Source organism: Saccostrea cucullata, unplaced genomic scaffold (genome assembly GCF_032062105.1).
Source record: "Saccostrea cucullata isolate Sc308-1 unplaced genomic scaffold, CSIRO_AGI_Scuc_v1 ctg3207, whole genome shotgun sequence".
NCBI classification, from domain to species: Eukaryota; Metazoa; Mollusca; class Bivalvia; order Ostreida; family Ostreidae; genus Saccostrea; species Saccostrea cuccullata.
The window spans coordinates 1-56992 of record NW_026933236.1 but is presented as its reverse complement, the minus strand read 5'-3'; the positions used below and the strand labels follow the sequence as shown (position 1 = coordinate 56992).

General features: G+C 33.8%; 3 protein-coding genes and 2 long non-coding RNA genes across 5 annotated transcripts; 4 read left to right on the top strand and 1 right to left on the bottom strand.

The window, feature by feature from the left end:
- Nucleotides 1-13445: 13445 nt before the first annotated feature.
- Nucleotides 13446-27716, top strand: LOC134237757 (multiple epidermal growth factor-like domains protein 10). The gene is made up of 5 exons (XM_062719904.1): nucleotides 13446-13464; nucleotides 14087-14338; nucleotides 14687-14767; nucleotides 17419-18000; nucleotides 27562-27716. The coding sequence occupies exons 1-5, from the start codon at nucleotides 13446-13448 to the stop codon at nucleotides 27702-27704; spliced, it is 1077 nt and encodes a 358-aa protein (XP_062575888.1). The 3' UTR covers nucleotides 27705-27716.
- LOC134237754 (uncharacterized) lies at nucleotides 20591-23937 on the top strand. Its single transcript, XR_009985871.1, has 3 exons — nucleotides 20591-20724; nucleotides 20903-21009; nucleotides 23858-23937. It is a non-coding gene; the product is annotated as an uncharacterized LOC134237754 (long non-coding RNA).
- A 2092-nt stretch (nucleotides 27717-29808) lies between the features above and the next one.
- LOC134237753 (uncharacterized) lies at nucleotides 29809-34214 on the top strand. The gene is made up of 3 exons (XR_009985870.1): nucleotides 29809-29922; nucleotides 31573-31701; nucleotides 32553-34214. It is a non-coding gene; the product is annotated as an uncharacterized LOC134237753 (long non-coding RNA).
- Nucleotides 34215-39530: 5316 nt separating this feature from the next.
- LOC134237756 (uncharacterized) lies at nucleotides 39531-40064 on the bottom strand. The gene has a single exon (XM_062719903.1). The coding sequence runs from the start codon at nucleotides 40062-40064 to the stop codon at nucleotides 39531-39533; it is 534 nt and encodes a 177-aa protein (XP_062575887.1).
- Nucleotides 40065-48457: 8393 nt separating this feature from the next.
- LOC134237755 (putative nuclease HARBI1) lies at nucleotides 48458-49189 on the top strand. Its single transcript, XM_062719902.1, has one exon. It carries the CDS (start codon nucleotides 48458-48460, stop codon nucleotides 49187-49189), a length of 732 nt encoding a protein of 243 aa, XP_062575886.1.
- The last annotated feature ends 7803 nt before the right edge of the window (nucleotides 49190-56992 follow it).

Below are 56992 nucleotides of genomic sequence, written 5' to 3'. Positions count from 1 at the left end.
GTTTAAAATTCTCTGAGTAATAGACTTGTTTTAGAAATTATATTATATTCTTTGAATTCATCCCGTTTCTTTAAATTGCCCAAAGGAGGATAGGTCAAAAGGAGAGAAAACAAAACGAGTGCATAAAATTTCCCTGTATACAGTAAATGGGCTGTTCATAAAGGACTCCTGTGTCGAGGTAGTAGTAAAAGAAAAAAAAATATCTTTCCCTGCTCAATGGCCCTGAGTGTAGGACAAAAATTTGCAGCTCTCCATCGGCAAGTGGTGGCTTCACAATTTAAGTGAAAAATTCTCATCAGATATTTGAACAATATGGATAAAATTGAAAAATAAATAAAGGAAACTTTTTTTCAGAAATCAGCAAGTTTTCTCATTATGTTCCCCAAACGAAGTTTGGGAACATATTGTTTTTACTCGGTTTCTTATTATTATTATTATTATTATTCTTTTTTTTCTTATTTGTTCTCCGGTACTTTTTTGTCCGCGAGTGTTCTCAGAAACTGTTCACCCAACTAAGCTAAAACCTTTTTAGGGTTAATAGGTGTGTAGTGTAGATGTGCGGAACGAAGGTCATTTTGCGCGCATACGCATGCACGTGCGTGCGCGTGATATGAGTGTAATGACTGATATACTTAATATAGCTATAACTTTTACATTTTTGAATGAAATGATTTAAAACTCATTATATAAGGATATATTAATAGTGTAGATAATCTGACACTGTCAGATTAGCACGATCTCACGCGCATGCACGTGCGCTTCGCTCTGATTGGCTGAAACAAAAATCTCAATATCTTTTCTGTTTTTTGACGAAATGCTATGAAACTTGAAACATAGGCGTACTTTAGGATGTCCTACAATATGATACATAACAATTGTCATGAAAACACGCGCATGCACATGTGCTGCGATCTGATTGGCTTAAACTTTAAATGCTTATAACTTTTTTGATTCTCAACAAAACAGAATGAAATCTAGAATATGAATAGATATGAGGGATTCCTACATCATACTGTTATCAAACTTGAATGCAAGGACATGCATGCACGTGTGCGCGCGCAATGCGTTAAATGACCGATTTACTTGATATAGTCGTAAATTTTTGATGAAACGTTTTGAAACTCAAAGAACAGAAACATATTAAAAGTGTAGTCAAGATGATATGGCTTTCATGCATTGCACCTGCGCGCGCGTGCAATGCTCAAATGACTTGTATACTTGATATGGCCGTTAGTTTTATATTTCTTTATGAAATGCTTTGATGACCTTGACCGTGACCTTTGACCTTGACCTTTGACCCCTTGACCCAAAGATCACAATCCAGCCCAAGTTCGTAGGTGTATTTACAAATCTCACTTTAACAAATGCTTGGAATAAATAAGTCACCCCCCCCCCCTTTCTCCTTAAAAAAAAAATCGATATCAACGTAGAAAATTTCTCTGAAACTCAATGGACACCTTGGATCGACATAAGATTTTTCTTAAGGTGCAGAAAAGACTTCATAGAAAGTTTCCTGAAAGTTTTACGGTAAGTCTCTAAAGTATATAGAAATTATGAATTTTTACGGCAAAAATTACAAATTCTGTCATTTTTGAAATTTAAGTGCAGACGAACAAAGATATGATATAAACCTTTTAAAGCCTATTTCTCCAGATGTCGTTAATAGCATTCAATTCTACTGATATGAATTAATATTTTAATACCAAGCATTCTTCTTTTATTTTACCTTTGAAATTTATCTGAATTTTTGTTAGAATTACACAATCCCCAGAAACAGCGAGTTTCGGTATATTAAAACGCAATGCACGTTTCTTCCCCGTAAAACATCAGGTATTTGAATTCATGAAAAAATATTTATGAGGGGGTGTTAAACAATATCTGTCACATTAGCTGACACCAAAAAACCAGGGTACGTACACGACATTTTCTGATTTTTTTGCATCTTCAAACAGGGCTACCCTTAAATCCACGTGTTTTCAATGTCTTTATAAACATCTCAAAAGCACCCCAGGAAGTAGCCTCCTATGCCCTGGAAAAATAGTTCCTGTCAAAAAACTATTTATTTACAGAGTAGATAAAATTTCCTAGGCACAGGTACCAGAGTTGTCAAAATGGCCTGGAAGGAAATAAAAAAAAACTCTCAAAAGAAAGGAAAATCGGCTTTATATGTATGGATCTACAATTGACTAAGTTCATTTTAATTGGTCAATTACCGGTGTGGTACCCCTAGTCGCCTTGAACCCAGTCCTATCTTTCTGAATAAAACCAACTCCGAACCCGATGTAAAAATCCTAGTAGAGAAATGAGAATTTGAATTTTGCTGTCTTATTATGTTCCCCAAACGAAGTTTGGGAACATATTGTTTTTACTCTGTTTCTTATTATTATGTTCCCCAAACGAAGTTGGGGAACATATTGTTTTTACTCTGTTTCTTATTATTATTATTATTATTATGTTCCCCAAACGAAGTTGGGGAACATATTGTTTTTACTCTGTTTCTTATTATTATTATGTTCCCCAAACGAAGTTGGGGAACATATTGTTTTTACTCTGTTTCTTATTATTATTATTTTTCTTCTTCTTCTTCTTCTTCCTGGGTACTTTTTTGTCCGGGAGTGATCTTGTAAACTGTTCGTCCGATGTAGGTAAAACCTTTTTAGGGTCAGTAGACATGTTATGTAGATTTGCGGAATCAAGGTCATTTTGCGCGCACGTGCTTGGAAGAGCGTGCACGTGCAACACGTGAAATGACCAATATAATGGATATTGCCGTAACTTTTCTATTTTTTGATGAAATTTTTTGAAACTCATAATGTAAGGATACATTAGAAGTATAGACAAGATAGCATGGTCAAAATAGCAAGATCTCACGCGCATGCACGTGCGCTTCGCTCTGATTGGCTGAAACTAAAGTCTCAATATCTTTCTTGTTTCTTGTCATAATCCTTTGAAATTTTGAACATAGTCCTACATTATGAAGATCTACAGCATGATATAAAAGAATTTTCATGAAAGCATGCGCATGTGCGCGTGCTGCAATCTGATTGGCTGAAACTTTAAATGGCTATATATCCTTTGTTTTTTGACGAAATTCTTTGAAATTTAAAATATAGTCATGCATTAGGATACCCTACAATATGGTATAGAAAAAAAATCATGAAATCACGCACATGCACGTGTGCTGCAATCTGATTGGCTGAAACTTGAAATGGCTATAATTCCCTTGTTTTTCAACCAAACCAGATGGGATTTAGAACATAGATCGATGTTAGAGACTCCTACAAGAAGGTATGGTCATCATGCACGTGCACGCACGTGCGTGCATTTAGAACGAGTATAATTAAAAATACACTTGAATGAGTGATTTTTATTACTTTTGGACGGAATGCTTTAATATATAGTATATTAAAATATATAGATAGTGTAGACAAGATGATATGGTCATAACTCACATGCATTCACATGCGCTGGGGTGCAATGCAAAAATTTGAATATAATTGGTATCCTTTTGGGAAAACGTTGTTAAAGTCAAAAATGCACCGAGTTTGTCTTATTTAATGAAGCTTACAGGGAATATGGCACGAAAAGGGAGTTGGGGAGCGTTTGGGGAACATCTGTAACGGTTCCCGTTACAATTAGCACTAGTTATTATTATTTTTCTTCTCGGGAAAATTTTGTCCGCGAATGATCTTGTAAAGTATACATCCGATTAAGGGGAAACCTTTTTAGGATAAGTAGGCATGTTATGTAGATTTGCGGAACGAAGGTCATTTTGCGCGCACGTGCTTGCAAGAGCGCGCACGTGCAACACGTGAAATGACCAATATACTTGAAATTGTCGTAACTTTAATATTTTTTAATGTAATGCTTTGATATTTAGAATATATAGACATATTATAAATGTAGATAAAATGACATTGTCAACATGCCATTTTGCGTGCACGTGCTTGCAAGAGCGGGCACGTGCAACACGTGAAATGACCAATATAATGAATAGAGCCGTAACTTTTCTATTTATTGATGAAATCTTTTGAAATTTATAATGTAAGGATATATTAGTAGCGTAAACAAAATGACATGATCAAAAAAGCAAGATCTCACGCGCATGCACGTGCGCTTCGCTCTGATTGGCTGAAAGTAAAGTCTCAATATCTTTCTGGTTTTCTGACCAAATCCTTTGAAATTTTAAACATAGGCATGTATTAGGAAATCCTACAATAAGATTTATAGCAATTTTCATGAAAACACGTGCATGCACGTGCGCTGCAATCTGATTGGCTATTGCTTTAAATAGCTATAACTCCCTTGGTTTTCAACCAAACAGGATGGGATTTGGAACATGGATAGATATAATGGACTTCTACAAGAAGATACGGTCAACATGCATATGCATACACGTGCATGTACGTGCGCTGCAATCTGATTGGCTAAAACTTTGAACAGCTATAACTCCCTTGGTTTTCAACCAAATGGGGTGGGATTTAGAACATAGATAGGTGTAATGGACTTCTACAAGAAAGTATGGTCGCCATGCTCATGTGAGCACGTGCATGCACGTAAAATGAGTAAAATCAAAATTACACTTAAATCAGCGTATTTTTTAATACTTTTGGATTAAATACTTTGATATTTAGTATATTAAAATCTATAGATTGTGAAGACAAGATTATATGGTCATTACGCACGTGCATTCACATGCGCACGCGTGCAATGCTAAAATTTGAATGAAATTGGTATACTTCTGGGTAAACGATGTTAAAATCTCAAATGCATAGAGTTTGTCTTATTTAATGAAGCTTTTAGGGAATATGGCACCAAAAGCAAGTTGGGGAGCGTTTGGGGAACATCTGTAACGGTCCCCGTTACAATTAGCACTAGTTATTATTATTTTTCTTCTTCTTCTTCTTCCTGGGTACTTTTTTGTCCGGGAATGATCTTGTAAACTGTTCGTCCGAGGTAGGTAAAACCTTTTTAGGGTAAGTAGACATGTTATGCAGATTTGCGGAATCAAGGTCATTTTGCGCGCACGTGCTTGCAAGAGCGCGCACGTGCAACACTTGAAATAACCAATATAATAGATATAGTCGTAACTTTTCTATTTTTTGATAAAATGCTTTGAAACTCATAATGTAAGGATACATTAGTAGTATAGACAAGATGGCATGGTCAAAATAGCAAGATCTCATGCGCATGCACGTGCGCTTTGCTCTGATTGGCTGAAACTAAAGTCTCAATATCTTCCTTGTTTCTTGTCATAATCGTTTGAAATTTTGAACATGGTCCTACATTATGAAGATCTACAGCATGATATATTAAAATTTTAATAAAAGCATGCGCATGCGCGCGTGCTGTAATCTGATTGGCTAAAACTTTAAATGGCTATATCTCCTTTGTTTTTTGACGAAATGCTTTGAAATTTAAAACATAGTCATGCATTACGATATCCTAAAATATGATGTAGAAAATATTCATGAAATCACGCGCATGCACGTGTGCTGCAATCTGATTGGCTGAAACTTCAAATGGCTATAACTCTCTTGTTTTTCAACCAAACAGGATGGAATTTAGAACTTGGATAAATATAAGGGACTCCTACAAGAAGGTGTAGTCATTATGCACGTGCTTGCACGTGCGTGCACCTGAAATGAGTAAAATAAAAAATACACTCGAATGAGTGCATTTTTTAATACTTTTGGATTAAATGCTTTGATATTATTAAAATTTTAGATAGTGTAGACAAGATAATATGGTCGTTACGCACATGAACACGCGTGCAATGCCTATTTTTCAAAACTATATTTTGTATATTTCTTGGAAGACCTTGATTAAGTCTAAATTCCATAAAGTATTTCTTATTTAATAGAGATAACAGGGAATATGGCACCAAAAGGGAGTTGGGGAGCGTTTGGGGAACATCTGTAACGGTCCCCGTTACAATTAGCACTAGTTATTCTTCTTTTTTCTTCTTATTTCTTCTCCGGTACTTTTTTGTCCGGAAGTGTTCTCAGAAACTGTTCACCAAACTAAGTTAAAACCTTTTTAGGGTTAGTAGGCATGTTGTGTAGATGTGCCGAACGAAGGTCATTTTGCGCGCATACGCCTGCACGTGCGGGCGCGTGCAATGAGTAAAATGACTGATATATTTAATATGGTTGTAACTTTTATATTTTTTGATAAAATGTTTTGAAACTCAGTATATAAAGATATATAAGTTGTGTAGATAAGATGACATGGTCAAATTTGCATGAAATCACGCGCATGCACGTGCGCTTTGCTCTGATTGGCTGAAACAGAAATCTCAATATCTTTTTTGTTTTATGATGAAATGCTTTGAAATTTATAACATAGACATGCAGTAGGATGTACTACAATATGATATATAAAATTTTTCATGAAATCACGCGCATGCGCGTGCGTTGCAATCTGATTGGCTGAAACTTTAAATGAGTATAACTCCCTTGGTTTTCAACCAAACAGCATGGGATTTACAACATAGATAGACATAAAGGACTCCTACAGGATGGTATGGTCACCATTCACATGCATGCACGTGTGTGCACGTGCGCTTTGCTCTGATTGGCTGAAACAAAAATCTCAATATCTTTTCTGTTTTTTTACAAAATGCTTTGAAATTTAAAACATCGGCATACTTTAAGATGTCCTACAATATGATTTATAATAATTGTCATGAAAATACGCGCATGCACGTGCGCTGCAATCTGATTGGCTTAAACTTTAAATGGCTATAACTCCCTTGTTTTTAACCAAACAGGATGGGATTAAGAACATAGACAGACATAATGGACTCCTACAAGAAGGTATGGTCATCATGCACGTGCGTGCACGTGCAAATGAGTAAAATAGTGTAGACAAGATGATATCGTCATTACGCTCATGCAATCACATGCGCACGCCTGCATTGCTTAAATTTGAAATACTTGGTATACTTTTGGGAAAACGTTGTTTACGTCTTAAATGCATAGATTTTGCCTTCTTTAATGAAACTTACAGGGAATATGGCAAGGGAAGGGAGTTGGGGAGCGTTTGGGGAACATCTGTAACGGTTCCCGTTACAATTAGCACTAGTTAATTTATATTTCAATGGTGACCCGTATAATGTGTACCAAGTATATATAGTTGGAGAATTGCATATTGAGATAAATATTTGTGCAAAAATTTGTATGGAATTATATAATCGAAAGCAAAAGCAAGTTTCATATATAAGCATCAAGGAAAGCCTACGATTTTTTTTTATTATTCAGGGGTTTATTATTGATGTCATTTCAAATCAAAATTACGATAAGCTATATACTGGAGAGCTTGAGATTAAAGATACCACAGAGTCTGACACATCTTTTTCATACTTGAATATTTTACTTAACTTTTCTATCGTCAACCTGCCTTACTTATCCAGCAATATACATTCATCACCTGCATACAGAGTGTATACATCTCAGTTGATTCGATACGCCAGAGCATGGTCTACGTACGAACAATTTCTAAAACGAGATAATTTACAAAAAATGATGAAACAAAAATATCAGCAATCTTGTTTAAAGTCATCATTTCGTAATTTCTTTGGTCGATACAATGATCTTGTCAGCAAATACAATAAACCACTAAGTCAAATGCTGGCTGATTTTTCATACTTATTGTTGTCTATTATTTATACATGTACATTGTATTGACGACGAATTTTTCCGTTATTTCCCGATCATGACAAGGCGCACACGGGATGTGTGACCGGTCAGCAGGTGATACTCACTCCTCCATGGCACCTGATCCAACCTATAATGTTTTGGAGGTCGGTGTTTGCTCTGCTCCTATTTTTATTGTTTTATGGACTTTGAAATTGAATTATGTTCCTAATCTCCACATCCTTCTTTCATCACACCGTTCACGATAGCCTAGTGGTAGCGCGTTGGCTTCGTGATGGGGAAGCCCGGATTCGATTCTCGTTCCCGGCGCCGCGTCAAACCTAAGACATAAAAATAGGTAGTGACTGTTCCTTCGCCAAGCGCTCGGCACCAGAATTGAAGGTCACGGGTCTTTTGGATATGACCTTAATAACGTCGGTCCCGTGCCACAGTAGGCGCTGGCACGATAAAGAACCCTCACTGCTTAATGGCCCCGAGTGCCGAGTATAGGTCTAAATTTGAAGCCCTTCACCGGCATACGGTGACGTCTCCATATGAGTGAAAAATTCTCAAAAGGGACATTTAACAATATACAATCAATCAATCACAACAAAAGTCCTGCTATTTACATGAACATGTGATAATAATAAATAGAGATTTCTCCTTTTCTTTTGGAAAGAAAATTACTAGAAGTACCACATACATATCTATTACATCACTCAAGTTACCAATTGATTTGTTTATTTATTCATTAATTCTTCTGGCACCTAAATAGAAATACAAAAGAAAAGTTTCGATGCAAGGAAAAGATCAATAAGATAAGAAAAGATCAACTTTAATAGATTGTGTGATTTTATAACATGAGATAGTCTGGATTTGTTCATGCATGTTCAAAATCTAGTAAATTAAAGGTTTGTTTTCTTGAATGTTTAACAAATTACACTGTTGAATTTAAATATATTATAAAATGCAAAATGTCGTCCACATTTATCTTGTTTCCCCCCAAATCAGGTGAGGTATTTCAGCATTTGCCATAAAGCATTTGTTCAGATGGAAAGGATTTACGTACATTATGGACGTACATGCACCATCAGGTATATAAAGTATAGATAAATGTAAGCTTAAAATATCTCTTATATCTGGGGTTGGGACAGGATCAAATTTTTTGCTATCAAACTTCTTTTAATACTATTTTTAAACAAATCTCCATAATCCCTATTTGGTCCATACTTCAACATAAAAGGAGGGGTTGGGAAAAAAATGACTTTCAATGAACATTTTCATTTAAAAGCTTAAGGTTATGTCTTAAGAAGCTTCCCCAACCCCATCCCTGATATTATGTGCCTGTGAAAAACTACATTATTGTATATGAATAGGAAAACTTTCTCCCAGAACAGTATTTCCTTTATATATAAAAGCAACCCATAGTATGGAGCCATGCACTTCTTTAAATTCATTTCCATTTATCTGACCTTTCTATCCTTTTTTTGGATTAGGAAAAAAATAACAGTGACATACATTCGGGTTGCATTGTTGGTTTAGAAGAAACTGAAAAAAGAGGTGAACCGTTCGAATTTTCTTTTTGAATAGTCTTTGTCGTTAGAGCTCGAACAGCGACCCTTACATTTTAATTTTTAACGTAGTCTTGTGCAAAACAACATCAAAATGTGTAAATAAGGATCATTTGTGGATATATATGTAAATGAACAAGGACATTGTCAGATTACGGGTCACTGAGGAATTATTGATGATAAAAGCTGAACAGCTTTTTAAATATTAGACGTTTACATTGAGTTTTTCACTCTGAAAAATTACTTCCTTGTTTTCAAAATGTCTACCTACACAGCACTTTGTGTGTCTTTTTTTTCGCTATTCAGTGTCGGATATTGTTACGGTATGTTCAAATTATTTACTCAATAATTACACGATGAATATGCTATAGATTCAGGTTTAATTTAACCAATAAGGCTTTTCTGATTAAGGTCGAGTCACAATAGGAGGTCGAAGTATTTTTGGAAATTGATAAAATTCCTTTAAAAAAAAATGGATCGCATTTACCCCAAATATGAAATGATAACAGGCAATTACAAATAAAGACATAGAAGATCTATAAAGTCGTACCATATTACAGTATATATAGGATCAATTGAAGTGAATACGAATTTATTGAAATTATGCACTTGAATATAAGGTGAACAACTTTAGTCATAAACGATTGACTCAGTTTGAAATTAATATAAAATTCCATTTAAAAAAAAAACAGTTGCAAAAAAAAAAAAAAAAAAAATCACATTATTTTACGAGCGTCCAGAAAGTGTATGTAGATTCAGTACTGGTCCCTGCCGAGAAAGCAGGAAACAACATTGTCTTCGTTTGTAAGGCCCATTTTATAAATTGTATTTTAGAAGAAGTGGTAATCCTACTTATACTCATACTTCCCTTTCTAAGGAAGAAATTCTTCAAAATCCTTTGTCAGTTTTAAATATTTTAATATACCACAGAGCCAAAATGAATTTGTACTACCCTATATACATTATATTCCGAAACTTCATAAAAATCCTTACAAACAAAGATACATTGCGGGTTCCAGTAAATGTTTAACCAAGCCTCTTTCGTTACTACTCACTAAAATATTGACAGTAGTGAAGAAAAAACTTCAAGAGAACTGTGCAACATAATATTCAAGAAGTGGTGTGAATCATATGTGGATTCTCAAAAATTCCAAAGAACTTTTGGACAATTTGAAATCACAAGATTTTACCTACATCAGCAGCTTAAAAATTATAACTTTTCAACTTTATACACAACCATTCCCCGCGATAAATTAAAGTCCAGGCTTTTTGCTATCATGGACATCTGCTTTTTTAATAAAAAATGGAACTCGTTAATTTACTTATCTGGTCATTGGTCATTTGCAAAATTATTTTGTTTAAACACATTCTGATTGCAAACACAAGCACTCTGAAGTTGATATCAAAGAGATGCTTGAGTTTCTGATTTACAATATCCATGTGGCTTTTAGAGACCAGGTATTCCAACAATCTTTTTGAATTTTCATGGGTACCATTTACGCACCGTTATTTGCAGACCTATTTTTATATTCATATGAAGCAGAATTCGAGCTTCATCTTATGCGTGAAAAGGAGAAAACACTTGCTGTGGCCTTCAATTTGACTTTTAGATATATCGACGACGTATTGTCAATTAGCAATAGTAATTTCCATTCCTACATCGATACGATATATCCTGATGAGCTTCAGATAAAAGATACCACAGAGTCTGACAGATCAGTGTTATACTTGGATATTTTACTCGAAAAAGACATCAATGGTACTCTAAAAACCAAGCTATATGATAAACGTGATGACTTTAACTTTTCTATCGGCAACTTCCCTTACTTATGCAGGAATATACCTTCATCACCTGCATACGGAGTATATATATCTCATTTGATTCTATACTCCAGAACAGGGCCTACGTATGAACAATTTATAGAACGAGGTTAATTATTGAAAAGCAAGTTGATGAAATAAGAATATCTGCAGACTCGTCATCATTTCGTAAGTTCTGTGGTCGATACAATGACCTCGTCAGAAAAATACAATTTAACATTGAGTCAAATACTGACTGACGTTTTTCATACTAATTGTTAATCCATTATTTAAACATGGAATTGACAAGGATTTTTCCGTTTTTACCCGATCATCACAAGGAGCACACGGCAGGTGTGACCGGTAGGCAATGGATGCTTACTCCTCCATGGCACCTGATCCTACTTTTAATGTTTCGGAGATCTGTGTTTGCTCTGCTCCTATTTTGTATTGTTTTATGGACTTTGAGATTGAATACTGTTCATTATATCCTTCATTCTGAACTTTGTATAGTCACCTGCATGGGCGCAGTGTATGGTTAGAGCGTTTGCTCTATAGTCCAGGTATAAGGAGTTCATCTTTACTTCTCAGATTCGTATTTCACTGCAAAACGTGGTGACATGTCCTTTGGATGAGACTGAATAAACTGAGGTTCCATGTCGCTATAGATGTTGGCACGAAAAACATTCATTAGTGTCCATTGATCCTGTATGCATTTGCAGCCCTCTAACGACAACTGTTGGTTCTCAATAAGAGTAAAAAAAATCTCGAAAGAAACGTTAAACACAGAGAACGAGCAAATACATGTATCAATCAAAAAGTGTGAATCCTATGGTACATAACTGAAGTTTAATAAAATTCAAAGCTTAAGTTATTCTTATATTATTATATTATATATATACATGTAAATAATATTATATCATATTATTTTTTATATTACTGCTAGAGGGAAGGATGTTAAATTTTGAATCAAAACTATAAAGGCACCTTTTCTTCTTGATCAAACTTATGATTTGACTAGAATTAAACTATGAAAGTTCGTGTAAAATAGATAAATGTAAAACAAATCCAATAAATTTCGTATTCTCCTTTAGCAAACTTGAGCAGAGTGTCTGGGGCTTCCGCCTCCCAAAGTTCAACATTTAAGAATGCATCACTTGCTGTTGATGGCAATTACGCTCAGAGTTTTCCAGAGTGTGCACATACCGGTAAACATCAAACATTAGCGTGGATTCAGGTGGATCTCGGAACAGCTTATAGTTTAAAATCTGTTAGAATATACTCTAGAAATGAAGGTAAATTAAACCACTCTTTCCGTTCTTTTTAAAAAAAAAATCATTATTCAATGATTTTTTTAAATAAAATGTTAATGTATTTCATTCAACCCATAATAATGACAGAAATTAAAAGTAAGATGTTTTTTTCTCCACATTTAATAGACTAAAATGGATTTGGTTTATTCCAAATTGATACAAATGCAATGTATACATAACTTTTGAACAACACTATTCCCTTCACACCAAACTCCCTATCATATGAAATAGGAATGAGGCATATAAATTCTTAGGTGAAGATAGGGGTAAGGGTTAATGGAGGCCTGCCGCTCTCCCTAACGTTTTTGAAAATGTAAAGTTTTAAGGTAAATTTTAAGGATAACATTTAAAAAAAAACACTCTCATAGTTTTTTGACCTTAACATCCAACCAAAAAAAATGAGTTGGACGAATGCTTCTCCTTCTATTAGGAAGGGAGTGGTACTCAAAATTTTGTTTCTAGGTAAAAATGAAATGAGGTTTTGAAGCAGCAAGCGGAAAAAAAAAACTTTCCGAAAGTATTTTTGATTGTATTAAATATATTTTATTGATGATATGTCAACGAGATTGACACCCCCCCCCCCTTCATAAATTTCCCAAATTAATATTACTTGTCAAAGCTTTTGCCAAAATTCAGTAATTTACCACTCTATTCTCAGACAAATGTAAAGAAAAAATCTTCTCAATGCCGTGGAAGGACATGTGCAGGTGAATATAACGTAGCATATAATCAATATTATTTGATCTCTCCCAATCAGAGAAGTAGGAAATATTTAATTCATGCTTTATTTCCTTGTGTTTAGTTTGCAATTCAGTAAATGTCAAGAAGGAAGAGTTTTATTTAAACATTGATTCATACGATGATTAATTATTCCTGTTAACTGGTCAATACGATGATTTCGTCACCTTCTAAGAATAATATTAACATCACCCTTTTGCTTCGGATAATATTGTAGACCTTATTATTTTAATCAACGTGTTGACTTTAAAAAATCATCAATACTTGTAAAGTATTTCAAATAAAAAATCGCATATTTTTGCTGATAAATTTTCCAAGGTTTGAGGGAGAATTATCGCCTCATTTACGAATAAATTTGATTGTTTTTTTTTCATTATTTAACGACCATGACAGGAAACACAGGATGTAACCGGTCGTTAGGGGATGCTCACTCCTCCATAGCACCTGAACTCATTTTTGATGTTTTTGAGGTCCGTGCTTGGTCTGTACCTGTTTTTGTGCTGTTTAATTGACTTGAATACTGTTTGTTATCTCCATATGTTTTATTAAAGTCTGATGACACAAACACATTTTTTCTTTGTAATAGATTTAATATCATATCACAAGTTTAGAAAGGAGGATAACATAGAATTTTTTCTCCTAAGAACTGGATAATGAAATATATTTGGTAAATATTACAAATATTTCAATATAAATACAAATATTAATGGAACTCGTAAAATTACTTACCTAGTTATTGGTCATTTGCAAAATTATTTTGCTAGAACACATTCTGATTGCACACACAAGTACTGTGAAGTTGACATCAAAAAGATGCTTTAGTTTTGGATTTAAAATATCTATGTCGTTTTTTGTCGTCAATCTGATTCGAATCAAATCTTTTTTGCCCTCCGAAATTATGACACAGTGACCATCAGAATTTCAGATCGTGGCTTTTTTAATGAATTCTTCCCACCTATATAACTTCTGCATTCTACATTGATATGTTTATTAAGGAAGTAAATTGAAGAAGTATTTCTTATTTCAGATAGTTGGCCTCCATACCGACTTCGCCAGTTTTACTTGGATGTATCAAATTCATCGGTAGATACCTCAATAAAGAGATCTAGAGTACGATGTTACACAGACAACAATACATCCCCAGCCACGCCCCCACCTGTGATTGACATCCCTTGTAAACAGACGGCGAGATACGTCATTGTAGAGACAACATACCACGCTCCAGAAGACAAAGATTCCATAGGACCTGTCTTAGAGATCTGTGAAATTGAAGTGATTGGTAATGCATTACAATGTCCCTGTTTATATCAATTTTAGTTCAATGAGTGCCTTTTCAACTTATGCCAATCATTTCTTTCTCTTTTACTCCACAATATTGTAATTTCTTAAGACATGAAAATTGGTTAATGTCTTATCAAAAACTGTACAGAAAACATTTGAAAACAAGAACAATTGTGAAGAATTCAATCATAGTTATGAAAGTGAATTCTTATTTACTAAAAATATATATACAATGTACGCATTTATTCAAGGATTATTGTAAGTAAAAAACTTTGACAATAAAGGGTTGCATCATTCCGAAAGAATATCAATAAAAATATTTAATCAGTCTTTTAATTTGTTGAAGGTTGCAATATTCGTCATTTTGGAGAAAACTGTGCACTGTGTAATGCTTGTTCAGTTTGTGATGTAATAAATGGCAATTGTAGTGAGTATAATTTATTGGTATACTTATGTCTAAATTGAAAAAGACAAATTATTTGAAAAACGTGAACCGCAACTTAAGACCATCTTAATGTTTACATTGTAGTTGCTCCCCTCCCTCCTGACGGAGAAAATATGATATATCTAATGTTTTTTTACATTCCAGTGCACAATTTTTCTTTGACTCATTCCTAAATAAATGTTTAAATTTCTTGGAAAATTAAATTCCAACCTACATACAGGTCCAATAATTTTGCCTTGAGTCGGGAGAGGGCAAGCAAACAAATATGATATGGCCTAAGAAAATATTTTGAATTTAGCACAAAGTTTCAGCACAGCCAAAACATAAACAAACAATCTCCAATCGTTCTGAGTTCAGACAAACACAGTTACATTGTACATGAACATGTAATACTCTAAACCAACTATTATTTGCGACAACTTTTTTGCCATTTACAGGGAGTAAACTAGATCGCGACAATTAATTAAAATAATCCTGTTTGATATGTTGTTAATAGACACAGAGAATGTAAGGAACATTTCGCGGCAGGAAATATTCGAAATGAGGAGGCTTTCGCTTAGCTCGCGAAAACTCTCACAAATAAAAGTTAATTTACAGTGTCCAGTTATGTAACTTCTTTACTGCAAAACAAGTACCAGTCATATTAATTAATACATGTTACATGTACCTTACACATGTATATTCACTGTTCACCACCATTTTTTGTCTGTTAGAGTTCTGGCAATTGACTTGGACTATTTCGCAAAATTCACAAATATGTTGTAACACAACAAATAACATTTTCGATATGGTAACCGTAGCTATAGAAAAAACGATATTATAAAGTTACACACAGTAACAGCAACAATTAAAACCAATTCTGTTGCAACATTAAAATATAATTCAATTCATCACGCCAAACTTAAATTACGCGGTAAAATGCAGAGTTACATAAGATTAACACATTTTTCGAGGAGATTTCGATATTTCATATATCGGGGTACGTCATCTGAAATACCATTGTTCATAAATTATGAGTCAAAATGAAATTAGACATTTTTTACATGTTGACTAAAGAGGTGTATGAATATTCTATTACAATGAATGAAAATACGTTCAAAGAATATTTTTTTAAAAGTGCATTTCATTTCCTTTCTGAAATTCCTAAACCGTATCCCACTACAAGATATACAAACGGACCTTCGAATGAGACCTATAAATCGAGGTTCCAGTAGAAAATGGCACAAAAAATCCTGAGTTGATAATGACCCATAGATCTTATTTAAATTTCCAGCTCTCTATCACCATTTGGTGTGGGTGAGAGGATGTATGTTTGAGAGAGAATCTTAACCACGAAACAAATTCAAATTATTTTTTTTCTAACGAGCTATTACGGAAAATACGATGGTTGATTCAAATGTAATATGTCACTGTGCCCATATCTTTAATATTTGGCGTTATATTATCAAATTAAATATAATGCACCAAAAGATATCTATAAATAAATCTATTCAAAGTTGAAAATTTCATTAAATTATGTTTAGTTCAATTCATTTTGTAGACGTTTATAACATCAAGCATAGGGGGTGTCGACGCGTCACAACAAAACGTCGCTTTTTTAAAGTGTATATTGTTAGAATGAAAAAAAGACAACACATTTGAAAAAGCATCTAAAAAAAGCGTCCAATCGTCTAATATCTTAAAAGACAAGATTTACATTTTCTAGTCCTAAGTCAAAAATTAAATGACGTCATTGTTTTTTAATCATAATATTGTTGTTTATATCGGATGTTTTGCACGAAAGGAATGTAGAAATGGAAAGAAAAAACGCCCAAACGAGTTGTAACGCTTTCTTCCCTTCAAAATCTGGAAATCTCCAGTAGAGACACTTATGATGTAAATCAGAGGAAAGAATGTAAACAAGAGGCACGTTCAAAGATGATTTCGGTAATTTGGGGCAAATCATGCGTAATTTAAGTTGAGGACAGAAAGACCGAAAGATAGGTGGTCGGGTGAAAACGTTCAATGGCGTCGACGTTGTCGAAAAAGAGGTTCGTGTCAAGCTGGTACAGTTTGAACAATGTGAGATAAGTTTGATGATAATGTTCAAAGATTTTTGATAAAGGGCTGAATTATGGATAGAGTGCACAACTGATGCCAATAATTCTTAAAGAAAGTAAAATATGTGAATGCATTGAATATCAATGTGTTAAATTAAAAGAAGGAGAATCGTTTTTAAAGGTGTATGACAGCGCATATTCGTCATATGACGTTATTTACGTGCCGGGACTATCATAAGCACAATTTATATATAATTCGATATTTTGAAAAGTATGAATCATTTTTATTTGAATTTTTTCAGGACTGATTCGAAATCAATATAGCTTCCATCATCTGTAATTTTGTCAATTTACGTCGACCAGGAGCAATTTTATCGAAGTTGTGACATTACTTTTGGATCAACCCTCGCAACTATTCCTTGCAGTTGCTCTGACATAAATTAAAATTAGTCATATGGTTTTTTTTTCTTTGTTTTTGTTTTTGTTTTTTTTTTTTTAATAAGAAAATTAATTCATAGTTACATTTATGATATGTCAGTCTTATGATAAAACGGAATGATGCATACTTTTAATCTCGATGTTTTCTTTCTCTAGCTGCCTTATGCAGTCCTTATTGCGTAGCAAAGCAATGTGATACGCATGGATACTGCACTCTAGGATGTACTGAAGGATACTGGGGGAATAAATGTCAGAATTTCTGCCCGTCTTTTTGTCATTTGAAGATTTGCAATAGAGTTGATGGAATCTGTAATTCTTGTATCGACGGGTATTATGGCGATAGATGCGAACAGCTTTGTAATTCGAAGTGTTCTGGACAAAAATGTAATAAAGACACGGGATTCTGTACGACTGGATGTGTATCTGGGTATTATGGAAGCTATTGTCAAGATCGTTGTGGTAACTGCGGAACTGGTATTTGTAGCAGAAATACTGGGAATTGTGAAACATGTAATAAAGGTGTTTACGGATCACAGTGCGATAAAAAATGTAGCAATAACTGCCTAAATAAGGAATGTAGACCAATAGATGGACATTGCAGCAATGGTTGCATCAGCGGTTTTTACGGTTCCTTATGTAATATGCAATGTAGTGAAAACTGTGTACAAACTATCTGCAGTCGAAATGGAGTTTGTATTAACGGATGTAAGCCGAACTGGACAGGAGATAAATGCGCAGGTAAACCTAAATTTCATGAATTTAAAGCATTCCGTGCTTAAAACCTATTTTTTCTATAAATTACCCTTAAAGATTGCACATGAGGAAACATATACATTTAATTGTTTAATTCATATCAGGGATAAGTTGCAGAAGCTTAAGGGAATACCGTAAAATACTCATTTACAATCAGAGTATATTTCAATAGAAATTTAAGATTAAAATTATTCAATTGATGACGCGCTTTTTAATAGATTAATACGTTGTTTTACCTCCCTTTGTAGAATGTTTCACATATATTGTCAAACACAATCCAAAACAAAAAGGGAAAATCAAAATTCCCTTTTTTTCACCCAAGGTTTACAATCTGAAGTCATTTTGGTCTTAAAATCCTTATTTGTGTCTCAACAAGTTCCCTTTTTGAAGATTTTTTTAAGTATTTGAGGAACGTTCCTCTTTCTACACTTCAGATGCATTTGTTATGACCAGACTTTTGAGGAACGTTCCTCTCTCGCACTTCAGATGCATTTGTTTTGACAAGACATTTGAGGAACGTTCCTCTCCCTGAACTTCTGGTGCATTTGGTATGACCAGAGATTTGAGGAACGTTCCTCTCTCTTAGCTTCAGATGCATTTGTTATGACCAGAGATTTGAGGAACGTTCCTCTCTCTGAACTTCTGATGCATTTGTTATGACCAGACTTTTGAGGAACATTCCCCTCTCTAAACTAAGATGCATTTATTATCACCAGACATTTGAGTAACGTTCCTCTCTTACAGATGTGCACATACAGTGTGTATTTTTAAATACCTTATGAATGAACACATCAGGCATTTGAGGAACATTCCTCTCTCAAATTTACTTATTACCGTAGGCATCTCATGAATTTTCAAATATTAGGCATTAAAGGAACGGTCCTCTTCCAATTTCAAATATTGATACTATATACACCATGTACACTGGAGGAACGTTCCTCTTCAAACTATTGACACTGGATTTACTAGTCTAAACACAACATATTTGAGGAACGTTCCTCATCCAATTTCAAATATTGATACTATATACACTGGAGGAACGTTCCTCTTTCAACTTGACACTGTATTTACAAGTTTTAACACACAATATCACAAACGTTCATCAGTCAATTTCAATTGATAATACATACTACATGTATATAAACAGTACATTTGAGGAACGTTCCTCTACCAATTCCTATCAAAAACACTACAACCATGAATCTTAATACACTGAACGTTCCTCTCCCCATTTCAAAATTTGACACTGGACTGGAGGAACATTCCTCTTCCAACTGTTGACAATGGATTCATGTCGAATACTCCTCTTCTGATTTCAAATGTTATTATATAACTTTATACATGAATCAGAGTATAATTGGATTTGAAGAAAGCTGTACACCCAGGTACTCCCTAACGTAAAAGAGTAGATAATCCTGTTGATTTCATAAAGTCAAATTTCAAGGTTGAGACTATTCTGACACAAAAAAATAATGTCTGCTTAAAATTTTGGGAACCCTTTGCTTTACAGACATCAAACTTAGTATACTGATACTCCCAAAGGAATAAAGACCCCTACTGATTTTGGGTTACAAGGTGAAAGCACAAAGCTCAAACTGATCTAGAAATAGAAAAGTATTGTTTACTCAATATTTCAGTAACTTGAGATTCTAATGTTTGAAAAATAATTTAATGCACTAGATCTGTAGTCCTCCTAAGAAATATATGACCACTTTTGATTTGGGGATCATAACTCGATCACAAGATCAAGTACGTGTCATTCTTGACAATTAATATTTAAGGAAATCATTTTTCAGTCAATTTTGTGAAAAGCCTCTTATTATTACAGACATTAAACTCGTTGGTACCACTCCTTTAGGAGTATACATGATCACATTTTATTTTGAGGTCATTAGGTCACTTCTCTGGATATAGGAATGTATATCTGCTGAATAAAGAGTAAATGTTTATTTTTATTTTAAATGAGAAAAAAGGGCAACTGTTTGAATCGTGCAAGAGAAATATAAATCTACAACAAGGAATTGATAAAAAAAGTTATACCATTCCCCTGGTCCCTTGCATTTATCATTATGATATAAAACTGTTGTATAAAGCAATGCTTTCTTACACTAAAATAAACAATTTTCTTTAACAATTGAAATTTTATGATATTTATTAAATGAAAAAATCTTTCAGGAAAAGTATTCTTACCCTTAGCTTTTTTAGTATAGTTCATCCAAGATTAATTTATGAAAAGTCAGTGCATTGACCAGTAAGTTCTCTTAAGTTGAACATACATTGACATTTGAAAATCATGCACGTGTTTCTACTTACTTCATCACGCAGTTTTATGACCAAAACTAATTTTATAACTTTATCACAGTATATCACAGTATAACACAGTATAACACGCAGATATATCAATGTCTTATTTCTCCAATTTCGAATTCCCCTTCAAATAATAGTTGCATTTAAATGATAGCTGTTCACATGTGCAACTGCGACCCTTCCATACATATTTGAATGGAAACATGTGGTGCCACTAACTGAAGAAATGTCAATCAAAAAACTGCACACTGATAATCTTGGGTGTGTTATCAGTCTTGGACACATCCATCTCTCAACCCTACCAAAATGTTCACGATTTCAATTCAGAAGATGCTCATCACATCGAAAGATTGTTGAATAAAACAGGATGTTGCAGTTCTTCACAGTTAAGGATTTATCAAGGTATATATGCAAATAATATCAATTTATGAAAATTCTTTATATGCTTTGTTTGCATAAAAATTAAAATAAAATATTTTATCAATAACTTAGTCAGAGTTGATCAATCCTGCTGAAATATAAGCTGTCAGACACTTCCAAATACCAGTAAATTAAAATGAGAAATTTACTTTAATTTCAGACAAAATGATATGCCCTGGATTTCAATGTAAAAGAAAACGAATACCCTCATGACACCACTTGCAGCAACATTTCAGAGAAATGATTAAAGTGTCCTAAACAAATCAAGTAAGTACCGTAGTCATAATTTTCATTATTAGTTGGGAAAATTAGAAATTCTATGAATTCCTATATAATATATGTTTTCAAATGCTGTACATGGCAGGAAATAGATTAATTATATTGAATATAGTAAAACATGTTTAAAAAGCAGTGCCAGGGATCGACGGATGATTTTGCATTATTATGAGCGAAATTCGTTATGAAGATAAAAATACATAATTAAGTCACAGGGAATAAAAGCACTTCGCTGTAACTCAATTCAACATAAGTGTGTTGGCAAAAATCATGTTTTACTGTATTTTGTTAATTTTTTTTTATTATTCATCATTTACTTATCTCAATTTATTTATTTTTTTGGGGGGGGGGTGGGAGTGGGGATGGGTGGGGTCCATGCCCATACTAATTTTTTTGGCTTCCTAACACAGGAAACTTTGATTGAGAATTTGCTCCTTAAAAAATTACCCCCCCCCCTTGCCACTGAACTTATCCTATATACTTTCTAAAAATATGCAAAATATACATATTTATGTAGTGTTTTTAATTTGTATTACCGGGTATATTTTTAATTTGTAAACTGGCATGATTTAACATGTCCATGTATTAACTATAAATTATTGATAAGAGACGTACACTCTATTTTGAATTAAAATTTGGACAGACCTGGTATATTTTATATGCCAAGTCAGTGTCTTATTTGCTTTTTTTTAATAAAACATTAATTGATTTGATAAAGAGGACAATAGCTGTGTTTCACCTAGTTCAATCCAAAAATCATCCGTGCTTGACTAGATGCTCAGCACTGTTAATTCTGATGGTTTTAGAGCAGAGCAGAACACATTCAACGAGGCTCAAAGGAATAATCTAGTGTGTCAAAGAATTAATGTGTTTAGATGAAACAGAGCCGTAGTTTTTTTATGTATGGCCAATGCTGAAATCTTAAACTCTGAGACAATTATCGTTTTGTCGGCTTCACTAAGTGGTCACTGGTCAAATGTTTATTCTTTCCCAAGATATTGTTAGCTCTTTTACTTGTGTGTATGAACAGGAGTACTTAATATATTAAAATCATTTGTTTTTCTTTGCTAGCAATATAGTGACCTTGTCTAATATCATACCCTGCTAAAAAAACATGTTAAAATTTTACTATAAATTGGTTATCTTGAAATATTATGGAAAAAAGACACAAATTCAATAAACTATTATACTCAATATTGTATCCTTTTAAACTATATGCTGCGGTTAAAATAATAAGGATAATTTAAAAAAAAAAACTAATTATAAAAGATTTAAACACTTTTTTGAAACAATTTACCGGGAAAATTTCTTCTATTTTTATAAAAATTCTAGGCATATTTTGTTGTGTTATCAACTGCAAGGATTATGATCAAAGCTTAAGTACACGTGTACAATTTAAAGAAACATATATAACAAAACCTTTATCTTAAAGGGTTTCTTGTCATTCTATATACTAATCTTTTCTAAAAAATAAATAATTTGTTACAAACTCACATTTTATGTATTGCATTAATTGTTTTAACAGATTTTTAATATTAATTAAAGTGGAATGCAGTCCAAAATAGAGTGAATATGAAGTTTCTTTTAGTTGTCAATCATCACTATCCCACTGAAAAATATATTTAATTCTAAAAAAAATCCAAAGGTGGCATCTTGTTTATATTCCTACATACACCTATTGTTAAGGATTAGTTTAATACTTTAACAATAACTTAAGAATATGTATTATTTAATTATAAATAAGTATTTATAATTCAGATCTTAAAAAATTGTATATTAGTTAAACATTTTATATGTATGGTTGATCGGCAGATCATGTCTTATGTACTCAGTGTCCGGTCCCTGATAAAAGAAAAATAGTATTACTAAAAATACGAGTAACGGTTTCACTAGTTGATACTTCCATCATTTTATGCATATAGCCGTAATTTTCTTATGATTTATTTATTAGGTTAAAGCGGAGAAAAAATGCACTATTCAGTTTCATAAGAAAGGTTCATTTTTATAACACATGCCTGGTATGTACAATAATGAAATTCTTATTCTAAGAAACTCAGTGTTCCAGTGTTGGTGAATGTAATTTCAAAGAGTTGAAGAAAATCTTCTTAAATTATTTCTACATAATGAAAGCAGATAAGACCGGGGTTATATAAATTGACCTCAAGTTTTACAGATAACATAGACTTTTGACCTTGCTGCAGCTGGCTAAATTATTAAATCCCAAATGACCCACACAGCAATCCAAGATATAGGAAATCTGTGAAATTCAGAGTGCATGTTTCTGAAATTAACAATTAAATCAAAGATAGTTTCATTATCAAAGTATCTGACTTTGAAAAGGGGGAAGGAAGATGAGCAATTGTCAATCAATAAAAATAAAAAAATTGTAGAATTGTATTACTTAGTACATTTCTTTTAATACATGTGCTAATAATTTAATAAAATATTCTAAATCAATAAAACATTTTTAAGGGCTTTTTTTTTTGGAAATATGGATTCTTATTCCTGCTTCCTTAAGATCTGACAATTAAGTGCAGGAGATGTTGTTTTCACATTATTATTATTTTTTTTTTTAACAAAATAATTCTGTGGAATGTGTCTTTGCATTTAATATGTACAAAACAGATTTTAGCCTGATATTTGTTATTCCCGAACTAGAATAATTAGTAAAGTTTTACAGCGTAATTATAAATTTCATTACATTTTTTGTTTTTTAAATATATTGAAACTATCAAAATTTTAAGGAGTAAAATTTAAAACTCTAACAAGATCTTAATTCTCTCACTGTTTGAGCTCTGTTCTACAATGTAAATTAATTGCTTCAATCTTCTGACTGCAGAGACATGTTTATCTATAACACGATCAAGTCATCATAGCATCAGCACTGATCTTTACTGTCCATGAAGTCACAGGGGACAGATAGTTGCCAGAGCTGATCGCCTATAGCTAGTGTTCCATGAGCATATATGATTGGCAGTGATTAATAACAATTACAGTGTGAGCTGGGGCCAGGAAGACATCAAGTCCTCAAAGTCTTTATCTTTAAAGTAGAGAATGATACAGGACTTAGGGTTACTAGACAAATCCCTATTGTAGAATCAATTCTTCAGTTTTAAGAAATACACAATAGTACTACAATATAATACAAACTGAGATTCAGAATGAAAATAGGTTCTTGTAAATTAAAGAATACATTAATAAAACCCATGAAATATTATATGACACCTGCATGCACTATGGAAAAAGAGAAATAAATTAAAAAAATTTGATGACTAATATTATCATACATGTATATAAAATGTTCATTTGAGGAGTATGGGGCTTAAGACCTATATATTATTATAATTTACATTTCCAATTGTCACTTAGTTTTTAAATTAGTGTTACATGCAAGATATAAAGGAGAATGATTTTTCTCAGACATAATTTGCAAATCAGAGTTATTACTGTAAACGTGTAACATTTGGCGGTGTATTCTTTTTAGCTTTTTGGCGGAAAGAAACATCTGCTAATACAAGTACAACACTAAATGACTTAAACATAAAACATTAAAATGTGCTAAATCATACCTACGCTAACTTATTAAAATATCAACTTCCGCCAAATATAGTACACTCTAAATATAAAACATTTACAGTGTTTCATTTAAATAGTATGAGAAAGATAGAAAGTGTCAATTTTGCAATATTCTTAATACAGTATGGAAATGCTTTCATAATTCATGGGCAATTTAAAGTTCAAAATTTTAATTTAAGTTTCGCAATTTTTTATATCGATTTTTCCAGTCTATTTAATTTTTAGATGAGACATCAAAACTTGTTATTATGTACACATTGTTTCGATTATTCTAACTTTGCCTGAATCACATCTTTGATAATACGACATGCTGTACTGAATGTGAGATTTTTCCTACAGAAGATGACACCAAGGAAACTTGTTGAGGCTGTTTTACTGTGACTGATGAAAAAATGCTATGAACCTTTGGAGACCAAGGAATTGGAATCGTCTCTATTATGAGGGAAAGATGTAACCGAGAAATAAACATGGTTGACCTTCATCACAACTTTGGTTTAATTTCGTGGTAGAAAGGAAAAATATTGTGGGTATTAACCTGTTAACCAAGATATTGTAATATGTGATCACACTGCCATTCAGTGAAAAAGCCCTTTGAGTTGATACATGAACACTGCACATTGCACATGATTGTTCCGAAGTGAAAAATTTGTTTGTTCCTGTACCTAGTTTATATTATGCTTTAAGAAAGCCTTAATTCAAAAAGTACTGTATAAATGACAAAATGATTTTTCATATATATTTTGTAGAGTGTGTACAGATAAAAAATGTTTCTATGAATATGTACTGCATTTCATATAAAAGAGAGAAATGTTTCCCAAATTCTTCATGTACGATAAAAACTAATATAATATCACAAAACACATGATAATGTTAGAGAGGAACGTTCCTTTAAAGTTATTTTTAAGTGGGCTTTGCAATGTATCAACAGATATTCATTACAAGACAGAGGAACGTTCCTCAAATGCACGGGTTGCAAGCTTCATGAGGTATAAGTAATCAACAGAAATACAACCATTTGTGAGAGGAACGTTCCTCAAATGCCTGATTTAATATGAATAAGGTATCAACATATACAAATCTGAGAGAGGAACGTTTCACATACATGTAAGTATCACGTGTGAACAATGTTAAATTTTAGTGAGGAACGTTCCTGAAATGCCTAATGTTTGACAATTCATGAGACAACCATTTGTGAGAGGAACGTTCCTCAAATGCTTGATATTTGACAATCCTTGAGATGCCTACAGTAATAATTAAATCCGAGCGAGGAACGTTCCTCAAATGCCTGATGTCATGACCATTCATGAGATGTCTTCAGAAAAAGTGAATTTGAGAGAGGAACGTTCCTCAAATGTCTCATGTGTTAAGATTCTTAAAGTATTTAAAAATACACGCTGTATGTGCACATGTAAGAGAGGAACGTTACTCAAATGTCTGTTGATAATAAATTCATCTTAGTTTAGAGAGAGGAACGTTCCTCAAATCTCTGGTCATAACAAATGCATCTGAGGTTCAGAGAGAGGAACGTTCCTCAAATCTCTGGTCATACTAAATGAATCTGAAGTTCAGAGAAAGAGAGTGAGAGGAACGTTCCTCAAATGTTTGGTGATAACAAATGCACCAGAAGTGTAGAATGAGGAACGTTCCTCAAATCTCTGGTCATAACAAATGCATCTGAAGTGTATAAAGAGGAACGTTCCTCAAATACTTAAGAAAAATCTTCAAAAAAGGAACTTGTGGAGACACATATAAGGATTTTAAGACCAAAATGACTTCAGATTGTAAACCTTGGGTGAAAAAAAGGGAATTTTGATTTTCCCTTTTTGTTTTGGATTGTGTTTGTCAATAATATATATCGGTTTACAAGGTTCTTCACTTTAAAGTGCCGATCGCTTGGCAAAGGAACATTGCTACATATTTTTTAATCGACTAAGATCAGTAACAGCCGTAATTCGAACATATGACCATCCTATCACGGACCTAGCGCTTTCTTGTTTCAGTTACCGTGACGGTTTGTACGGTATTTCAATAAAGGGTTGAGTTTTTATACACTATTAGCAGTGAACTTTTGATGTACATTAATCATAAATATATGTGTTTATTCTGAGAGTTTTTTTTTGCAGAAAAAATAATAAAAAATAAACAGTGAGATCACTTATTTTCGTGAAGGTTTAATTTTCGTTGTTTTCGTGGTATTAAGAGACCCACCAATTTATGACTACCACGAAATGTTAATTTTCATAACTACTTTTACACAACTATTTAAAAGATCTTGCTCCACGAAATCAAATCTCTACGAACCAACTTTTTTCCTCATACCACGAAAATTTCATCCAATGAAAATATGTGATTTTACAGTAGTTTTCATGTTGTATAAAATCGATCTAGAAGAAAAAAAAAGAATCTCTACATTCTGTTTTGTAATGGTTATACTTTTGATGCAAATGAGACCTTGTCGGTAGACTTTGTTACTGAATAGTGTTTGGGAGAAAATACATAAAGATTTTAAGTGGTTAGAGCGCCTGCTCTAGAGTCGCGAAGTAAGGAGTCAATCCTTACGTCGCGGATTCGAATCCCACTGTGGGACGTGGAGACCGGTCCTTCGGATGAGACCGTATAAACCGAGGCCCCGTGTCGCAGTAGATGCTGGCACGAAAAAGATCCCTCACTGCTCAAAGGCCCTGAGTGCCGGGCATAGGACAAAAATTGTAGCCCTCCACCGGCAAGTGGTGGCGTCTCCATATGAGTGAAAAATTCTCGATAGGGACGTCAAACAACATACAATTAATCAATCATAAAGACTTTATAAATCAGACTAATAATGTAGGTTTGAATAAGTGACAGCTTAAAGTTATTCTATTTTTATTTAAGTCCTGCTTTACGTGTAGCATTCCATAATAGAGTGCAACAGAGTAAAAATATAGTATTTTTGGAATTATTTTGGAGATATATATAATCTACTTACAGAATGCAGTCGAACTCATCATGGACCAAGATGTGATCAACAATGTAGCCCAGTCTGTTTAAACGGAACATGTTTCTCAGACAATGGGTCGTGTATAGAGGGCTGTAATATCAACTTCATTGAAAACTTTAAAGGTAAAAGATGATACACTTTTTGTAAAGTCGCAAGCTTAATAGGGTAAGCAGCCATAGAGAACCACATGAAACAGCAAACATACAAGGAGTGCCGTCAAACAACCTGATTCCAACATTAACATTTTTTGACAAGAGTAGTCTTTTTAACGCAGAAAAAAAATGTCATTTAAATTAACATATATGGCATATGAACAATAATTGCCGATAAGCTTTCAGGCAATAAAACCATCCAGAATTCATATTTGAGCAAGCTTTTGGCCCATGCTACTGTCTAGTGTTATATAGGACTCGCATGGAATAAAGATGATAATATTATAAGAATAAAAATTCAGCAAAGCACATGCATGATGTTGAGGTTTGAAAAATATCTTAAGATCTACACTTCTTACATATAAGAAGAAGGTACAGTTTCAATACAAATAAAGCCCTATATCTTTCTAAACTAGAGGTACTGTGAGCAATGAGCTCACTAAATGATACCCCCCGCCTCCCATATGAATAAAATGGCAGTGTCCATGTTTTGCTCTGGAAAATCCAAAATATTTGTCAGATCTAAAAGTAAAATAGGAGGTGAACAATGGCAATATGTAATAAATATTCTGTGAAAGTTTCATTAAATTTCCTTCAGTGGTATGAGAGGAGTTGCGGATAAGAGATGGGTACCCCAAAGCGTAACAGACGGACGGACGGACGGACGAAAATACCGATAACTATATACACTGTACCCTCTGTATACTCTTTTCAAGCGGGGGCTTTAAATATGAAAGTGATATAAGTCATTAAAATTCATTCTTTCTGAATCATAGGGATTCTTTGCAGTAAGAATACACTAATGTTTTCTCTCAAATGATCTCCTAAATGGTAATTGTGACGTCATTAACTTGTGCATTTTCCCGTATTTTCTTAAAATGTTGCAGAAGACATCAGTTTTCAGTGGAATTTGCTTTCAGAAAATATACTCTGCCACCGTCGCCCGGAAAGGTTTTGAGATATGTGATTTTTCATGGCTGGTTGCACAATATATCCAAAATTTAAAGTGGGCGACGGTGGCAGACACTATTTTCTAAAGGAAAATTAACCCCTTCTCTACCGCATCGGTCAATATGACCGATAGCGCGTTAAAAGACGACATCGCGATAACAGGACCTCTGTATATTTTTAATAATAGCATTAAGGTATATAAATTATATATCATCTTTTAGGAAATTTTCTCTACTTTCAGACCCTGTAAAAATTTCGAGCCTTTTTTATCGGTAATGAATAGATTTTACGTTTTGAAGACATTCATGACTTTTTAAAAATGACGCAATTTTCCAAAGCAAGGACGAATATCCTGACGATAGGTATATTTTTTCCTGATTAAATCATTTAAATAAAATTAATATATTTAAAAAGGATATTTTCTCTGCTTTTAAAATATGTAAAAATTATTGCTTTTACTTTTAAGTATTTTGTAAAAACAAGAATTTTCTTCCACGCATGTGATTTTTCTGGGTTTTATTCGTAATATTTAAATTAAACGCAGTTTTACCTTTATTTCTGTGTTGAAATAGGGAAAACAAAATACAGCTGGTAAAAGTAGAGAAAATTTCCATTTCAACAAGCCTTCACTGGTCTCTTTATTTTCGGTATTTTCTGAATTGCCATAGTTTGAATTTTGAACCTCCGCGTAATTTTTGTAGAAAATTTGAATGTAGTCAATATTTAACGTCAAGGTCGTTTTCGTTGCGCCTCATTCGGAACAACATGTTTAGTACTATTATATTTAATTAAATATTTTTATTCAAATAGATGCATTATTTAAAAAAAAATGGTTTAAAATAACAGTAATTATCTTAACACCTTTAGAGAAATATAGTACATATGTATTTTTGTTTATTTATGCAATGTGCAATAAGTTCATTCAGTGTTGATAAAAAATAATGTTTGATTCCTAAAGGTCTACGTAAAAAAATCAGATTTTTTGCTGTTTGCTTTAAAATATATTCTTAATATAAAATACATTTAAACATATACTGACATGAAATTTAAAAAACTTTGAAACACAAAGATTTAATACAAAATCTCGCATTTAAACGACTCATTACGGTATGAGTTGATATTATTCGAGATTAACACGTGTTTCCGCTGTAGCAGTAAACAACAGGATGGATTTTCATGATTATTTTACGATGGAGAACACGTCAATTCATCAGATATGACGGGTCTTTTCTTTGGCATTAGATGTGAGTAAGTATTGATTGAAAAGTTTAAAAGTATTTTAGAGTACATTGACTGAAATGAAAAGACATATATAGACTACCAAGAACCTATATACTATAGTAGTAGACTGGACCCTGGCTATACACATGTACATGTGATATGAAGCCGTTCGCTGGTTTGACATCGTCGGTAACCCAAAAATGATACTTTTCGGTTCTTTCAACGATCACAAAAACTTTTTTTTCCGATGACAAAATTGTTTACAATACAATGTCACTCTTTTCTCAACAGGTCCAGGAAAATCACTATATTTACCTATATAGCTAAATCTACCTATATAGCTTTATTTACCTATAAAATATAGCTTTATTTAGCTATTTTAGAATAATGACTTAGTGTGATTACCTTGCATTGTGCTGAATTATTACCAATCAATTATCTTGTTGACCAAAACTGCTTTTCTTTGTTAAAGTAGCTGCTTAATCACAGTTTAACTGTTACACATAGCCCCAAAACTTTTAGATCTTTGATTGGAATTGCACAAAAGGAGAAACATTTTTAGGAGTGGGTCTTTGGTGAATTGTTTTCAGTCCATTTTAAAGTTGAAAACTAATACTGCCTCATAATGCGACTTTTTGTCTGCATTTTATAAAACAAAAATTTACTCTGAAATAGCTAAATAAAGCTATATTTTATAGGTAAATAAAGCTATATAAGTAGATTTAGCTATATAGGTAAATATAGTGATTTTCCTGGACCTGCTCAATATGGAATCTGAATACTGTGTTGACTGATCAATAAAATATTTTTGTTCGATGTACTCCGTCCCCTCCGATCCACATTTTCAAGATGGGTAGGTAGGTGGTTAATTTTCGTGTGGTTTACACTGCTGAAAAATTGATAACTGTCATAAAATCACAGATTTCTTAGCAGTACACATTTGACATGTTTATTAGCTACACAAGTTTATTGTTATAAAAACTTTCAGTCAGAAAGCATCCTATAGAAATTATACATCTTTGCTTTAAAATGAAACAATTTTAGTAAATTTAAAAAGAAAAATAAAAGTTTACAGTGCTGAAAAAATTATTGGCGTGGATAAGTATGATTGCTTCTCATTGTGTTGAACTGTTACCAATCAGTTATCCTGTTGGCCATAACTGACCTCCTTTATAATTTCATTCAAGAAATAACTGTGTGGTCACTCATCAATAGCCCCCAAACTTCAAAAAATTTGAGTACAAAGTCTCTCAAGGAGACACAATTTGGTGAGTGATTTTTACATGCATTGTATTCAGAAGAGTTCAAAGTTTAATATTTCCACTGCAACAAGGTGCGACTTTTTGCACATGCTGAAAAAATAAAACATTTGAGAAAAAATTGTAATGAAATAGCTTAATTAAGCTATTCCGAATAGCTTAATAAAGCTATATAGCTAAATCAAGCTATATAGCTTAATCAAGACATTGTGCCGGACCTGTCAGAGTACATCAAACAAATCAATTTTTGTATTGTGGGCCTGAACATCCAAACCATGTTTTGCGATGATAGATTCGAATAAGTTTGACTTATTTTCGTGTTGTTTTTGAAGTGGGTAAGTTTTCTTGACCACCTCTAAGTACATTCAAAGAAAAATGAAACATGACATAATTAACACAAACACATAATTTTTTTTAGCACGTGTAGTGTGCTGGTACCATTTAGGCTTCAGAACTTTCATCTATGAAGACCCACTTGCTTATCCCACCAATGGCCACCATGCACAGAAAAGACCATGATGTGGAGGACATAGGTGCTTAGTTATTAGTAAGTCAATTTTATTGCAGTCAAAATTCCTCATTGCCACGGGACGGCTATTATTCAACACTCCCAGGTACATGAGTAGCCATACTGGCGCAGTGGTTAGAACCTCTGCCCTATAGTCACGGAGTAAGGAGTCGATCCTTACATTGCATGTTCGAATCTTACTATGAGACATGCAGACCTGTTCTTCTGATGAGACACTATAAAAATATCTTATCTTATATGATACTTATACTTATATAACCCAATTAAGGTCCCTTGTCGCAGTAGGTGCTGGCATGAAAAAGATCCCTCACAGCTCAATAGCTGTAAGTGCCGAGTATAGAACAAAATTTGCATCTGTCCACCGACAAGTGGTGGCGTCTCCATCTGAGAGAGAAATTCTTGAGAGAGACATTTAATAACATACAAACAAGCCCATATATATAAACACCTTGTCCCAGGGATTTTTCTCTGAAGTGACAGTTTTCAGTCCAACATGCCCTTTCTCTTAACAACCCTGACAACAGAAATTAAAAAAGGATACTTCATGCATTTGATAAAATTAATGGTTAATTATGCTATTTTTTAAAATTTATAATTGATTAACCTTGATTGTTTAGTATAAGGCTTGCAATATTTCAGTCATAATACATTGACTTCCCCAAACCATTTAACTACAAGTATGACAAAATATGACATATATAATATAATATATATGATATGCTTTATAAAGACTTTTTAACAATATTATAAAAGGAAAGTTATATCAATGTGCCAATTGTAGATTTCTGTATATACTGAATTATCTGATTAAAACTACATATTCGATTAGAAAAGCTTTTTCAAAACTTTTTTAAAAAAATTTGTTACAGGAGTCGGGACAGAATACATTTAGAAACTGAGCATGTCTCGGTCAAATCAAAGGAGTTCCCTCGGTCTTTCAGAGAGATGGCAGAGAGATCATTCAACATGAAGATGATGTGCACATAATGTAATCTGGAATCTAAAGTTAGAGATAAAAACCTGCAAACTTACTAGCAAATAAGCCTATCTGCTTGTTAATTATTCTTTGCTGGATACATCACTTTTAGGAATGCTCTTTATTTCTATCAATGATGCAAGTGGTTATTCAAGATCATGTCAATGACATGTGATATAAGGAATTCTGACTTTTGACAGCATAAGTCAAGGGTTTATGAGAAGAGTAGCAAATACTAAAGAAATCCTTGGATACTGAAATTCAGTCATTGTATGCCACATAAACTGGATGAGTGAAAGATTGTAGCTGAAGTTCTGTGCTTGTCCATCTTTGCTGTATTTTCATATGCTTATAAAATGACAAAAGTTGTTTTAACAAGTGACCCAGTAAAGACTTGAAAATGTAAAATAATTCTTGTAAGAAAAGAAAAATTGCAAATGTTTTCTTATACAATGTATTCTAGATGACAAAAAATGTGTTTGACTAAGTTTTTGAAAATGACAAAATAAGTTATCTTTTGTATAATTAAAAAATGATACTGGTTGCAATACATTTTTACCTTAATATGATTTTAATAGTATTTGTCACTAAGATTGAAATACTTGAGAACACATCTTACAAATTTTGTTCCAGTTTACTTTAGTCAGAGATATATTTTTTGAATGACAACCAAGATTTGAAAAAAAGAAAAAACAAAGTAAAACAAAACTATTCACTTTTGTGATATTTATGTTGATTTTGTTGTTTACAATTTTATGTGTCAGTTATTGGACAATATGTCCATAATAATTGCAGCATTTCAAATTTGATATATACTAACAATTTAAGGTAGATTTCTGTACTGATATGACCTTGACCCCCAAAGAACAGAAATTTCAGGGTCAATACTTAAGACAATTATTTGTTGGATGTTTTATACATTATTTTTGACCTTATATCTTACAAACGATACCATGGAAAACTGTCTAGAATAAGAAGTAAGAAACCTATAAAGCCAAAAAATTGAATATTGTTGATGCTTAGCAACCATTTAAAGGTCATTTAACACAAATTTGAACAAAAATAATATGTGGATATTGCAATACAGTATGATGCCTTCTAAAGAGTAAATTCAGAATTTTCTTCTTTAGCATCCATTGTTACAAATTGTAGCAAGAAAGATGAAAAGTTTTGGGAAAAATTTCTAAAATTATGCACTTATTTGACCTTTGACCTCCAAAAAAAGTGAATCTGATGAGGTCAAACTTTAAGACAATTATCTGATGTATATTATTTCAGTATCATTACCCCACATATGACTTTACAATGTAATGGAATGCATAAATGTGTGTGGGATGAGCAAAAAACAAGAAATACTGCCTGAAAATTGAAAAATACTCTGTTGCTTAGCAACCTCTTTAAAGTCATTATTTGCAGAATTGAAAAAAAAGTTTATGTGATTAATGTAGTACAGGATAATGCCCTTTTGTGGGTTTATTCTGAATTTCCTATTTCAATGTGTATCACTGTTAATTTTTAACTTGAAAATTAAAATGTGTCAAAAAATGCAATAAAATTCTGCACTAATTTGACCTTTGACCTCAATTTCCACTAGCAAGGTCAGTCGTGAGGTACCTGCATAGTTATGAAATATCATCTCCAGAAAATTCCCTACAAAATGGTATACATTGTGCTTAGATTACTCTTTGAATAAAAAAGTTATAAATTGATTTATAAGGATATGTTAAAAGGTTTGCAAAAAAGCTTAAAATGTGCCGGTAGAGAAAGGGTTAACAGAAAAACGAGTTATTTTGAAGCTTTTCTGGATTAAACTTAAAAATGTACGAAATAAATGACATCATATTTCAAGAAAGGCTCTTCTTCATGCCGCATTCTTTAATGATTTATCATATTCATTTAATTAACTATTGTTAAAACCAATTTCATAACTTTTAAGAACATTAATTAAAATTTTTAGGGCACAATAAAGCTCAAACCGTACAGTCTTCTTTATCTTTAAGAATAGACACAAATCTTGCAGAATATAATAAACTTCCTTGTTAATTTACTGAATGGATAAATTAAGTTTTAATGAAAGGAAAACATATTTCCTGATGAATATTTGAAAGGTTTGTATGTCTTAGTCATTCTGAATGATTAGAATGATTGAAAGCATTGTCAAGGATTACCAATATGTCCATTTTCAGATACAAGAAATTGCGTTTTCTGTTCAGAAAAGGACAGGGGGTAAAAGAAACGTGCTTTGACACCTCATCAATAAAGTCACCATGGATTATTTGCTTATTAAATTATTTTCCATTAATTTTTTTTTTGTCTTTTTTAATTAGTTCAGCAACAGCGAGGAATCAGTTCACACTCAGATGTTTATTCAGTTCTGTACGCTGTCATCACAATTCTCGTTATAAGTGCTACGCTCAACATATTTCTCATTGTTCGGTGAGTTGTTCTCATTATTAAAAAAAAATTGTGTAACATTTACATTTGTTTTAATAAAATAGACTTAAAGAATTTTTTAAATTTATTATTTTTTACGCAGAATTTATATTTGTTTTAATTAAGTAGACTTCGTTATTTTCTTTTAGTTTATAATATTTTTATGTATTGCCTGTAACGTTACAGAAATATCAGACGAACCGATAATGGTAGACAAAACTCAGACAATTTTAAAAGACAACAGGATCTTTCGGAACCCGCAAACACAGCTAAAATTGTGGGAGAGGAAGATAACGCAGGTTACCAAGAACTTGGCCAATTAAGTCAACCTTCCCACTATGATGAACTGAAGTGAATATATGTTTGGTTTATCGACCTTGTTGAATTTGCGTTTTTGTCTTCGAAACTGAAGCCGTTTTCGATAAACAAATAATTCCTGTCAAGAAAGAGTGACGAGATTTTCAAAAGTATCTTAAATTGTATGTTTTGCGATTTCTTTATATTGATGACAGTACTTTTTTTTCATTAGTGAAAACTGGGACTGGGACAGCATGGAGTTGCAGATAATACAAAAAGTGCTTACGTCCATCTAATTTTAAATATAAAATGTATTTTTCATTCTAATTCAGGACTAATTTTAATAAAACAATTGTAAAATAGTGATAAAACTTCCAACACGTCCGAGATATGTGTATTGTATGTATTGTATTTATATGTTCAATTTATTATACGCTAAATACATAGATATGATCAACAATGAATATGAAGTAATATGGTTGTCATTCTTACCCTTGATGTATGAGGGTTGTCCAAGAAAAAAGCAAACATTTTTAATATCTTTCGTTTCACTAGGACTAAAAAGTAAAAAAAAAAAAAAAACAGCCATACATCACGACCAAAATTTTTAAATGGTGCCTTTTCAAATTTCAATCAGTGGCGTACATGTAGCATCGTTTTTGAAAGTGGGGGGGGGGCAGGCCAGAGAAATTTTTTTTTTATTTACTTACCTGAAAAAGTCGACAAGCAAAAAAAAAAAAAAAACAAAAAAAAAAGGGGGGGGGGAACTTGCCCAGAGTCGAAAATCCTATTTCGTGGTGGTGGTGGTGGTGGGGAGGGGGGGGGGGGGGGGTAAAGGTTTTTTTTTTCAGGGGGGGGGGGGTAAAGGTTTTTTTTTTCAGTGTCAATTACTTGCAGTACCAATTCTATTACTACATTTTCAGTACATAACTAACAGTGGGGGGCGGGGGGCAACCAGGCTTTCAATTAACATTTCCTATAGTATAAGTAAGGTTGGGGAAAAAGAGTGGGGGGGGGGCAGGCCCCCCCCTGTTGCTACGCCCCTGTCAATGGAATACATGTACCTTTATAAATAATTTTTTCTCACTTCTAATCTAAATCTAATCTAATCTGAATCTAAAAAATCTGAAACCTTCAAAAGAGATATTGACCGTTCACGGTAGCCTAGTGGTAGAGCGTTCGCTTCGTGATCGGGAGGTCCGGGTTCGATTCTCGTTCCCGGCGCCGCGTCAAACCAAAGACGTAAAAATAGGTAGTGACTGTTCCTTCGCCAAGCGCTCGGCATCAGAAGTGAAAGTCACGGGTCTTTCGGATATGACCTTAAAAACGTAGGTCCCGTGTCACGGTAGGCGCTGGCACGATAAAGAACCCTCACTGCTCAATGGCCCTGAGTGCCGAGTATAGGTCTAAATTTGAAGCCCGGTGACGTCTCCATATGATTGAAAAATTCTCAAGATGGACGTTAAACAATATACAATCAATCAATCAATCAAAAGAGATATTGTGCCTCTTAAAAATCATTTAAGCATACATTTGGCACTGTTTCTAATTTTGTAATAGTTACCAAGCTATACTACTCAAACATTAGCATAAATAAAAGGAAAAAAAAACTATTAATTCTTTTGATAGATTATTTACAACCCTGATTATAAGCCTAACTGATCAAATTGTTAAACAGCGGTCTTCAGGTAAAGGCATCTGACGCCCCACTCTTGTTTTTGTTCAGTCCGTCTTCATTCTAGTTTTCTATACTATAGGGTTATTAAACTTATATTGGTGAATATTGGCACGAGTTGGCTGTTCAAATGCACGAGCTTGCGAGTGCATTTGAACAGCCAACAAGTGCCAATATTCACCAATATAAGTTCAATAACTCCTTTATTATATAGCTGAAACATTTCCACATAATTTATAATAATTATTCCAAGTAAAATACTCACAAGAACGATTTTTTAGTATCGGTATTCAAATTAACGTCTGTCCTGTTAGGCATAAAACAGAAAAAAAAATAAAGATGTTAACAAGTTAGCTTGATACGTTAAGTATTTGCCTACTTATCATAAAATATAAATAGAACATTGAGCTATTGATAATTCACATTAATTAATTAATCACACAAGTAAGTAAAGGCTAATTATAAGCTTTTCTATGCAAATGAGCTAATAAAAATTTATAAATTGTATACTTTATGTACGGAGTTATTTCAAATTGATTTTCTTATACATACATACATATTAACACTTTACAACTTACGAAATTGTTATGCAAAATAAACTGAATCGTCACGTCATACAAATATTACGTTACCATTTCCCCGCAGGCACTTTCTAGCAGGGTACACATTTCTCTAAAGTTTAGCATAAATAATTTCATAACGCATTATCTTAATTAGAAAATATTTTTTTCTTATTTTATGAGATTAAGCAAGTATGAAATAGTTGGAATTTGGCAATAAATTGAAGATTTAATGAACTCTTTAAAGTGCGTGAAATTGCGTGATTGCGGGGAAACGGTAAATGCGTGATTTTGCGTCAGAAATAGGAAATTGTATATGCGTTAAAATGCGTGACTGCGGGGAAGGGGGTTAACCACAGTATAATTATGTAAGTGCATATCATGACGTCATTGTTCTTTCCAATTTAAGGTAAAAAACGCATAAACAAAACAACGTCGGCACAAGCCTAATGGATTTAAAAAATAATAATGTATTATATTAAGAAGAATATTCTTAAAATTAGTAAAATTGCTGAACAATTCTTATGCACTTTTTCAATTGATAAAAATTTAAGGAAACTTGCATTGGACTGTGAATTTTTACCCTGTTTCAACTTAGAACTGTACGAATAGTAAATAAACAATTGCAGTGTCGACGTTTGTGCAGCAATGTCTTAAATCGTTGGAATGTTCTGCGTCTCTTTATACATTTTTCTCTAAAACATAGTAAGGCATGCCCCTGCGCCCGAGCGATTTTGTTAATGTATCTTATAAAATTATGTTGTATACTGGTGTCTCATTATATCGCGGTACTTAATTGTTTCCCCTTAAAAAAGATATTAGATTTTGTAATTTTAACATATCAATGGTTGCTATATATAAAGCTTACATTTGGCTAACTTTTCAGTGGAACACCATTTTTCAACCTGTCTTCGTTTTTTATGAGCTAATTTTAAAACACAGTAGTCTTATTTACCTTTTAAATTGGAGAGTTCCATTGTATCGCGGTACTGAATGTATGGAAGCCTGGTTCAGTTACACGGTTATTATTTTATTCCTTTATCATATTTTGTTGTTGTTGATGATGAATTAAATATAATATATCACAAATAAACAGGAACTGAAATGAAATTTGCATTCATTTAATTTTTATTGAGTTATATTTATAATTATTATTTTTGAATTGTTTAAATACAATGTGGACATTTGAATTCACTTCCTCTCCTGAGAACTTTAACTGCAGAACAAAATTTTAGATGGGTCCAGTGTCCACAAATGTCACATTGTCCCCAGCTTACAAAACTGATGCCTGCCATATGGGAAAGTTCCTCTGGTTGCCATTTGTTACAAATGCAACAAACTTCATCGTCATCTGTTAAAATGTCATCATCTGATGTATCTACAGGTATGGGGCTGGACACTTTGCTCTGAATGCCAGATGTTCCTGGTTTGGGACCGGACTTGAACGACTTGAAGTAATTGAAGTGTTTCCTTTTCCTTTTGATTTTTCTGGCTTTTTTTCTTTTTCTAATTTTTGCTTCTTATTTTGAGATGTTTCCTTTTCTCTTAATTTTTGTTACAGATTCTTTTTTGATTGTTCTACTATCAAAAATTCAGAGGGACTAACATTTTCCTTATTGTGTTCACTATTTGTGGTTGGTTGTGCAACTCCCTCATGATCATCCATCACCTCTGTGTCTTCTGTCAAAGTCGGTTGTAAATCCTCATTTGCATAGATGGTTGCAGGCGCTAATGTTCCTGGTGTTGTTTCAAAAATATCTGGTTGCAAAGGGAATATCCCAGTTTTCCGAAAGGAGGAAACAAGGTTATCAGGTGACATTGCCTTTAGATAGGGCTTGCTGCTTAATTTTGCAATTTCATACTTAGTAATGTTTGCTCCAGGATTTTGTTGCATATATGTGGCACATTATCTGTAATACATATTTTTAAGCGGGCCAAATATGGCTACATCTAGTGGCTGGGTGATATGACTGCTATGGGGTGGCAGGAGAAATAAAATCACATTCCTTTGGCGGGCCCAATTTGTCAAAGTAAGTCGTATGTGCGATTTATGGCCATCAAAAAGGATCAGAGTGGGTTCCTGATTTATGTCATCAGTGATGCCTGCATGGCGTGCAAAGTGGTTGGTCAGATAATTTTCAAATACTGCACCATTTGACCAACCACTTTCACTCATCTCACCGCATGCTCCTGGTACAGCTCCCTCAAGAAAAGCAGGCATCCATCTCTTGCCCGGGAACACGTAATATGGAGGAATGTGGTTACCCAAAGCATTTCCTGCAGCAATAATTGTAATTGTGGATGACCTTGGAGATGTAACAGCCTGTGCTGAGGTGTTTTTGTTGCAAACTATCTTAGGTGGCACATGATCTGTGGTAATACCGGTTTCATCAATATTAAAAATTCGATTGGGCTTGTCCAACAGATTGTTTGTTGTCATGATTTTAGAGAGCTCTTCGAAGTATTTCTTAATTTTTTTTTCTGACGTGCTCTTAGCCCTATGCACAGAGAGCTTCTGGGGCTTGACAAGTTTTAGTTGAGGCCATCTGCTCATAAAGTTGTAAAACCAGTTATTGCTCAGTTTGACTGAATTTTGTTATTTTGTTGTTAGTTTTTTTTTTAATGAAATAGCAAAGTTAACTCTTTTGCCATAGATTGGATGCTGCTTTTCGTATATCCATAGCCTATTTCAGCCATGTATGTCAAATGGTCTACAAAATTTTTCTCTTCTTTTTCAGTGAACAGGTGTTCTTTACCCACTTTTGTTTGTAATGACACTTTTCCTTTTGTTCTATCCCGTAGAGTGCATTCAGGGACTTTGTAAACCATGGCTGCTCTATAAACTGATACATTATCAGAAATGACAGCTGTGTGGGCTCTTTCCAAATTATTTCGGTCATATTGCAACCTCTTTGTTTTATTCTACAATAAAAATATTCACTTAAACCTTTTTTTGAACATTGCTAACTATCATTATATTTCAATTAATTTATCTGAGAACAGCGTTCCATAGTTTTTGTTTTAGAACATCACATGACTTCATTACTATGACTAATGTCAACAACCCAGACGGTAGACTGACAATTTATGCTGTGATTTATTTTATTTCGGGTAAAATTAGAATATTTTTTTAAACACCTTAATTAAAACTAAATAAAATACTTGTAATTAAAAAAGATAAGACACTTACCATGATTTTTGAGATATTTTACAACTTATTTGCAGACGATCTTAAGTCTATTTACCATAGGTGGCGCTAAAATCGCGAGAAAAACCGGAAATGCGTATTTTTGGAAATACCGCGATACAATGGAACCCGCGATATAATGAGAAGGGAGTATACATGTTGCTGACGTCATAATATGACGTCATAAAGTGTACTGGCTTTTGCATATCGTTAGTACCAAGAATGTATAAGTTAAATTATTTCAACATTTCCTTTGCGGTATGTATAATAATTATGGGTTTTAATCAAACATTTTGCATAGAACCTCCGAACGAAGCCTTGCACAGATGAAATATAATATGTAATATTTGAAAATTTAATTCTGTATTATTTTTAATATATCCTATTATTATCTAAATGTGCTTATTAAAGAATATTTAAATTATTTTATGTCTAGGTCATAATTATAGCGTTATTTCAAAAAAAATAATTTTCATATTTTTTTTACAGTAATCGTTCTTTCAAGTATTTTACACAATATTTGGTAATGTTATTAAGTTTGTTAAGTTAATATAAACATCAAATATGGTCAATGTGATCAAAAGTATAAATTAAAGCCTAAAAAATTGAAGAAGAAAAACAAAACCAAATACATTTACATGTAATAGGTTCAAACATATCAGGCAATTATTAAAATAAATCATACCATTCTTTTGTTAAATTCTTGTGATATAAAATATCAATATAGGGTTACTGCTCTTAGCCTCCAAACATGAGATAAACGATTATTGTTGATGCTAAATCATATAAAGCTACACGATATTTACTTACTTTCTTACTTATGCCTGCTACCCCTTTTGGGGCATAGGCCGCCAACAAGATTCCGATATTTAGATCGACTATAAAGTTAAAGGAGCATTTGTACGATTATTGGATGTGTAAATATATGGAGTTTATAGTATCATATTCTATTTTTTTTTCTAAAAGGCACATACATGTATTGGCTAAAATATAATTGACACTGGAAACAATGAACTTTCATTGTGATTTTTTTAGTCATAGCATCTTTTCGTATAAAAGTATTATATTATTCATGAACAAAGTTTCAATTGTTAGATATTCATACCACGTCTCTTTTTGTAAATTTATTGAAAAAAAAATTAAAAATGAAAAAAGATGTTTCTGAGGTTCAAGCCATTGCCATTTTCGATAACTAACAGTGATTTTTTTTTCTCTGACGCATAGAAGAAAGGAAATCACAAATTTAAAATTATCAACACCACAGCAAGTAGCTGTAATGCTTTTTTGAATAAAATTGTAAATAATGGACCCTAGAGACAGTAACATCTATTAATCAGACTTACTAGGAAAAGAAGAACTATTATTTATAAATAGTTTTAGCGTTTTAGAGAGCGTGACGGGTCACTCAATGATCAGCAGAGGAGAGAACACCAAAGATTGGAGGTCGGACGAAGACGTTTAGCTGGTAAAGGTCCAGCAGTTCAGAGAGCTTAATGATGAAAAGAATGTGTACAAACGGTTACCAAAATACAAAGAATGAAATATGCACAGTTTTTCACCAATCTCAAGGACTTTTAAGTGGACAGGGAAAAGAAGGGGATGCATTCATATTTGTGACAGCGCGTGTCAGTAAATTTCAAAATAATTATAATCCAATGTTTTTAAAAGACAAGTCAAATCATTCTAAGTTGAAATGTTCAGGTTTGATTTGAAAATAATCTAGATTCTATCATTAGTTTTTATAAACTATATATTCTAAGGTTTTATGAAAATTAAAAAAATTAATGGTTAAATCAAAAACTTTCTAGAAATTATTGCACAAAAATTGGCAATTTGCAAAAATTGACTTTTTTAGTCATATTCAATGAAATTTTTCACCATTTTGACAACTGAAATATTTGTAACCATGTATCATTAAATAAACTATATATTCTAAGGCTTTATGAGAATAAAAAAAATTAATGGGTAAATCAAAAACTTTCTAGAAATTATTGCATGACCCTCCCCCCCTCCCCATTGATCACAATTAACAGAGAAGATCATCTAAGAACATGTTTTACCAAACTCCACAAACTGTTATGTAATATGAATATATGTCAATCATTTAAATTTCTTTTCAATTATGAAATATTACTTCTGCAATTAACTCAGTAACAGGTAAATTTATATGTTGCCATGGAAACAAATCAGGCTTCTAGTTATTTTAATCTAAATATGAAATAAAACAAGTGAGTTTCCAATAATTCTTACAAATCTTTTAATGGCCTGTAATTGTGTTCAATCCTTTTCATTCACTAAGATATGTTCAAATTCAAAACAACTGTTTTTCTGGTTATTTTTTTGAAATGTATTTTAGTAAAATGGCAAACTCATATCTAATAAATGATATGAATGTATCTTATGAAAATATGAAAGTAAGTCAGACAATATAATGTCAAAACAAGTTGGCAAGACCATCTTGATTATAATGTTTGTTTGCCCTCTCCCAACTCTGGGTAAAATTATTAATTCGGTAGGTATGTTTTAAAATCCTTTTTCCCAGAAAATTTCAAAATATTTGTTGATGAGATAAGATGGATAAAAAGAAAAAAAAAACATCCTGTCTTGCAATGTAAAAAAAAGTTTGGAAGTTTAGTCAGTCTGTTGGGGGAAGGCAACCAAATTTTATATGTTAAATATTGTGGAATTAATTCTTACTATCACATTGCTTATCAGCATATTCAAATGATCAGTCATACAATTATGTTCTTTTAATGGGTATAAATATTTGTAACCATTTGACCTTGACCTTAGACATTGACCGACTTAAAAAAAACCTTTAACCTTAACCACAACTTTTGAAGATGGACTAGATTTTCATATTTCACAGGTGTTTTCCTTGTGACAAGACCTTTCTTGGGATACCTCATGCGAGTTGTGGCATAAGCAGCAATGTATAGGAGAATCAGTGTAAACTGTGTTTCACAATTAATCTTGTTCTTAGTTTTGTTAAAATATATTCCTATTCTTATCATACATCACAAACTGTGTGAAGCCTGCCAGTATAAAACTATAAATTTGTGAGCCCATGTGGGGGTATATAATAAATCAGTATACCACCTCTCCTGCAGAGAGGGGATATAAAAAGGGAAGAAACTGCTTCTTTTCATAATACTGCTTTTGTAGACAAGAAATAAACATGAAATTGGAATGTATGCTCCACTTAAACAGTGACAATTTTTGAAAATACAAGAAATCAATTTAAATACACATATTCTCTAAGGAAAACAGATGCTATGCTTTAAAAAAATTCTGCTAAAATTTGTTCCTTCATATTCTCTCATTTGATGTCAGCTTGGTTTCCCCAGATTCACTTTTCTTTATGTCCTTTTGTATAAGTTTGAAAAGTAGCTCAGCCTTGCAACTTGCTGTGGATTTTAGTAATGATCTTTAGAAAACCCTCGCTATATCCATCTTGCACCAGTGACAACTTTTGCTGGATCTTCTTTTCTTTCTGTTCTTTTTCCTACTTTGTATTTTTCATGTATAAATTTCTTCCAGTCCACTATGGAGTTTTTATTGAGGGGGGTGTATGTCCTCTGCTCTGGTCATATCAATCTGTTCACATGAAAATAAAAAAAAAAACAACATACCATTAATTTTTGGTCAATTTGGATAAAAATTCATTAAAATTATTGTAAAAACTGGAATCTTAAAATTTTGCTATACATATATATAAGACATACCGTAAATCTGGAAATTTTTCTGTCAATTTTGTTTTGCGAATTCGGGTAAAAATGATGTTGATTAATTTTTACGTTTCAAAATTTTTCGAATTGCCACTGCTTTGTTTACATTTTCTTATTGGTAATTTATTTTTAAGAAAAATATTTTTGCGAATGCAATGAACTCGCAAATTTGCTAAAAATTTATCTACAGCAAAAATTTCCAGATTAACGGTATACATTTTCAACCTCTAAACATTATTATCTCCCTTTATGCATTGTCATGGCAATCATGTCCTAAGTCACCATGAATCCATGTAACTTAATACAAAATACATGTACCTGTCTGGTCTCCTTGCTAGAGGATCTGTAATCCTGAGAATCTTCATTAGGAAAATCTTGCAAGGGCTGCAATGATCAATTCAAATAATCTTTTAATTTGAAAGTTTGGGTTAAAATCCTAAACATCATACATGTATATATATTATATCTACTTGATATTAATTATTTAATGTTATCCTGAAAATTTTCTGAATCATGAGGAATGATTGATAAAGGAGGGGATTCAATGTTGTCATCAAGCATTTTTACTCAATTAATTTACACATACCCGGTAGTTAAAGCTTTTCTGCCGTCTGGACAAATCGTCGGAGATCTAGAGTAGAAATGAATTTGACAACATTCAATTTTTAAAGTGGTAAATGGAATGTTATTATATCATGAATTAATTATAATAAAACATACATGTTTATGGATGCTACACGTAAAGTGGTATATAATAATTTATTTTGTTCTTTAATGTGACCTTTTTTAATTTGTACAATATGTCCTTGACATGTAAAGTACACAGCATCAGAATGATCTCATCTGTATAGATCAATACTGTCAAACTAAAACTATTCATAAATGTGTTCAAGATTGATATGCCTGCAATATATATCTGAAAAACAGTGATCAGTAAAATAAAATTATGAGACAAAAAGCTGCATCTTAGAAAAGTCAATAGAGAGTGCTTCATGACAATTAACTAATTTATAAGAACTCCAAGTACAAATGGAGTTGTCACATTCTAACACCCTTGGATAGATTTATTTACCTACTTTACAATACATTACCTTGCAAAGCAAATACATGTAACTTAATTGTAAGTCCCAAGGTCCCAAAAATGATCTCACATAGTATGACAAAGTAATATGTACTTAGATCTAGAACACTGATAGCAGCTGTGAATCTGTGTGTCTGCATGTACTGACTTAATTTTCATAATTTTACACTTACACTTAATTTATCAATTCTTTCAAATATTCAAAGCTCCTGATATTGCTTAAAATTTCAAAAAATCTTACCCACTATTCATTTATCATTGTCAAAAGTCAAAGGTTTAAAATTTCCGTGGTATTTCTACAAATCCTGTTTGTTAAAATAGAATGGACACAAACATACTTTCACTTGGAAAAATAAATTTATACAAACAATTTTCTTCAAATAAACTGAATTTGATACAAAATAAAATACCGGTACCCAAAATGGGCACATATCTTCACAGTAATATATGATTCAATGTCATGTACATGAAAAATGTGCATCCAAGTTTTCATGGTTTTGTTGCCTCCTGCTTGAAAAGTGGGGGATATTAATTTGTGTTTGTCCGTCCGTCCGTCTTTCTGTCTGTCTGTAACGCTTTCGTTTGCACAGGATATCTCGAGAACCCTTTGAGCTTTTGCAATGAAATTTAGCATAGCAGCTCCCTATGGACTAATGAAGACCCCTATTAATTTTGAGGTCAAATGGTCAAAGGTCAAGGTCATAAATAAGCAAATACTGCCTGTTATAACACTCGTTTCCACACGATATCTCAAGAACCATTTGAGCTATTGCAATGAAATTTTAAATAAAACAACTCCCTGTGGCGTAAGGATGACCTCTATAGATTTTGAGGTCAAAAGGTCAAAGTTCAAGGTCGTAAATTTATACATTCTGTGTGTGTGTAACACTATCATTCCCAGACGATATTTCAAGAAGATTTTGAGCTTATGCAATGTTATTTTATATCAAACTCCCAAAGACCTCTCTCACCCCTTTCAAAGTGCCCCGCCCGGTTTGTTTTATTAGTATTTATAGTATTACAAGTCTCTATTTTTAGCACAGGGGCATGCAGAGAGTTATTGCGTATAAAACAGGTTCTCGGCGGACGTTATGTTCTTATTACATCTATTAGAACTGTTTAATAAAGGCTTAATAAACCAAACACCTTGGATTGTGTAAAATTTTCACAATACCGAACACGAATATATACATTTATGTGACTTCATGATTGCATATAATTTGCTTCTTTGCAGAGCGACTCAGTGGTCTAGTGGTATGTCTCTCGCTTCACACGTGAGAGGTCCCGGGTTCGATTCCCCGATAATTCATTTTTTTTCCGAAACATTTTTTAACTAAATAATAGTATTCACTATTCAGCATGTGAAATGAAAGATTTATGACATGTGGCTTGTACAAACTCATAAGATCATCATTACAGTGTGTTAAATATTCCATATAAAAAGAATCTTCTATACACATAATCCATATTGCCATATTTTCTTTGCTTCAGTTTACATGTATACATTTAATGATTCTACACTACAAATTAAGTCAGGGGGATCCGACTGCCCCCCCCCCCTCCCCCGAACTCTGCATTGTGTACGACACAAATTCTCTGAATTAGCTTGTTTGTTTTTATTGTCTTATACTTCAATATACAGTCAGTTACCAGGTATATGTGACACGTGAATAGAATTATAAATAAAAAATACTTACTCATTGCAATGGAGATCGGTCGGGGACTACGACACCACTACATGTATCTCTCGAACTCTATTTCACAGACATCTTGAAGGGAACAGTTAAAATACTCTCGGCCTTCGCCCCATCCAACCCTGATTTCCTCATATCTTCCTTTCCACGAGTAGCTATACGTGTAATACTCATCATGTCCAGATCAACCCTTTGGCTTTTCTTAAAGATTATCCCTACTTTGTTAACCGTTTTTCATCAAATTCTGAGCCTCTTGAGGTAGAATTTCCCTGAACAAGATGTTTCAAAACAAGAAGAAAAAGTGCAGATTTTATTGTCTGCCATCTTGTTTACATTTTAAGGCCCGGTCCCACTGGCGTTAAGGAAGATTTGCGTATGAACTGCGCACAAAATTGGTTTATATTCGCTAAACATTCGCAATATTCGTGAAACATGCTTGTATGAGTCGGCCGACATCCGTACACGTTCGCAATTATCCGCAAAGGCACGTATTTCCGTTGCCAGGATTTTTGAGCTGCTCAAAATTTTGATTGCGGATGACATCCGCCTTGCATATGCAATACATACGCAATGCATACGCAAAACATACTCGGTCTTTGCGCTGTATATCCGCTGGTTTTTGCCGATATCCGCAACTGACGGGGTATTGCGGTTTGGCAGTGGACTGGGACAGTGTGTAAAACGGATATATAGCGTGACTATCACGTCCATATAACGAACTAAAATAATTCGTAGCGAATGCATACGGATTGACCACAAATAATGCGTTTGTATAACGTCTGCTTTGCATCTGATTTACGAACAAATTGCGAGTGCATAACAAACACTTCACGTAAACCCAAGTACTATATAAAGTAGCAGAAATAGACATATTAGCCAGTCATTGCCAGTGTAGCTGTGGAGAAGTACAAATATAGTTATGGATCCTCGAAGACGTTTGATAGTTGCTGCCATCCAACAACATAACAATCAACTTTTCCAAGTTCAGCAATTGATGCAGAGGAGGAGAAGAAGGCGAAGAAGAAATCATAGAGCTGTTTGGGTGAGACCATGGATTGATAGAAGACTGGACCTTGGCATGTACAATAAGCTGATATAGAGCTGCGTAATGAAGATCCACATGCCTTTCACAATTTCATGAGAATGTCCCCAGCCATGTTTGACGAAGTGGTGAACCGGCTCACTCCCAGACTGACCAAGAAACAAACCAACTTCAGACCTAACTTGGAGCCTGGTCTCAAGGTGGCAGTAACCCTGCGCCACCTGGCCTCTGGTACAAAATACAGGGACATGCAGTATGCCTGGAGGGTGCCACACAACACCATAAGCAAAGTTGTCAGAGACGTATGCGAGGCCATAGTGGACGAGTACCTTGATGAGCAGATGACTTGCCCAACCACCGAAGAAGAATGGCGGCAAATTGCTGATGACTGGCTGCAGAGGTGGAACTTCCCTCACACCATTGGTGCCATTGATGGCAAGCATGTGGCATGCAAGGCTCCCCCCAACACAGGGTCGGAATACTACAACTACAAGGGCTTCTTCAGCATCATACTGTTTGGCATGGTCAGTTCCGACTACAAATTCCTCTGGGCTGACGTATCAGGAAATGGCGCTGCATCAGATGCCCAAATCTACAACCACAGTGAGCTGAAGCAAGGTCTAGAAAGCGACAACATCACGGGTTGGCCACGTCCAGACCCCCTTCCCAATGACACACAAGATGTTCCCTACTTCATTGTGGGTGATGATGCTTTCTCCCTAAGAACATACCTGATGAAGCCATACAGCGCGAAGAACCTGACCAGGGAAGAGCGCATCTACAATTACAGATTGTCAAGGGCAAGGAGAGTGGTAGAAAATGCTTTGGTATAATGGTCAATAGATTCCAGGTACTGCTCACCACCATGCAGCACCATGCTGAAACAGTCAGGCTCATAGTGAAGGCTTGTATTCTGCTCCACAACCTGATGCGCACCCGATACCCAGTCCTGCAAAACAGACTTTTAGACCGTCAGCTGCAAAATGGACAAATGGAGCCCGGAGAATGGCGAAGGGGCCAAAACCTATTCGACACTGTGGAAGTCCAAGCACCTAACAGAGCTTCAAAAGAAGGCAAGATGCAGCGCAACCTCATCAAGCATTGGTGCAATTCACCTGCTGGTTCCGTAGCCTGGCAAGACAAAATGATAGACTTAGTGTAAAGACAGACCTTCAAAACACTGGTTCATTTCGCCACCTTCTTGATGATTTAATTAACAAGAATGTAATATTGGATGATGTATAATAAATGTATGATGAATTTTGAAGTTTGCCATACTTTTATATCAAGTTCAAAATGTATTGTCTTTCATTAATGTAAGGGAAGTCACAAAAAAGAGGCACATAAATCAAAGTTAACAAACACTGTCTTTTATTTTGTTCATAAGGGACATTATGAGTACTGAAAACATCAAATAAACAAGTGAACTGTCCATTGCACAATATAGGCCATAAATCTACTGAGAGGCCTGTGGAGATGCAGGAGTCGAAGGCAGTGGAGCAGGAGGTGTGTTCAGGGACCTCATGGAAGACAAACTGTCATCCCCCGATCCACTGAGTGACAGGTTCATGGAGTCATCCAAGACGTCATGTGTCAATTTCAACACTTGAGACAAAGTGTCTGAACGTCTTGGCTGGTCAGTGGCACCACTGGTACTTGTCTGCTGAGAGTGTGCTGGCTGGTACTGGGGGAAAGCAAGTGATTGTGTCTGCTGCAACTGCTGAGTTAGCTGGTACTGGGGGATGGCAGGTTGCTGTGGATGCTGGAACTGCTGTGTTAGCTGGTACTGGGGGTGATACAGGCCCTGAGGAGGGGTAAACTGGGACTGTGTCGGCTTGGATGTTGCAGGTAGAATAGAGTGGAGATTAGTAGACGAGGAGAAGTCGATGGCGTTAGGGTTTTGCAGCAGGGATGTGATCTTTCTCATCATGGCATCGTACTGATGATCGGGTAGTCTTCTTAGCGTGTCCGACACGTAGGTAATGAAGGGCTCCCTGGGTGAGGATGGCTTCTCGCAAACAAGCTGGGACAGCAGTTGGGTGTTGGCCTTCATGCTGTCCCTCATCTCTCTCAAGCACTCTTCCTCAGCATCCTGGTGCCTTCTCTTCGTCGAACGGCTGGTGCCACCTCTGCTGTAGACTGCACCTTTTAAGGCCTGTGCAGTGGTCTTCTCTATATTAGAGAGCAGCCCTTCAGTCTCCACTTCCCTTTCGCGGTCGCCTTCGACAGGGATGACACTCTCAACTTCTGATTCAGCATCAGAAGCAACTTCTGCAGCGTCAGGGTCCACGTCACGAGGCAGCTGTAAGTATAAACAAATAAGTTAAAGTTCCATGGTTTTGCACTATAAAGGCATCAAATTAAGGAAAAAACAATTTGCACAATATTACTTACAGATTTCATGGGTGCAGACGACCGGTGTTTCAGCTCTCCCTCATAGAAGGAACACTTCTGCAGCACATATTTCTCTCTGTCTGTTAGCTTCTTCGCAGCCTGCCCAGACTTGACCTTGTGCAGCTTCACATACCATGTATGCATCCCCCTCCACCAGCCCTGCAGATATTCAGAGGACACGTCCAGGTTCCTTCCTTTCTCTTCCCACAAGGCCTTCTTCCTGTTTGTGTCCTTAAACAGCCTGTGTCCCCTTCTCCACAGTAACTCATTTTCCTCCAGCCACTCAAACACGGCGTCCTCTTGTTCTGACGGGAGGGTGAAATTCATCCTTGGCTTCCTTTCTAGCTGCTGGTCTGTTGCTTTCTCCTTGTTCTTTCCCCTACCCTTCCCCTTGCCAACAATAGGAAGTGTATCAGAATCTCCTGCATGACTAGGACCAGAAGCGACTTCCAGTACCTCAACGACAGCAGCGGCTTCAGGAGGTGGGGTGGGAGACCTGGCGACAGCCCGGGATGGCGCTGGAGGGGGCGGGGTGGGAGATGGAACCCTCCCTCGAGCTCCTGTATCAGCTTTAGTCTTCTGCTTCTTAATCCCCTGCCTCTTTGACCTCTTACGGCCGGACATGTTTTCGGTGTGGTGTTGGTATGAAAAGTGATGCTAAAAAGCCCGCGCTTCTTTTTTATGACCGCAACGCTAATGCCGCGCGTGCTCAATACAACCGTTGTTTCTGCAACACGTGCGGAATGCATTCTCAATACATCCGTGATACTTCCGAGATAATTGCAATGTATTCGATCCGTTTCCTCAATACATGCGATATACATCCGTGATTGTTCGTTATAAATCCGCAGTGTTTGCAATACATTCGTCAACATTTACCAGTTGTACCCCTCATGGAAGAGCATCCGCCATTGCATACGCTTTTATTCGTGAAATATCCGCTTTTGTTCGTCATATTTTCGCTATGCATATTTAATATATCCGTCATTCATACTACGAAATTTGTCATTTTTGGCCAATTTTGTTGCGAACGACAGCGAACGCCCGAAATTTGTATGCTAAATTCATGCGCAATTAATCCGCTCCCCAGTGGGACCGGGCCTTTACACATTTTGTATTCTTCAATGCCGAAGAGCTCCAACAATGGAAATAACTCAGGTAGAGAAAAAGCACATTTAGACCAACTTTATATTGTAATAAAATGTTTATTTTTCATTTACCCATAAATGTTTTAAATGAAATTTGCAAAACAACATTTTTTGAATCTAAATCTCCCTATTAGGATTTTTACATCACTTGTCAAAGTCTTTAAATATTAAATCTAACAAGGGAGGTAACGAGGACTAACACTACTAAGTCAGAAACGTACTGACATTCCCATTTTTTACTGACAAACTTAGAAAATTACTGACAATGTGCTGTCGTTACTGTAAAACTTAGACAATTACTGACCTTTTTACTGCCGGTACTGATAAACTTAGAAAAGTGCTGACAATCTTAGTCGGTGCTGATAAACTTAGACAATTACTGACCCGTTTACTGTCCCTGCTGAAAAACTTAGACAAGTGCTGACATTTACTGATAATTACTGTCCCTATTGTTCTCGCTCTCGGGGAGGCTGCAGTGGTGTGAAAATGACTGTGTGTTATACTTTGCATTTAAAAACAGTCTCATTTTAATTTTTGATGAAAAAAATTTCCAGGCAGTTATCATTTTTTTAATCTAAATATTATTGATATCTGTAAAATAATTCAGAATATGATTTGAAATTAACTATGAGCAAATCAAGTTTAAATTTACGTGTTGAATATATCTATCCCTGTTCAATTAAAGAATTAAAATTAATTAATCATCAAGTTAGTTTTCATCTATTTATTTCTTTGCAGACAGATATCTCACTTTAATGTTGACCCCCCCCCCCCCGTTTTCACGATCGGAAAGTTGTATCAATTTTCTTTTTCACAAACAGGACAGATGTATCTTGTTAAAAAAGGAAATCTTCTAAATACTGAATAATTACTGATAGGTAATTCAGTTTCCTAATGTTCTTGGACATCTGTACAAGTCATATAATTATATACCCCTGTTTAAGATTTCCGGTTTCATTTGCTCATACGGAAGTTCCCCTATTGAACAGTACAGTGTTCTATTTATAAACTTGTACTATGCCTTGTTAATTTTGTCTTTAAAACATTATTTCTAAATGAATGGTTAGTTGATCGATTACGCAGGGTTCATAAGTACCCAATGTCTGTAAGTCCGAGAGTAATAAATAATCATCAGACTAGTAATAAAAATTCAGGTACTAGCAATTATAGTAATCTTACGGAAAATATTTATAATTACTAGGTCAGCGGTAAGACTAATATTAGCAGTAGCACCATTCTCAAATATTTTTCTTCTCTCTCTCCCTCCCTCTCTCTCTCTTAAAGATACAAACAGTATTGACACTTATAGTTACTTAAATACTTGACAGGTGCTCCGTTTATTCACATTGCCGAGGGGGTTAGATCACTATTTAGTTTTTAAACTTAATCTTTAAGTATTTTTTAATCATGATTCAATTTTAACAAAAATACTACATGTTTCGTACCTTCGAATTTTTCCCCTGTAGCTATCGGTGAATTGGAATTAATATAATTTTATGTGCCGAAATTAAATTTCATCTCATTAAAGTAGGTAGGCGTAGGGGGTGTTCTGATGTTAACGTAATAATAAGGCAGAGGGCGGACTTGTCTAGTAAAATATTTTACGAAGTAGTGAAAATTGGAAGTCATTAGTCCGTCGAACCAGTGCTCACAAATATTTATTTCGAACCCTCTAGCATACATGTATAAGTCCCCCCCCCCCATGCACACACGTTACAAGAAAAAAAAATCTAGTATACCGGTACTTGAATATGATTTATAAAAATGTGTATTACAAGTTTTTTGAATGATGCAAATTTCTTTGTCCATTTGATCAATTCATATCCGTCCCGTAATCATTATCTATTTGATTCAGGTTTCATTAACATCTTTCCTTGTCATAAGATTAAGATTATTCGCTAACTGTAGGTTCCCACTATCTTCCGTGACGAGTTACCATTCATCTCTCTCTCTCCCTCCTCTCTCTCTCTCCAAAAAAATTAATATTGACCCAGGCAAAGTTTAAAATACATGTATAATTAAACTCCGGCTGATTTTTTTTTACTGTCATAATACTGCTGCATATAAATTGTGTTTGATTTTTAATTATTCTTAATTACTGATAAAAAGTTAAGGAGATATACTATGAACTATTTTTATTTGATTGATAATCAAACAAATTCCTCACTCCACTGTCCCACACACACTAACACGACTTAACAAAAAATATTAGGAACCAGTAATTTTTACAAAACTTTGGATGAAACGTACCCCTTCTCATAAATTTATTTTTGCTTAAATCTTTAAACAATTTGTGCCTTTCCCCGGTTGGTTTTTATTACATCAATCTTCTTTTTCATTAATCGCTAATTTTATCTTACGTTGGTATATCAAAAAAAATTATTTATTTAATCTAAGAAGAGGTTGAAGGATTGTAGATTGCATATTTATATTACGTATGTGTTGGTGTTGAATTTCTCAAATTCGAACTGTCTTGAAGAAGAGTCTACCTGTCGCCGTAATGTTGCGTAACTAACTTCCAGTGAAATCCGGCGAGTGTTCTTCTGTATAATACAGCAGTGACACCTATTGTCTTCTTTACCCGCTACCGTACACACTCGGATCGCCTCAGGCGATTTCTTCTACACACAGGTGAGTTTCCGATTGTATGTTGAATGATTATGTAATTCGGCTGGATACCAGCTAAACGACTTGAATAATTTGGGACGAATAAAAAGCACTGTAAAATCATGATACTGCTTTCAATACCGAACAAAGCTATGAAACGTCGATTTATTAAGTTAATTAAATTTATTAATTTTTTGTCCCTAAACAGATAAAAAGGAGTACAAACTTAAACACGACAATATTAATTTTGTGTTCTACTTTAATAAAATAAATGAGTACATGTTCACTGTTCTTCATTTAGTTCGCACGTGCCCCCCCCCCATTTTAATTGGAAAAGACAAAAAGAAGCTAGATCCATGTGAACGTCTACCGACACTCTAATTGAAAAGAACATTGATATTAATTTCTATCAAAGTTTTGTTTCAGGAGTATGCATAGACAAAAGATGATAATATAACATGTCATAGTTTTTCATGTATTTGAATTAAAATAACACTTTCAGGTGGGGATCCAGAAAATCCAGATTCGAAAATCAGCTAAAAGATGTACATTATTTCAAAAGAATAATGTGGACAGTAACTAAATCAATGAATGTTAAAGGATCAATGATCAATGCAGGCCCGTAGCCCCCCTCCCCCTGCCAAATGAATAAAATAAAAAGTCTTTTTTTTAAATTTAAATCCCCCGTCTGTCTTTTAATTTTGGTTTCTTCTTGCAAATGCTTGGATTCGGGTATGTTTGACTGCACAAAAACAAATATGGGCGGCCTCCACATAATTAAAAATTTTAAATAATATGAAAACTATAACAAATGCCTTTCCTCAAAAGGGGGCACCCACGGCCTCACCGCGCGCTATGAGTTTATTAAAATTATTCAAACTAATTTGAATAAATTAAATTAAAATTGAATAAAACACATCTAATCAAACAGTTTAATTCTTTAAATTACTATTAAAGAAAGTCAGGGAGTTATTGTTAATTAAGAAAATATTATAAAATGCATGTCATGTAATAACATTGTTTTATTATAAAAAGGAAAAGACCTCTGTAAAATTTCATATCTCACTACTAAAGGAAGATTTTTATTTTTTTTAACTTTTTGAAGGTTTTGAAATTTTATCCCTTCTCTTGAAAATAATTTTTTACTAATCAATTTTCTATAAATAGATCAAGGAAGCTTTTCTTCAAAGGTATCATCTGGACATAGTTAAAAATTATATGAAAAACAAATAAATGAAATAATAATCTATGTTAAAAAAAAAAATCAATTTCACACCAATGCAGCCTCCCCGAGAGCGAGAACAATAGGGACAGTAATTATCAGTAAATGTCAGCACTTGTCTAAGTTTTTCAGCAGGGACAGTAAACGGGTCAGTAATTGTCTAAGTTTTTCAGCACCGACTAAGATTGTCAGCACTTTTCTAAGTTTATCAGTACCGGCAGTAAAAATGTCAGTAATTGTCTAAGTTTTACAGTAACGACAGCACATTGTCAGTAATTTTCTAAGTTTGTCAGTAAAAAATGGGAATGTCAGTACGTTTTTGACTTAGTAGTGTAATTATTCACTTTTTTGGCGTCAGAAAATTAGAAATTGTAAAAACTTTGTGTCATATACTATTTTTCAAATAGTTTTGATTGTCATGAAGCATATAAGAAATATGCACATTAACAACTTTGCTCTTTTGATATTATTGATAAATAGCAATATCCACAATAATTTACACCTTCGAGCCCGGTTTCTAGGGCAACCGGATAAACTACTATGCTTTCTTTCATATAGTCAATCTTTTCATTCATTGAAGTTTCAGTGAGAAAAAAAAAATAGCTGAATCCAAGACATCGCGTGTCCACGTCATTTTGATATTTATGTAGAATTGGTATTAAGAAGCTGGATGTCTTACACTGGGTGTTTTGCTATATTTGGATGAACACTCCAACCAATTTGAAAAGAAAAATAAAACTTCCTTGATAATATCACGTTTGGTTTGGAGTAGTTTTTCTCTTCAACAACAATCAAATGTCTTGCTGACATATTTACAAAACCTGTTAAAATCTAAAACTATAAATAGGTTTAATAATGAAATGTTGATTACAATTTTGTTCAAAAAGGATTTTGAGGTTAAGTTGATATTAAAAAGATTTCAACAACATAGTATCAATCCTTCAAAACTTCCATGTCGATCGTTGCTAGCAAACAGAACTTATCATTGGGTCGTGCTTTTTTACTTACATCCACTCTTTATCATTCAAATTGTTATTCGTGGTCCATTTATCAAGTCATATCCGTCTAAGGAAATCACGGCACTCGTTAGATAATTTTTTTTAATGAACTTATTTATTTTGAGCAATGGTTTCCTTCCCTCACATTCATTAAAATCACAAATCTAAAAAGCATCTTTATATATTTTACATACCAAGGTCGTTCAAACATTTTATAGAAAATGTCTTTTGTCACATTCTTCTGAAGAAATTGACTACCAATACAAT

Excerpts from the sequence above, each read along its gene's own strand:
- LOC134237755 (XM_062719902.1), top strand. The coding sequence starts at position 48,458 with ATGTCCCCAGCCATGTTTGACGAAGTGGTGAACCGGCTCACTCCCAGA.
- LOC134237756 (XM_062719903.1), bottom strand. The coding sequence starts at position 40,064 with ATGACAACAAACAATCTGTTGGACAAGCCCAATCGAATTTTTAATATT.
- LOC134237757 (XM_062719904.1), top strand. Across the intron at positions 14,768-17,418 it reads TGTAATAAATGGCAATTGTA|CTGCCTTATGCAGTCCTTAT; the intron begins GTGAGTATAATT and ends TTCTTTCTCTAG. Across the intron at positions 18,001-27,561 it reads GACAGGAGATAAATGCGCAG|AATGCAGTCGAACTCATCAT; the intron begins GTAAACCTAAAT and ends ATCTACTTACAG.